Below are 50,917 nucleotides of genomic sequence, written 5' to 3'. Positions count from 1 at the left end.
CAACTTGATTTCAGACATGGAGACCTCGTTGATGGACGACCCTGGAGCTGGAGCGGCCACCATCGGTCTCATTTTTCCGTTGCCCAAGACAGGCTGTTGAGCAAGATCACGACGGCCGCCAAGTGGGGACCAAGGTCGGGGTCATCCTGCGCACAAACGAGTCTGATATGGATGTATCTCAGCAATTGCTGCCGCTCGGGCAAAGGTCATCCAGGAGAGACAGTACGTTGTCCCCTTGGCTCCAGTGCCTCCAAACCTGCTCCCCCTTCGTGACTGTTAGCACCTTGCAGGCACTTTTTTATTTGAAAAAGGGGCAAGAGCAGGAGCACTGCCCTTTCATTAAGGTGGAAAGAAAGCATAGTACATGACTTGTTCTATTTCTGAGACTAAAACTTACACATTCCAGGAGCTTTTCAGAAAGCATCTGACTTGGCAGAGAAAATGCCATACATGACGTATTCAGGAACATACAAATGGGTAGCACAATCATTTTATAACAAAATGAAAATGTAGAGGGAAGGGTAATCAAAATTACCGAGTTCCAGCAGGATGGTACGTCAGTGCTGCGCTCAAATCAATTGCAAATAGTTTGGCCAAGTTGAAATCCAAGATCTTAGAGTTCATGTCACCATCTGGCAATATGTTGCCAGGCTTCAAATCGCAGTGGATGATTTTCAGTCGTGAGTCCTCGTGAAGGTACATAAGATCTCGTGCTATCCCGTCTATGACACTGTGTCCCTGTACCTTTGCTCCCAGCTCAGCTCTCGCTGGCTTGCAGGACCTGAGTTCGGTGTGGTTAGTTTAGGGAGCAATGACAAGGAAGACCTGCTCAGTAGTGAAATGATATAGTTGGAAGTCGTTTGAAAGAATAGATCGAACCATAAAAGAATTTGTCCAAACTTTTGTTATACAGGAACTTGTACACTAGGAGACACTCTTGTTCTCCAGTGCAATAGCTACAAGTAGGCGCACCAAGTTCTTAAGGTGGAGCTTTGCAATCAGTGCAACCTCGTTCTTCATCTCATCTTCTCCTTGCCGTGATGCTTCTAACAGCTTCTTGACTGCAATTTCTACCCATCTTGCAGCTTCCCTAAACAATAATATATCTTCATACCCACACGCGCTTATGACTCGGCTCTATGATTTACCTAGTCTGTAACCTGGTCCGAACAGGCCTTTCCCAAGCTTGTTTTGTTCAACAAAGTTGTTGGTTGCCAATTTTAGGATGCTAAAAGCATACTGTAGACTATAAATTGGGGCGAATCCAGCCAACATGAAGAGGGGGCTCATCTCCCTTCCCTTCTTGTTCCTCCCCTTCTTCCTCCCCCTTTTTCATTTTTTCAGCTTAGGGGTATCCATTGATCATGATGGGTAGGGGGCTTGAGCCTCCCTACATCCGCCACTGCTGGTGGGTGGAAAACGTGAAGCACACAAAACTAGGATCACCAGTAATGATATTTACGTTTTTTGTATAATCCTGAAACAAGTTCTGGATTCTTTTGATCCATTAAAAAATTACGGTGTGATAATATACACATCGAGAACCAAATACCACTTCTAGTGCTGCACACCCTTGATTGCACATGGCTAATGATATTTTTCTGGATTGTTTTTGTCACAAAGTTAAAAAGAAATGAGCCTAACAGTATTGAATTTTTTTGGCAGGGCCGAGGTTTGATTATGAGAATCTGGGTTCACATTGTTTGGATCTGCTTCACAAAAGTTACATAGGCTTCAGCGAAGTGGAGCGCTACAAAGGTGAGTTGTGCCGTGAAATGAGACCGGCTTCATATCTACATGGAGCTGGTATCACGACTTTCAGATTAAGTGAAGGACACCCAATCCATAACATAAGTTTTCATAAGGGTAAACTGAAGCTATCAAAAATACACATCCATTAAAATAGATGTGTTCACAGTAAATATGCTTGCCTACGAACAACTCTGCAAAACTTCTGGGTATTGTTTCATGTTATATATCATTTTCCTTGACAATTTGGTTAATGGTGATGATGACATACTTCTGTTGGTTAGAAAGTAATTTTGACATCTGGTTATGGGAGATGAAAAATCTGTTGCCGAGCTGATACTATGAGGTCTGGTGGCGCTAGTGGATATCGACGAATCCAACTAACATATGAGAAGGGGGCTCATCTCCCTTCTCTTCTTCTTCCTCCCCTTCTACTTCATTCTTCATTACCAAACATGGAGAGGGCTAGGGGGTATCCATTCATCTTGGGAAGGTATGGGGGCATGAGCCCCCTCCCCCTCCCCCCTCCCCCGATCCGCTACTGCTGGTGGGTCATCAATGGTTTTAAAGTTTTTTATATAATTCTAAAACAAATTCTGAAGTTTTTTTATCGTTTAAAAATTACAGTCTGATGCTATGTGCATCGAGAACCAAATACTCGACACGCAACAAACATATAAGAGGGGCTTAGGGGTATCATTGATCTCGGGAGGTAGGGGGCTGAGCCCCCCTAGCCCCCATAGATCCACCACTGACTGTTAACCTCCCGCTAGGGCAGAGCGCCATGGCGTGAACGTTATGATTTAGTTAGGAAGCGGCCGCAAACATTTTTGATGATGAGATTATGTTCTTCGAAAGTGTATTAGATAGACTAGCTATGTTAACCTGATAGGGGCTGTGAGCAGTGTAATACCCAATGTCTTGTAAACAAGTCTGCCACTGTCAGGGTGGTCCTAAGATTGCAGGCGCTCGGGGCAAAACTTAAAAGGAAAACTTTAAATAGGCCCCTTTATTATTAATGTTAATAGTAACATCTATATATAAAGATATTATTAATAAACACTAGGGGCATCAAGAAAATTATTCGTATATAATAATTTATGTGTTTTACTTTAGAAGATATGAAATAGTCCCTCCTTTACTAACATGCATGTTCCTTAACTTGTTATCAAGATTATCACAGTTTCTTAGATGATTATAAAGTCTGAGGTAAAACTAGTTGTTCATCAAGTGCTTTGTGCTGAAAATTAAAGAAAAATACAACTATGAGTGTCACTGAGATGGGTCAAAATGCTTATATACCAAACTCTAAACAACAGTCAATAGATGGGGATCATCGTCCTCTAGTCTCGCTTGGCGCCTGGTCCTTTTTCTCTCTCCTTGCTGTGTTGTATGCTGATCAGTGATCACATTTCAGAGTTTCGACTAGTATATGAACCACAACCATGCTTATCGAAAAGTGAACAAACATGGAGTCAGAGATGCATGCGTTCATGGTTATCATAATTCCGACTTTTAGACTTACATGAACTCACGGGCAGACGTGCGGCATCCCGACGACCATCCTAGTGTGGTCGAGTCACCTGTTGGAGGTTGGATCTCCATCGGAGGTTGCAACGAGCGAGACGTACGCCAAACAAACGGATGAGGAGGCAGGTTAGATACGAGGTTGCTAAGTTAGGAACAGGAACTTCATGCGCGACGCTAACAGGTGAGACGATTCGCCCCTGACCTGATTACACGGTGGGATATACGCCTTCTATGCCTATCCTATCCCCTACAAATCGGGGGCTAGGGCAGTTGCCCCCCCTCCCCTAGGGGCGGGCCTGTGGATGGATCTAGGGAGGAGGGGGAGGGCTCAAGCCTCCCTACTTCCCCAAGAACAATGGATAGTCCCTAAGCTCCTCTAAAGAAAGAATGAATAAGAAGGGGAAGGAGAAGAGGAGGTAACCCCCTCTTCATATGTTGGTTGGAATTCGCCACTGGCCACTGTGGTGGCGCAGCTCGCAGCGGTGGTGCCAGAAGAGAGGCGATGAGGAGGGGGCCCGCTCGCAGCAGAGGTTGCCATATTGGCCACGCGGATGAGAGCGTGCAGTGCGCCGGAGAACAAATTGAGGGAGCAGCAGTAGAGACTATGGTCAGAGAAGAAGATGAGTGATGATACCCGTAGAGGTGTGCATGTGTTTATAGACAACACAATACTGTAGGAATAGTAGCTTTGAAAGTTTCATCTTAATAATAATCCTATTAGGGCAGTCCCAACCCGTAAACCTTGCGCCGGTTTCTATAGCTTCCAAATCAGCTAGAAACTCTAGTTAGACACCATACCATCCAACGCAGTGTTTCTGATGTGGGCCCAAAAAATTTTTGGCCACTCGTGTTCTCTCCAGCTCTCTCCGTTGGTGTATTATGATTGGCCTGGGGTCTGAGTGTACCAGGTGGCCCCCACACCATGGAAACGAGAGTCACTCCATCGCGCATTTGCTGGTGTCTTCTACCCTCGAACAACGCGTAGACACCGTTTCTCATATAAGAAATCGTTTCCCTCTCTTTTCTATTTAATTCCTCTGCCACCTCATCAAACTGCTCACGTGGTGCTCTATTAAATTCTATGAAAACCGCGCGTTGGGACTGCCCTTAGCTAGCATTCCATTTCATAATACGTTTATTGCCTTTTCTTTATAAAATGGCCAGTCAGTGTATATTAAATTGTGGGCAAATGCATGCAGTTGGCGAATGAGCTGCTGGAGGTGGGGAGCAGCGACGATCGGGAGCAGAGGCCGTGGAGGCTCGAGGTAGCGGCAGCATGGCACTGGACAGAGGAGACAGGCGCTCCGGAGGCCGACCTCCCACCCGTACTCTGTCGCCGGCCGTGCCTGCTCGTGTCCCCTCTTGTGGCGTGGCTCTACCCACGCTCTACTTCCTGCGACGGACATGGTGCCCGCTCGGTCAGCCAGGACGCGTTGCAGCACAGCGCGCGGCACTTGCCCCTCCAGTGCCGAGCCACCGCCGCAGCCGACAGTAAATCTGCTCTCCTACCATGTGCAAGGAGTGCCCGTCCTGGCTGGGCCATGCTTGACTTGATTTCTTCTTATTTCGGGGCTTTGATCACCAAAAATGATGAGCAACCTTGTGGATTATGTTGTCTGCTTGGAGATTGGGAACTCCCCCTTCCTCTCCTACAAACCATTGGCCTGTAGCCAGCATCCCAGCCCCCTTTCTACCTCAATCCGTTACCCTGTTTAGTTCCCAAAAATTTTCCCACGGTACCCGTCATATCGAATATTCGGACACATGTATGGAGCATTAAATGCAGTTGAAAAAAATAACTAACTACACAGTTTAACTGGAAATGACGAGATGAATCTTTTAAGACTAATTAGTCCATAATTAGATATTAATTACCAAATAACAACTAAAGTGCTACAGTACCCAAACCCAAAAAATTTCATAAACTAAACACAGCCTTCAAACTTTTAAATGGAAAGGCTGCGGTGCATCGTTTTCTATTTTGTTTTATTAACCCTTCCACAGCCCGTGCTTGATATGAACTGGTTTTGGTTTTGGTGTGATAATCTCCGTTACCCTGGTGACCGAAGCATCCTCCATGCTCAGCAGAACATGCCCTAATGATTGCATCTTTGTCTGAAACTGATATCATCACAGAGTTCTTTTTTATATACAGGACCTGGTGTACACGTTTATTTAATAACATTATTATGGCAGAACGTCAGGATTTAATTTTCAATCTAATCTCAATCTCAATTTATGTATGATTTATGTTTCTTTATAATAATCTCAATTTATGTATGGCTAAATTTATATAATAATGATTTATATCTATAGGTGCCTTTATAATTAGGCATCTGGAAATTAATGGTAGAATTATTAGCAATTCGATGATGAGTAGATTGCATGAACTGGCTGATGACTGGGTAACACTACCCAAAAGAACAAGGACCCAACCCATGCTACTCGATCTCGAAACCAAACACATGCTAACACTTTCACTTTGTTTGCAACTCGAATCAGCGATCGAATAGGTCCTATTCGATTGTTCAGACTAGGCCTTTTCAGGCTGAAGAGGATGTTCAGATTACACGTCAAACTTTAATCAGGTTAACTTCTCTTGCAACTGGATCAACGATATGCAAAACACAATCATCAGGGCACAAAATAGAAACACAGCCGTGCAGGTCGAGCAGCGAAGGAAATATTAAATCTTACAGATTCTTGAATCACATGCAACCAATATTTACATCATTCACTGCTGCACCCCTATCTAACTATATTCACCACCGCTAAGACTAATAACCTCTGCATGAAACATACCTTCAAAGCTGAACGGTTTCTCTACCTCTGCTCAGCTATTCACCAACCTCCACATGTACAAAAATAGCAGGGTGCTGCAGCTTCCTGCCAACTGACACCCACTATCCAAAAATGTGTTTCGCCATTCTGACATCCTACCTATATAACCTAATCGGTAGGTCATCAATCAACAGTGTCATTGCCCAGGATGACTAACTGCTTGATTTACCATACCACCTCCCTCGTCAGACTTTAGATAGAGAACATCTAGTAGATTGTCATTATTACCCAGTGTTCACTGTTATAGTGCCAGACAGGGAAACATTCTGATCCATCTTCGTATGCCTCTTCATGACGAGGGCGTAGAGAAGCTCATTCCAGGTATCCGGGACACCAGGCAGGCACCAGTGGCTGCAATCTTGTTTGTAGCGAGGGACAGGTCCTGAAGGGCTTAGGTATACTGAGAGATGGCCGTCTTTCCGCTGAGCTGTCATCTGCGTCACGTTCAGCATATCTAATCCAGAAAGCTTGGGCCTCAGATTGTTCCCTAGAACATCATTCACAGGTTTAAGCAGGTCAGCCCATTCTTCCAGCGATTCGGGTGGCGTCAAATCTGGAAGAGTTTCCAAGTGACAGCTCCCTCCGGTCTTCCAGTCACCACCTCTGCAGAATATATAGATGATTCCTGGTTAAAGAGAAAGTTCAACATATACCCTGGAAAACAGATCTTAGTAATGTATCTTGATTGAAGTTTTGAAACAACCAATAGGAAAATACAAATGCTGTTCAAGGGCCAAGGCTTCAAGCACTTTTTTCAGTCATATGATTTACTTTTGGAATTATACAGAACGTAAAAAATAATCCCTGGCACTGTCAAATAATTCTTGAGCAAGGAAACAGATGGGACACATGGATGAAGTGATCACTGGTAAGCGAATAATTGCACAGACCTGAAATGCACAGGAGCATATGTACGGTAGATGACATGGGTCTTGCTTGTGTTAACTTCTCTGTGAAGCCAGCCCGACAATGTCTGTATTGATCTTTGGTAAGCATCTGTAACAGTCATATCCATTTTCACCTCATCACCTTCTTGGAAGTAGGCACCCCTGATTTAACACATAATAGAAGTGCTGTCACATCACTGGTAGCAGCGTGAAATACGTTGAGTCTGAAATTCAAAGGTGAATTCTTGAACCTGATGGTAGCATTTCAAATAATCAAAACAATTTTGCAAAAAAAAACTAAGTATGAAGATAGCTATTTCTCTAAGAAATTACTGACATAAGATAAGAAGTAGCTGAAGGTAATATCAATTCCATCTTAGTAAAGATTCACAGCTTAAAAAAACTGCTTCCAAGTGAAGCAAAGTGTACTCTTAAGTCCACAGTCCAAGAAGTTATCCTTACCCCCTGATTGTCTTCTCATTGTTCCACCAGTGCCCAGTGTTGAAGATCAATACATCAGCATCCTTCCACTTACCCCGGTCAGACATCCAATCCATGGCATCCACTCGAATTGTGTACTTAACAACCTCAGGGGCTCCAGCTGGCGCACGGCCTTGAAGGACTATAAAAGGGGATCTGTAGTATTCCACGGTGCAATTGTAGTCTCTAAAGTTGAAAATCAAGAAACCCATGTGCTTTGTGATGGGACTGCCATTAACTTCATAGATAGCGCTCTTGTTATGAACAGCAGTAGAAAGCATGCAAAGCAGAGACTCCCATTGGTTCCTTCCAATTGAATCACCAACGAATACTACTCTTCTGTTCCGTAGCTTCTCCAGCATCCTTTTGGCATCAAATCTAAGAAATCCAAGAAAGAATATGACCAAGTCAGAAAAAAAGAATATTAGTTATGCTAGAAAGGAAATGTAGGTCTTCTAGATTGTTCCTCAGCCCTAAACCACAAGAACCAGACAGACATGGTTTACATGACACAAAATCATGAACCACATACTAGAAAGCAATTGATGATTATCAGTTAACTTAAGTAGAAAGAAATTGATGATTCCAGCTGTTCTTAAACTTCTTAAAAGGTTTTAAATTGCCCCCAAAGATTACCACCGCAATTCCTCTTTAATTTCCTCTATCATAATACGCAACCATTATGTATAAATCTTTCAGTTTCAAAACACCCTAAACATAAGACATATGATTCCACTAAATGTCACAAGCAGCTTTGTCTAAAAAAAATGTCACAATCAGCAATTCAAACCAAAGAGGTGCCCAGTTAATTGTGATTGATGAGTTAACAACACTACCATCGATGATGCCAGCACCGTACCGTCAATGGCACATGCAACGAACACCATCAGTCCCTATTTTAGCTTGTGAAATGAAATATTGTAATGTACAGGTGGCACTTGATGTTGGTTTCTGTCGGGTATCACAATTAGGGACACCCTAATCGGGGTACTAAGACCGCTTTTAAAAACACAAATACCTGTTAAGGCAACTAGGCCCACGGCCTCCTTCCAATCTGGAAGAAAGGAAAGGACTCAATAAAGCCCAGCACGCGGCCCATTCACATCCCCCTCGAACCCGCGGAACGATCTCCGCCTCGCTCGAGGGTCCCTCTCGGGCCCGCTGGACAATCTCCGCCTCGCTCGAGGGTAGCGGATCTACCCTCGAGCGGTGACTCATTCTCCGCCTCGCTCGAGGGCTCCCTTCGGGACCCTCGATCGCGCAACGCATCTCCGCCTCGCTCGAGGGTAGCGGATCTACCCTCGAGCGGTGACTCATTCTCCGCCTCGCTCGAGGGCTCCCTTTGGGACCCTCGATCGCGCAACGCACCTCCGCCTCGCTCGAGGGTAGCGGATTTACCCTCGAGCGGTGACTCATTCTCCGCCTCGCTCGAGGCCGTCTCTCAGCACAAGGGACAAATGGCCCCGCCGCCCAACCGCTCGCCGTACGAAGGCATTAAAGGCCAGCTACTCCGCCACGACTCAAAGGACATGCGGCGTCAGGCCACCACTCCCACAGTGGATGTGACCGGGGTCCCATCCGCTGACTTTGGTCACCGCTCCGCCGTCCCGGAGGCTGTAGCAGCACTGTGGGACATGCGACGCGGGACAAGACGGGTCCGACACTGCTCCCATTACTGTTCTGCCGACACCGACCATCCGGACTCACCTCCCACTGGGGAAGGGGTCAGGCGATGTCACGTGTCCTTCCAAGAGGGGCACTCAGCACGCACGGGCGGAGTCCCGGACCTCCCCCCTTGTGGAATCCGGGACCGCCGCGCGTCCCCCGGACCTCCTAGTGTGCACGCCCGCACTCCGACCGGGGGGCCCGGGGCCGCCACGCACCCCACTGTCACTGGTGCATGCGGGACTCTAGTCCGCAGGGCCCACCGAACGCCACCGCGCCGTATATGGAAGACCATACATTGGCAACGCGCGCCGCCTACAGGGACACTGCAGGACGACCGGCGCGATCCTCGCAGAACCAAGGACGAAATCCAGGACGACAGCGACGCGCGCCGCCTTCCCACAGTGTACTTCCTACAATATCCGACCACTGTACCCCGCGATCCCGAGGAAAACGACGACTTCCATGCCCCCACTCATGTGCACCGCCCCTCCTTGTGACTATAAAAGGAGGAGGCGGGCTTCCTTTAGACGGGGGGCTCGGCTCTGGTTTTCTGGCTTCTCTCTCCAAGAGGACGTTCAGGGACTACCGAGCACTCATCTCAACCGACTCCACTCCTAGCAGAGACTTGGGAGCTTCCCTCCCTCTCTCGCCTCGCTTGTATCCCCTACTACAAGCACTCCGGGTGCAAGATAATACAGTGCCCTCGCACACCCCCTTTACTGGACGTACGGCCCCGCGGCCGGAACCAGAATAAACTGTGCGTTACTGTGATTGCCTCTTGCATCATCATCTGGGACGAGGAAACACGCAGCATTTACTAGTTGGGATCCAGGCCCCCAGGTCGGGACACCGACAGTTTCATTTCAGAAGACAAGAGGCGTAAAAACAAACATTTATGTCAACATAAACACCAGAAGTGCATCAAGTCAAGAAGTAACAGGACGAGGCCATCTTCCCATCACAGTTTGGGAGCTGGCAACATCATGACGACTGAATAATTAAAGAATACCATTTGATTAATCAATCTATCTTCCTGAGGACTAACTATGTGCATAAACATTGTTTTCTGACCGAGTGGCAGGCAAAGGGCATCGAGTTCCAAATCGCACTACGCAGTCCCAAACTGAAGGGTCGTCGACAGCCTCGTATTGCAATAATGTAATGGCAATTGCACATCCACCGATCCAAATCTGACTAATGGCACGCACGTACGGAGTGCCCTCCTGAGTACTGAAGGACCCCTCGTTGGAAGCTGAAAGCTTGAACCAGCAATGTCAAATTTAGAGAGATTCAACAAACAATGCAGCATGAAAATTGGCAACCAAGCTTGGACAAGCTAGCTTACCACATCTACCCCAAGTCCTAGAGACCCTCTAGCGGATTCGCAGCTAAACCCCCAAATCCAGCAGGCAATGGAACTACGGAAGGGTGGCAACTGCCAATGAAAGAAAAAAAGGGAGACGCAACAAGCAGCAAATCGAAACCAAGGCACCTGGGGAGATCGCAGCGCGTCGGCTGCCAGCGCCACTTGGTGTAGGACGCGTCGGGGCGGCCGTTCTCGGAGCAGCGGAAGCCGACGTCGAGGAAGGGGCAGTCCCTGGAGTCGTAGAGCGGGTAGCCGCCGTCAGCCCGCACCCACTCCCCGTCGAACAGGTCGCACTCCTCCACATTGCCCGCCGCCGCCACCTTCCTTCTCGTCTGAGCCGCCGCCGCGGCCTCGGCCTCGGCCGCGATGGAGACCCCGCCGGCCCAGAGCCTCCGGGGCGCGGCGGCCGAGCAGCGGAGCGAGGCGGCGCAGAGCAGCAGCAGCAGCGCGGCGGCCACCACGGCCGCCGCGGCGACCCCCGGCAGGCCGGCCCTCTCGAGCGGGCCCTTGGCCGCCCGCCGCGCCAGGCGCTTGACCGGCGAGCCCAGCGCCATTGCCGCCGCCGGAGACGGGACCGGGTTACGGAATCCCGCGGCGGGAGAGGACGCACCTGGTGCTCCGGGTGCCGGTCTCGCCCCCTTCGGCCCGCCCCGCCGCGCCGCGCAGGCACCACCACCACCACCACCACCACCACCTGTGGGGTTGTATCGGTGGCTAGAGAGCGGCGGTGCGTGCCGCGTGCGCTGCGTGACGTGCGGGAGGTGGAAGTTGTTGGCGGAGGGAGGCGCGGGCCGGGGCGGAAACCAAATGAGATGGCGATTGGAGTGGGGAAAGCGAATCTGTTTCTGCCTATAAACTTCTCTCCTTCGTTATGGCTGTCTGGCTGGCTCTCAAGTCCAATCTGGACGGAAATCCTACTTGATTATCATTTGCTCAAGTACCTTACCAGCAGCAATCAATAGGCCATTAATACCGTGGTTCAGTTGAGCCCTGGAAACAGGGGGGCACCAAGCGGTTTGAGAGGCCATGAATTCGGCCGAGCCGGCCTTGCAAGCAGGGCCAAAGGTAGGAGAAAGATCAAGCAATGCTAGTCTTCATCATGGGGTAATCCTAAACGGTTGGCAATCCTTCTCCCCATGCAGGTTGAGGTTGTGGTTGTGGCTTCAAATTTTATTATAATCGTCTGCATCCAATTTTTTTTTTCTCGAGTACTAGTAGTTGCTCTGCTCGATTGTTTGCGGTTCGTGTCTTGTGGTGGCATCAAGCTTGGAATGATGGCGGCGATTAGTGTGCGGGTGGGAGGCAAAGAATGATGTGCTGCGCTGCGCTACTGCAGTTGAGGAGGAGGAGGATGGTACGGACGGGAGGGATGGTGGCTGATTCGCACACTTCGTACGCAAAGGCAATCAACCGGGGGTGGTCTTTTTTCCTCCTTGGTCCAACCCTTCAGAGTCCTCCATGGTCCATGCACGAGGGACCTCAAGCTCTCGACCTCATCCGGCCCTCCCTAACCAGGATCGTAAACGTAAAACCCGAGTTTGTCGGTAATCCGGCATTCTCTCTGCGGGACCACGTTGGCTGTACGTGCCGTGCGTGAAGTGGACAACCAACCCCCTCCTCCTCGCACCTGGTCCACACATGAGCACGGTGTCGGCGTTGTTTTTAGGGCTTGTTTGGTTGCTGCCTGCCAGGCAGCTCGCCGGCCAGGCAGCACCATCCGACCCCAGGCCGACGAAATCGGACGCCTGGGATTGCTGCCTGGGCCAGTCATCTTTGTCAAGGTCTGAACCAAACAAGCCCTATAGTTGCTGCAGAGCTGCAGGTTGCGGCCGCACAGCCCAATGGGCGCAGCGGGCCAAACGGTCTCACATCATGCTCGGCCCGAACAGGCCCAGTTAAAAATCAGCAACATTATATCTGATCCTGGGCCTGAGCTAGACCGGGGCGGCCCACTTGTTCCCAGCAAACCAACACGTCAGGTCAAGCTCGTCAGTTCGGCACGCGCCCACTCCCTCCTGTGTCTGGTGCGCGTCGGCGTCCGTGCCGCCCACTCACAGTCCCTGCGTGCCATCTCCGATCTCCCCCCAGACCCAGAGAGCAGAGAGATTCTCCTCCATCTCCCCCCGATTCGGCGCCCCCCCACGCGCCCTGCATTCCGCATCCGGCGCATGGCATGGCCTCCCCGGCCGCCTGCGCCGCCCTCGCCCGCCCGCCGGCCCTCCTCGACTACGCCGCCATCCACGCCTGCCTCCTCCGCGGCGACGCCCGCCTCTCCCTCCCGCTGCTCGCGCTCCTCCTGCTCCTCCACTTCCGCCTCCTCGCCGCCGCCGCCTCCGCCCACTTCACCCCCGCCGTGTCCCGCCTCGCCGCGCGCCTCCGCCTCTCCCCGTCCATGGCCGCCGTCACGCTCCTCGCGCTCGGCAACGGCGCGCCCGACGCCTTCGCCTCCGCCGCCGCGCTCGGGGGCCCCGGGGGCATGCCCAGGGCGGGGCTCGCGGCGATCCTCTCCGCCGGCGCCTTCGTCTCCGCTTTCGTCGTGGGCGCCGTCGCCCTCATCGCCGCGCCCTTCGCCGTCCCGCCGGCGTCCTTCGCGCGGGACGTCTTCTTCTACCTCATCGCCGCGTCCGGACTGTTCTACATCTACCTCAGCGCCGAGATTTTCCTGTGGCAGGCCGTGGGGCTGGTCCTCTTCTACGTCTTCTTCGTGGGGTTAGTGTTCTACATGGATTTGGGTGGTGGCGACGGAAAGGCCGTCACCAGTTCCGTCGCGGAGCTGCAGATGGCGAATGGCGTCGGCCATGTGGCGATGGACTTGCCAGTCACAGTGGAGGATCACAAGCAACAACACCCTGCTTTGTGTTCGGTGCTCAGGAAGGTATGTATGCATCCAACAACTTAGTTTGTGTGCTTACTTAGTCATTTTTAATGTCCAGTACATTAGTACTTGAAGGGGACAACAATTCTAGTGTGTACAGTCTGTTTGGTGGTCTCCTCAGATTGAGCAATCTCACCTGAAAATGCTGGAAGTTGTTGATTTGTTTATCTGCAACTTTCATCACTTAGTTGACTTTGCCCCCCTTTTTTTCTCGAGTACATTTGACGTTTGATTTGAACATTAGTGATTCGATTCAAATGTGAGAAACAGTCAACCATATTACTCCAAGCAGCAAATGTTTAGGAGGAATTTCAGCTGCATGTAACAATTTCTTCTTTATATTTTCAGTATGCATATCTCTCCTACGCTGGTCATATTAGTATTGTCCACTAGCAACTCAGCGAGGTTGCTGGTATCCCTGGAATACAAACTACTCTATATTCATGCTACCCTCGATGCAGCTTTGCTAGTTCCTAGGAGGTCCAATGCATAGTTCAGACACTTCTAAACCAAGCACCAAACCTACCTAATCAAGCTTATAGGAAAAATGAACTATGCCTATCAGCTATGGCTAGAGTTGGTGAATTATCCAATAGTCTAGTGGGCATTTTGTGATGTTTGGTATCTCATAGTTGTAGTTCTCATGAGCAAACGGTCATTTGTCCAACTTTCATGGCTAGATCAGGTGTTTGGTTTTGTTGTGGTTTGGAATAATTTTAACTATTATGGGGGATCCATAATAGTTAAAATTATGGAGGGCTAAATGCGTTCAGGAGACTAAATGGAAGAGCCAGAAGGCGAAGGAGGTAGAGGATACTGGCTTCAAGCTTTGGTACACAGGAACGACTGCAAATAGGAATGGAGTGGGAGTTTTGATTGATAGGAGCCTCAAGGATGATGTGGTGGATGTCAGAAGGCGAGGAGATAGGATCATCTTAGTCAAGCTCGTTGTTGGTGACTTAGTCCTGAACGTTATTAGTGCTTATGCCCCCCAAGTAGGACACGATGAGAGTGCTAAGAGACAGTTCTGGGATGACTTAGATGACATGGTTAGAGCTGTACCTATTAGGGAGAAGCTTTTTATAGGAGGAGATCTTAATGGTCATGTAGGAACCACAAACACGGGGTTCGAGACGGCACATGGGGGTTTTGGTTTTGGTAGCAGAAATCCGGAAGGGGAGGAAGTCTTAGACTTTGCTGTAGCTTTTGACCTAATGCTAGCCAACACTTTCTTTCAAAAGAGAGAGTCCCACTTAGTGACCTTCAGTAGTGGCCAACACACTAGTCAGATCGACTTTATCCTCACAAGAAGAGAGGATAAATGAGCATGCTTCGATTGTAAGGTGATACCCGGAGAGTGTGTAGTTTCCCAACATAAGCTGCTGGTGGCCGACTTTCGTTTTTAGATGCGTGCCCGTAGGTCTAAACAAGCCAAGATCGCAAGAACGAAGTGGTGGAAGCTAAAAGGGGAGATGACCGAGGTATTCAAGGGAAGAGTTATTGTGGAGGGCTCTTGGAATGAAGAGGGCGACGCAAACTACATGTGGGAGAAGATGGCGACTTGCATTCAGAAGGTAGCTTCGAAAGTTTTTGGGATGACCAGAGGGGGTGGGTGCAAAACTAAAGACATGTGGTGGTGGAACGAGGACGTTCAGAGGGCTATTAAGGAGAAGAAAGAGTGTTATAAGCGTTTGTTTCTTGATAGGAGTGCAGATAATATAGAGAAGTACAAGGTAGCAAAGAAGATCGCAAAGCGAGCTGTGAGTGAGGCGAAGGGTCGGGCTTATGAGGATATGTACCAACGACTGAATACAAAGGAAGGAAAGAAGGACATCTATAGGATGGCGAGGGTGCGTGAGAGAAAGACGAGGGACTTCAACCAGGTTAAGTGCATTAAGGACGATATGGATCAGCTCTTAGTGAAGGAGGATGAAATCAGACTTAGATGGCAAGAGTATTTTAACAGACTGTATAACGGGGATAATGAGAATACAATTTTTCAGCTGGACGACTCTTTTGATGACACCAACAGGCGCTTTATGAGGAGGATTCAAGAATCTGAGGTCAAAGAGGCGTTGAAAAGGATGAAAGGAGGTAAGGCGACAGGCTCTGATGGTATTCCAGTCGAGGTGTGGAGGTGCCTAGGTGATATAGCTATAGTTTGGCTAACAAAACTTTTCAACCGTATTTTTCGGTCGAACAAGATGCCTGAAGAGTGGAGAAGGAGTATATTGGTGCCGATCTACAAGAACAAAAGGGATATTCAAAGCTGCACCAACTACCAAGGAATTAAGTTGATGAGCCATACTATGAAGCTATGGGAGAGAGTTATTGAGCATCGTTTGAGAGGGATGACGTGGGTCACTATGAACCAGTTTGGTTTCATGCCTGGAAGGTCAACCATAGAAGCAATTTTCCTAATAAGACATGTCATGGAGCGGTATAGAGAGCAGAAGAAGGACCTACACATGGTTTTCATTGACTTGGAGAAGACTTATGACAAGATACCACGGAATGTGATGTGGTGGACTTTGGATAGGCATAAAGTCCCAACAAAGTATGTGGCCCTCATTAAGGACATGTACAATAATGTAATGACTAGGGTCCGAACAAGTGATGGTGACCCAAATGACTTTCCGATTAAGATAGGACTACATCAAGGATCAGCTTTGAGCCCGTATCTTTTTGCCCTAGTGATGGATGAGGTCACAAGAGACATACAAGGTGATATTCCTTGGTGTATGTTTTTTGCTGATGATGTCGTGTTAGTTGATGAAAGCCGTGCGGCAGTGAATAGGAAGCTGGAGTTGTGGCGGCAAACGCTAGAGTCCAAATGTTTTAGACTTAGCAGGACTAAAACTGAGTATATGAGGTGTGACTTCGGCGCCACTCATGAGGAGAGAGATGTTAGTTTGGAAGGCCAAGTAGTGCCCAAGAGGGATACCTTTCGATATTTGGGATCGATGCTACAGAGAGATGGAGATATTGATGAGGATGTTAGTCATAGAATCAAAGCGGGATGGATGAAGTGGCGCCAAGCATCTGGCGTCCTTTGTGACAAGAAGTTACCTCAGAAGTTAAAAGGCAAGTTTTATAGAACGGCGATTAAACCGGCAATGTTGTATGGTGCGGAATGTTGGCCTACAAAAAGTCGCCACGTCCAACAATTAAGTGTTGCAGAAATGTGCATGTTGCGTTGGATTTGTGAGCATACAAGGATGGATCGAGTTCGAAATGATGATATACGGGATAGGCTAGGGATAGCACCAATTGAAGAAAAGCTTATCCAACACCGGCGGAGATGGTTTGGACATGTCCAACGAAGACCGCTAGAGGCACCAGGGCATAGTGGTATCCTAAAGCACGACGGTAATATGAGGAGAGGCAGGGGCCGGCCGAAGTTGACATGGGAAGAAACAATTAGAAGAGACTTGAAAGACTGGAATATACCTAGAGACTTGTCCTTGGATAGGAGTGCTTGGAAAGCCGCGATTCACGTGCCAGAACCATGAATAATGGTCTTTGTTAGGTTTCAACTCTAGCCTACCCCAACTTGCTTGGGATTAAAAGGCTTTGTTGATGTTGATGGTTGATTATGGGGGATCCATGACTTCTTTTTTCCCTCTGTGTTAGTTCACGAGGATTTTCCGAACTTGGCGAAAGATTTGAATACATTCACAATGAGGCTATGAGTTAACATGATGACCGCATGTGCATATATCACACTACATTGCTTCACATATGCATAACTTGTGAAAAAAATTTCCTCTCGTTCTCTGCATTTTTTAAGATATTGATTAGTATTTCTACATCTGGCAGGTCACAGAAGTTTGGGAGTGGCCTATTGCATTTGTTCTGAAGCTCACCATACCATCAACCCTTCCCTCTGAGTGGAACAAAGTTTACATTTGTGTAAACATCTGTCTATGCCCTCTCTTACTCCTGTACTCTTTCAGTTCATTCATTCCTCTAGATACCCGAATAGTGTTTCTTCTCCCTCAAATCCGTTTCCCTATATGGTCTGTTGTTCTTTTTGCTAGCTTGTGCTTGGCTCTATCTCACTTTCTTCTAGAGAAAGAAGCCCCAGAAAGAGAAAACATTGCAAGCACCCTCATCTCTTTTATGATGAGTGTCTTCTGGATCTCAACCATGGCTGGAGAGCTTCTGAACTGCCTTGCAGCTATTGGAGTCATCATGGATTTTCCTCCATCTATCCTTGGTATGACGGTGCTGGCATGGGGGAATTCTGTCGGTGACCTTGTCGCCGATGTGGCCTTGGCCAAGGCTGGCCAGCCTACCATCGCCATTGCAGGATGCTTTGCTGGCCCAATGTTCAATATGCTGGTGGGGTTGGGAACTGCGCTTGTAGTACAGACGGCAAGAGTGTACCCCAAAGCTTATGTACTTGAATTCCATGTTGGGATCGTTGTTGCATTTGTATTTCTTCTTCTGAGCTTGATGGGCACCCTGTTGGTCGTCACCTGGGCTAGGTTTAGAGTACCCAGATTTTGGGGTTACTGCCTTATGGGGATATACATCTTGTTTACCATTGTGAGTATTGCTATTGCGAGCACTTCTGGATGATACATATTGTGACTTGTAAACTGATACAGTTGATCCTAGTTGCCTAATTGAGTAATCCAATTTTTACAACTTGGTTGAATGTTGGGAGTATACAGAGCGAGTAGAGGAACAGAGAATCAACAATACGCGGGCCGGTGGGCTTGAAGGCCCAATGGAATTGAAGGTGACGACATGGGCCAACGCTGCGACGGGAACTGGGTCTCTCGTCTGATTCAGTCTGCCAGATCGAGCGTCGTGGGTCAGTTTCTGCACTTGTGGATTTCGGTCCCGGTCCAGGCCAATGGCCTGTGCTGTGCATCATTTCACATATGGGCTGAGGCCTGCACGGCTGCACTGCATGACTCTCAAGTCAAAACTCTAAAGTGTGGGCGTCGCCGTGCTACTATTCATCAGTATAATTTCTTTTTGCGATGGTTTGTGTATTCTTCAGAGTTTACTTTCTGCCTGTGTAAATCACTAAATGGCAGGCAAAGAGCACAATCTTTTCGTTTTACGCCCATAAGCATCCAAATGATGCTAAGCTCCTTTTCGCCACGAGCATCTGCATCAAAGCTATCATAGAGAAATCTTCTAGGTTTCATAACCGTCGTCACCTCGGAAGAACCACATGGACTTCGGCTAGAGAAAGGTCTGGTTTCGGCACCTTGGCGGCAAACTATGGGCACATAGCATTCACTGTCATCGAAGATGCCCATGTACTCCTTCCGATCACAAGCAAGTGGCTGTTTTTTTTTTATTTGAAGCCAATCATTATAGACTTCGATTGTAAATTACTCGTTATCTTTTGCTTTGATATTTAAAAAATGAGGCGACTGGATTTGTTTCGGAAAGTAGTTTCGTAGAAGGATACTTTTTCCTACTATATATATGCTACATATATATATATTTTTACAAAAATCACTGATCAGAATTATGTTCCGAAATGTCACATATATGTGACTGCAGAGTAACATGCTTTGTCAGCCATGTAGTGCAATACATGTCGTCAAGTCACATTCCAGCTCCAAGTTTTATTTTGTGTGATTAAAAAGGGAGTGAACGGACCTCACCGTTTTTCATTAAAAGGAAGCAACACGGCCTCACCCGGCCGCGGAAAAACCCCGAGAGAACCAAGTCTTGCGACGAGCACAGTGAGAGGATTTTTTTACCCACAGGTGAAAATTCGTCTCACCTAGGATTTGAACTCGCGACCTCGTGGGGACGATGCTACCGAGCCGGGCTAACCACTTGGGCCGCCCGACCGTTCGCTTTATTTTATGTGATGAATAAAAACTTTGAAATGAGGGAACCTGCGTTCCCCCTTGGCGTAGCAATCACCTTCGAGGTGACTGTTTGCATCATAAATCCACTTGCCAAGTTGCACCGCTCCCCTGTGGCCCTGTTTATTTGCATCATTTTTAGGCCAGACAAGCAGAAGCAGATAAATCCACGCTAAAGGGGGAAAAACAGAAAACGACATTGTTCGTCACCAGAAATAGTGTTTGTGACACAGCCAACAGAAAACGACATTGTTCGTCACCAGAAAAAAACAGAAAACGACATTGTTCGTCACCAGATAAATCTTAGCATTTGTTGCGTTTTTCCTTTTTCTTTTTTTTAAAAAAGAATTTGTTAGGGGGGCTGCAATTACAGATGACAATTCTTCATCAGTTTGATTCCTTTTCAGTGCACCTAGACCACCTAATTAAGCTTCACGAACACGATCAGGGGAAGAAAATTCAGAACGGCAGTGAATCACATGCATGGGCTAGATTCTCTCTGCAGTACACGAGTCATGCAAAGAAATTTGCAAATCTGTGGGTCGTTGTCTTATCCAATATCCAATGCTGTGGGCCGTTGGTTTCTGATTAAGAAAAACCTTCTCATCACTTTCTTCACTTGTTCAGTACGTACTGGTCCGGCCAACCAACTTGTACATAGATTAATGAGACTTGGGAGATCAAATTCTGCAAGAAAAATATAATGATTCTAAATACATTTGAAGAATTGAAGCAGAACTAAGTTTGTTCCTGGACTATGTAAAGCTACTTGAAGGTGAGAATAATGGCCACAAAGAATTAAACATCATGTGATTTGTGCAGCAAAACCTAATTAGCTTAGATGGACGATATTTTATACCGGGTGTATTTCATATATACCAAGATGACGTGCCTAGCGAAATGGCATGTAGCATAGTGGTCACAAAAGACTCAATAACACCTTAGATTCTAGATTCGACTCGCCATAGGAGCGAATATTCTGGGATTTAACAATATTATGCTTTCAATGATAGGCGATGTTTCTGTCGACAGCGAGACACATGTGTTGATTTCGTCAATCTCGAGGATTTGCCGACTCAATTTTTGAAGATACTCATAGGGGCAGGATTTGCGGACATGTGTTCATAGGGGTGAGTGTGCGCGTGTTATGAGTGTCTGAGTTGTATTGTGTAATTAAAAAAGATGATGCGCCTAATATCATAAAATAAGTTATAATATTACATTTGGTTTATAATATTTCTTTAAACATATGATGCCAATTTTTTTGGTTGAATTGACGTTTGTTTTAGTTTAGAACATCTCACTTTCAGCAACTAGATGGAGTAATAAGCTCCAACCCATTCACCAAAACAACATCGTTAGGTAATTAGCACTAGCATTGTGCTACTGTTTTGGTTGGCTTATTTTGAAACAGCTGTGAGATAACCGGGTGGTGCTCAAAGTAAAAGTACAAAAAAAATTATAGTTTCCTTTTTATCTGCCACGTCATTGTGTCAATTTCTTGCCTCAAATGATGAGACACTTGTCTACGACTTCCTTGGTCCTTGGCCACCGCAAGAATATTCTTCAAGATTTCTTTTCTTCTCACCAATTAGCAAGGAGACTGATGCACCATGCCACTCCATGTATCCAAAATTTGTTTTGTTTACAAGCGACTAGTCAGCATGTATCACGGCATAGGTAAGTTCATCTATTCATTCTTAATGCAAAGTCACTCACTAACCAATCGGACTGAGTGTTTTTGGTCAAATAATGGAGTGTTTTTATTGTTTTTTTTAAATATGAGTTTTTTTTTATTGTGCTTACGAGCTATGAACATGATAGCCCGATAGCGATAGCCGATAGATGGTCTGAACGAATGGATACATACAAAGCCACTGAAACCATTTGTTCATCTTTTGCGCAAGCGTATTTTTAACAAGAGTAAAAACTTCTCCTCCAACACCAATGTAGTATTGTTGATTTAGTATTTCGAGCGGCAGTGCCCGTCTTTGCAGGGTACCGGTGCTAATCGTGTCTTACCATCTAACTAACCCATCACCATTCACCAGAGAGATTCCAGACATGAGCGAGGACGTGCGTGCGAGCCAGTGCACGTATTTGACACGGGACGTCAGAGAGTTTCCTCGCTCCCAAGCTCATTTCTTTCTTGTCATTGGGGAAAAAAACCGGTAGGAGTAGTATATATGGACACAATTGGGCAGAATGCGAGATGGATGAGATTGAGCCAAGGAAGAAGACGCATGCATGCCAATACTACATCTGGTGGCGGTTCCACGGCGGGCGGCGGCGGTACTGTGCCGCTGTGGCGGCGTTCCGGCGAGGCGTGGAGGTGATGGCTGGGCCTGGGAGCTTCGTTGGGACGAGAGCAAACGGATTTGGGGGTTGGTGGGGGTCGGCGCTGGCTCGAGCGGCGGCTCGGCGTGGAGGGGTGACCATGGCCATGGCGGGCGTGGCGAGCGCTCGCTCTGGCAGCAGGGGAAAAGGGCTGGGCTCGGCTCTCGCGTGAGCAGTGGAGAAGCTTCGTGCGACGCGTCGTGGCGTGTTGCCGGCTTGTCGAGGAGGACGTGCGAGCGGCGCCGTGGCCAATTTGTCCACGATGACCACGCACGGGAGAGGGAGCAAGCTACACGTGGGCTTGATATTTTTGACTCCATTTGAATTTTCAAATTGTGTTTAGCACTCCTAATTGAGGGGTGTTACAATCCTACCCCCTTAAAGAAATCTCGTCTCGAGATTTAAATGGAGAAGAAGTAAAGGAGAATAATCGATAAACTCAGGGATAAAATCAGCCGATGTGGATGCTAGTTTCTAGATTAAACAATATAGCTGATTTTAATGGTATAAATATTGCCAGCTGATTTGCTAATTCCTTACTCAACTTAGTGCTAAAGGATGTAAGTTTCATAGCAATCATACTATCATTACCTAACTAGAGATTAATCGTGCCACGGTGTGAGCTAATCAATTGTTTTTCCACACTAAAAAGCTCCAGGGCTTCAGCTTTTGCTGTGAATGACTGTAGATAATATATGTGGACACAATCACCATCAATCGTAATCAAAACACCATTACCGAGCATACGACGAGAATTCACATGTAGCATAGATAGGTCATGCATGGATAAGCATTATGAGAATGAGGGATAGCAAGGAGGTGATCTAAAAACGGAGGCATGACATGAGAAAAACAGAGACTAACCATCACAGACTGCAGGAAATAAGACTCTTGCTTAAGTTTCACACACAGCTTGCATCCACGGACAAGATTACCGGATTAACCATCAACATGAAATTCAGTCCGGCTGGGCAGCAACAGGAGATTAAGACCGATAACCATTCAGGAACCTTAGAGAACTATAAACGAACAAGCAGGATACATGGAACGAAACCGATATACTATCCAGAGACTTGGCTGACAGAGCAACGACATGAGTTACAAGGAAAGGATGTTGAGGCCATGATAGAAAAAGAGATTTAACTTTGCACTAGATCATCTTTAAGATAAGCGACAGAGAGGTTCAACAGTGAATGTCAGATATGATTTTGTCCAGCAGGTACATGAGCATACCACAGACATAAGCAATTATTGAGAAAACTTAGTTGGGATTAGCGAGTCAACAAAAGGTCTACATTATGCATAAATTCTGATTTTTGCAGCACAAACAACTATAACTAGCACTGCATATAAGAGTTTATAGCTCCAAACTTTGATCAGGGTCATTTATAGGACTGAAAAGGATACACACACATTTTGAAACCAGGATTTTCTATTAGGGAGGAAGGAGCTTCCACTTGCAAGTAGCTAGGGACGCATCAGTATGACAATGATGCTTTTAAGCAAACACCTGAACTTGATTCTTGCACGGCTCTTCAACTAGATTGGATAACTGGGTAATGTAAGGTTTTCCGATCTAGAAGAAAAGATCAAACAAAACAAAGAATAATGATGAGACAAGGTGATCAAGTTCTCATAGAGCTAAGATCACAACATGAGGAAAACAAATGTCGGCGAGATTCATCACAAGACTTATGGATAGTAAGAGAGGATAGTACGAGAGATTGATTTACGGGTGGTGTTTGGAACATCCCTGCTCAGAGTTTATTAGCTGAATGATTTGTATGATGCTAGTTGTAAAATATGTTCATTTATACCAATGCAATGCCAGTGTAGTGCCATGATGGAATGTTCCTTGCACAAAACAAAATGGTGCATATGACATGATGCATTTGCCATGATGTCGACTCAATGATGCACACATCATGATGCATAATAACGATACTCTTGAGTGATGCTCGCCATGAGATGCATGAGTATGATGCACGCACATATATGAGTTAAGGATGCACATGATGCCATGCCAGTTAGTGGACAATACCCAGAAACTCAAACTTAAACAACCCGTACGCACTGTTATTCGTCTAGGGCCTACCCCCTTAAAAGATCAAACCAGAGAAAAATGATTCCAAAGATTTCACAAAAAGAATTGGCGATGTAGTTTCGTCCACATGCACTCAAGCACCAGCGCGCACCTAGTAGCACAATCGCATGGTGGCCACACACGCGAGGCCCTAGGTTCCGTCGCGGCACTAGAGATCATGGGAGAAATCTCCACCGCCTAAGAATCAATAATAGCACTCCGAATAACACGAATGGATAGAAAGAGATTATAGAAGTCGGAAGACACCAGAGAACGCACTCAAAAGCACGAACACACATAGTCAGCCAAACTACCACCAATGTCTCCCATGATCATGCAGTAACCTAGCACGACCCAACAATGCAAGACGATGTAATGCAACAAACGTGCGACCTCATTCCTGCAGGATGACTATAATATCTGTAATCAAGTCATTAATTTATTTATATTATTCGAGCAAGAACGTAAGTGGATCCATTTTAGGTATAGGAATCAAGGCGATCGATATAAACGAATATCAACACTATAAGAACAACAGAAAGTGTGTAGTCATCAAGAATAGCCAGGATGAATTATCTTTGAGCATTTGAATGAATGGCCCAGAAATGAGGATGCACGATCTCAAATTGATATTGACCAATTGTGGAAAAATAGAAATAGCTGAATAAATGGGAATGGGCATTAAGCCACAGATAGGATAATTTTAGCTCATGCGATGGTATGTTAAGAAAAATTGGCTAGGAGATTCTTCTTAGGATAATATCCTTATTTGGGCTTTCAAAGATAATGAGAATGTTAAGAAAGACCTGACCATTACTACTGAGTCGTAGCTATAAGCATAGAAGGCACTGGATCAAGGGGCCAAGTTTAGTCTGGAGGTCCATATGAACATTCCCCTAAGGTCGTTAAAATTTCTATAATATGTAAATCTATAATTTCTCACATCTTTCTCATAATCTAGTTGTTCAGGAAAAATTATTTGGATAGCTAGAAGTTGGACCGATAGTAGTGTAGCGCAAAATTTCAAAACAGCGATGTATGCTCTTAGTGAGCGAGTATTGGATGCACCAGAAAAACCACCAAAAACTCCACACATGATGATATGATGATGCATGCTCGTCTAATTTCGTCCTCTCCAAAATTTGCCAACATAATTATATGGCAATATACGTGGATACTCGGTGGCATACATACGTACTCTCCCAATTATATATCTAGTCGTTTTGTACTCGTTCTAACTCACGCAATCGTTTGTTAGTGTACCTGCAGAAAATCACATGATATACATATATATATATATATATCCACGACTGGACCCTTCGTGCCAGCACACACGAACGGCCCCCATGTGTCCTACGCCACATGGGTAACGCATATGCAGTTGCCCACATATTCACACATACATCACCATCTACTATAGAGATGGCGCCCATGCGTTTAACGCTGCATGGACAGCGCTGCATACGTTACTGAGGCAATGTATTCACTTCCCGTACAAATCGCCTTACGGGACACCCAAGGGTAAACGTGTCCCAAGGTACACGGTCATGGCCAATCGCATGACAGATTTACATCTCGTAACATTGCCTTACGAGATGGCCGTGATTGCAATCACACGGCGGGAAGTCCGCACTCCATATCAGGCGGCAGATAGCGACAGGCTCATTTGAATGGAGCCTTATCACATCCTCGTATGCTCATCATGCGGGATCCGCGCACGTATGAAACACGTGGGCTATTCTAAGGGACTACCAAGAATGTTTACCTTGCTTACCTTAGCGTAGGTGCGTCGATACAATATTAAATAAATATTATGTAAGAAAGTAAGTTTTGACATAAATGTAATGTGCTGGAAATCAGTTGATATTATATAGAGCCACCTGATTTAACTTACACTATATAGGGCTTACGTACTAATCTTCCTTAAACCCTTAAGCGCAAAGAGGCGTATCTTTCTAAAACTCATTTTTAATTTTGAAAACACTAAAAATAATCATGCTAGTACCCTCCCTGGTGCATTTCAGCTCTGATACCAGCTGTGACAGAACCGCCAAGTTAAACGGCTTAATTAAGCGTAATGGCCATCATTTGAACGCATCAGGCGCATTAGCTTAATTAAGTGTAACCTGACAGCCTGTTTCCAACCCACAGGCCGATCGAAACACACCAGAAGTCTCGCGCGACGGCAAGCACAGACGGTACCAGCATAATATAATTTCACAACAATAGATAATAACATAAATATTTACAAAATAGCTTTAAATTTAGAATTTACATAAAATAAATGACAGCAGCAGAAGAGAATATGACCTGAGAGGAAGAAATTTGATTGAGAACCAATAAAACAATACGATAATTATGAACACGCGAGGACGTCACATCGAGCCCACTGATGCGAATCCTGGTTAGCTTCTATACCTGAAATAGGGTAAACAACAAACCCTGAGTATACTAATACTCAGCAAGACTTACCCGACCAGTGGGTATAACTTAGCCCACATATCTAGACATGCACGGCCTTTGGTCAGTGGTTTGTTTTGCAGAACAGCAACTAGAGGTGTATCCTTACTTTCCATGTTTTAGCCGCATATTTTAAATAGATAAACTCTTACTAATGTTTGCCTGTCTAAACACTCAAGTTGGGACATACAAATTAAGATTCAGAATAGTATCCATTTAATGTTTCTAATATCCTATCTCATTTGCTACGGTGTGACAAAGAGACCAAGGCCCTCATAACCGCGAGACACGGCGAATCGATCCGATTTAACCTTGCAAGGTGGACCTAACCAACACGGCCCGTATTTGCCCCGTCGGACAATACAAACCAACCATTCCCCTCCCCGCCTCGAACTACAGGACCGCCCCACCAGCGTATAGTCAGCCGAGCTCAACGAGAGACCACCAAAAGTAAATACATGCATCCCAATTCTCCGCGACTACTCGACTCGCCCTAAGGGGTGGGAAGGAGTCCTGTACTTTCGAAGTAAGGCAGTACTCGGCTTACCGGTTTCGACTACCTCCTACTTCCGGCATGCGGTTAGTACAATTCAATCCCCGATCAGCACTGCCACAACGACCGGTCCTTAATCGACACGGACGGGACTAAGACACACAGAAACCCTGTCCTGCTGCCATACCTATCCATCATCCCCGCCCGGTCTCACATCTCCATATCCAATACAATCCATTTCACAAATACTGAAGTATAAAGATAATAATGTACCTCGCGAGTAACCGGCAATTACTCGGCTTCTAAAGTTTCCTATGTCTCGCGAGTGACACGAAGTCACCCGACTTCTACCGGACTCTTTTAGCCTGGCACCACTATCGACCTAGACATACTAGTAAAAATTCGGGGAAACCTAAGGATCATGCAGCGAGGGTTCCAATCAATTCCTAATACGTAATGCACAAGTAATAGATAAAACATATATATAGTGAAGCATAATTTAAAATAATAGGACATGCACCGGGGCTTGCCTGGGATGAACACTGAGTCAGTGTTAGTTAGATGATACTCGCTTGGCGAGCACCTGCCTTCGGTCATGCACATCGGGATCCATCCATCCATCTTCTAGATGGGTCCACCATTCACCATCTTCTGGCTCGGCTTCAATGTCACATCCCTCACGAGGTTCATCTATCGTACCTAAATGAAATGCAACAATGCATATGTATGAATGCACAGTTCTGAGTTGCTCAACCATATAGATGCTATTATTTTTCCTTCACGATAAAGTTGTAGTCTAACAAGTAACAAACAATCATATCACATGGGCAATCATTTATAGAGTAGTTAACTACATTTCTAACTACCCATGGCATCATGATCAACGGCACACAAGAAGTTCACTAACTGCACAAACAAGCAGTAGTTGATTCCTATAACATGCAGGTCATGGCTTGCTAATAAATAAACAACTCAAAGAACAAAAAGAAATACATTTAGCAAAAATTACCCTAAACATAACATGAACAGATTAAGCTACCCTGTAAAACTCATGCCAAGACATGTAGCCAATTAATCACAATAATTCAATCATTCAGACAACACCTAGAACAAGCTTAAATTATACAGGTCAAACTAGAGCAAAACAGAAGCTCAAAATTTAACATGAGGTTGACACAGAAATGAACTAGCGACTGTGAATTTTTCATGATTTTATCTACACTGAATTAATTCTGAGAAAATAAACAAAACAGATAGTAGATTAGCAAGATTCATTTTTAGCTCCTGTTCTTGTCATGAACTGAGGCTCAAACTTCCTGGACAAGCTAATCTAATCAAAAAGAACATGCAGAAATATTTTCATGATTTATTACTAACAGAAACTATTTACCATAAATAAAGTCTACTAAACAAGGATTAAATCAAATAAATAGCTACACCAGAGAACTGATCATGAAATTTTTATAGCAACACTATTGTCACATGAAAAAACTACCATAAAAATTTCAGAGCATAAAAAGGCTCCAAGAATTAATTAAGAAAAAGAATAAACAACTAGCCTTTATGCACCTAGTAACATAAATCTAATTCTACAGCAAAAACTTGCAACTAACACCTACCATATTATGGTTCTACTGCATAGATCTCTTCAAGAGGATTCCAAAACAACAAGATTTTCTATTTTACGAATTTTCTACGAATTGATATTGAATTTCAAAGTTTATAGCTAGAAATTACAAAGAAGCCCTTAAAGCACTATTCATCTGAGTCATGGACTTCGCAGAAAACACCCTGGGATTCTTTCTATTGCTGTCTGGAGTCCCTGGTCGCGAAAAACAGGGGAGGGGTGAAAGGGAAACGGTGATTCCGGCCATGGGGGGGCTAGCCGGCGGCGAGGGAGGGGTGGAGGAGCGAGAGGAGATCGGCGCGGACCTGTAGGTGGCCTTGGAGCGCGAGGAGGTGGTCCATGGTGGCGGTTCCACGGCGGGCGGCGGCGGTACTGTGCCGCTGTGGCGGCGTTCCGGCGAGGCGTGGAGGTGATGGCTGGGCCTGGGAGCTTCGTTGGGACGAGAGCAAACGGATTTGGGGGTTGGTGGGGGTCGGCGCTGGCTCGAGCGGCGGCTCGGCGTGGAGGGGTGACCATGGCCATGGCGGGCGTGGCGAGCGCTCGCTCTGGCAGCAGGGGAAAAGGGCTGGGCTCGGCTCTCGCGTGAGCAGTGGAGAAGCTTTGTGCGACGCGTCGTGGCGTGTTGCCGGCTTGTCGAGGAGGACGTGCGAGCGGCGCCGTGGCCAATTTGTCCACGATGACCACGCACGGGAGAGGGAGCAAGCTACACGTGGGCTTGATATTTTTTACTCCATTTGAATTTTCAAATTGTGTTTAGCACTCCTAATTGAGGGGTGTTACAACTAGTTCCTAGAACAAACAGCGCCGGTTGCTCTGTTCTGTTTGCCAGTTACTCAAGTCTGAACCGCAAGCGCTTCCCTCACACACACGGAGAGAGCGAGTGAGAATTTGTTAGTTAGTTGATTAGGCAGCTAAACTCGATTGTTAGCGGCGGATTTGTCGAACTGATATGAATCTGCAGTTCGCTCGTGTCAATAATTGGACAGATTTTTCTCCTTATCCGATGATGCTGCTTTTCTGAAAGGAAGCAAGCCATCATAAATACAGTTGCCTGATCCATTCGTGCAGCTGTAGGAGTAGGACCAACCTACCAACCATACCTCCTGGTTTATCGTTTTCTGGATTGATTGATAATCATGAGCCACAAAAATTAGCCAGGCAACCGCAGGAGACTTGGATTTGCGGCTGGCTATTAATTAAGCCAGTGGGATCTTCAGGCCACAAAAAGGCTAGATTTTTTTTAAAAAAAATAAAACCGTGTTTCTTAATTTCCTGGTTCAGAAATAAAAGAACCAAATACTCCAGTCTACTAGAAAATCAACAGAGGCTGTAGAGCAGTTGCACAGTATGAACCAGGTGTCTTGCCGTGGTGCCACTGCAATACGGCAAAGAGATATCTATCTCTGAACATGGGGCTTCGCTGCCTATGGTTGACTGTCACCTGTGTCAAAAACGGTTGGTGACGATCAGATAAGAAGGAAGAAACGGGAAGAACGTTTGTTTAGATCACTTTGCATTTTGCATTTTTGTGTTTTTAAAAAGGAATCTTCAATATTTGAAGTATTAAATGTAGATTAATCACAAAACTAATTACAGATCTCGTCTATAAGCTACGAGACGAATCTAATGAGCCTAATCAATACATCATTAGAGCATATTTACTGTAGCATTACTGTAGCAATTTAGTATTTAATCGCGTCGTAGTTAGGCTCGTTAGATTCGTCTTGCGATTTACCGTCCATTTGTGTAATGCAATTTTTTTTACTATATTTAATACACCATGCAAACGATTTACAAAAATTTTGCATTTTGTGTTTTGGGATCTAAAGAAGGCCTTATTTATGAAATGAAAGGAGGCCTTGTTTTTCCAGAAAGGAAATGATCTTCCCCCACATAGGTTGCAATTTGCACGTCCACATCACGCCACCTTCCAGAGACAAGGTGCTTGTCAGCTGACCTGCCAACAAACGATGGTGCCTCATATTCTCCGGCTACTGGAAGACCAATGACCTAATTATGGTTTAAGGAAAGCGACAAGCCAATGTAATCTACTGGCTAAACATTTTTTTTTTAAAAAAAAGGAATAGGACTCTTGAGCCGTGACAGTATTGAGCAAGTTTATTTTAGTTGTCTAGAGCTAAATGAGTAAATGTTCACATGGTTCAGATCATAGTAGTAGAGAGACCACTTGGTAGTGGTGGTGGTAGTGGTATTCAGTTGGTAATCCGGGTTTGCTGCCCACAGATCTGAAGAAAGTAAAGCTTCCTGCACTAGATGGCCCAGAGCCCCAGCAGATGGTCTTCCACGGCTATCATTTGTGGGGCCTGATTGCCTTGCGCTCTTATCCTTTCAGTACTAGGCACATTCACTGAAGAAGTAGCATTCAAGGAATCCCACACATTCACTCCATTCAGTTTGGCCTTTTCTTTCTTTCAGGGCTTACTTCACATCTTAGTTATGTTTCCTTTAAGTTTTATTCCATGTTTCTCGTTTTATACACAACAAGCTTAAGTATTCTAGTCCTCCATGTTAGGTGCATCTTTGCATCAAGTCAAACTCCACCTAATTAATCAGAACTCTGAAGGAACATGTCCTCGAGTCATTCGAGAATTACTGAAACCGCAGGGAACCAAACAAAAGCATACACCTCCGCTGTTAAGCATGCCATTTCCACATGTTTTTTTTTGTGTAGAACGAATAATTTCATAGTTTGGAAACAATACTGGGAATAGTACTGCCAAGACGCTGAATGCACCGTCTAGCAGTTGCTGAAAACATTTTTTTTCCTGCTGATCAGGTCGTTCGCGGTAAAGGACGAGATATTCTGCCTGTTCGAGGGTGTGCTGGACAACCTGGGGCGGCTGAGCCAGCAGTACGGGCTGTCCAAGGGCACCAACGAGGTGGTCCTCGTCATCGAGGCTTACAAGACACTGCGGGACCGGGCGCCATACCCGGCCAGCTTCATGCTCTCGCAGCTCACCGGCAGCTATGCCTTCGTGCTCTTCGACAAGTCCACCAACTCCCTGCTCGTCGCATCTGTATGTTACTTACTCCTAGCTGCAGCTCATCTTTCATGGTGATTTTGGTTTAGGACAATACAATATCTTATTTTCTTGTACTGGGGAATTTGTTTGTTCTCTCAATCTCTCAGGATCCCGAGGGCAAGGTGCGGCTCTTCTGGGGGATCACTGCGGATGGCTGCGTCGCCTTCTCTGACGACATTGACATGCTCAAAGGATCCTGTGGCAAGTCACTTGCACCTTTCCCACAAGGTAATGCGAGCCCATCAAGCAATGTCAGATCTTGTCTTGACTTGTACCTAGTATGCTGCCAACCACCGCGTCACTCAACTTATCTGAATCTCTGAAAATGTTCCCACCAACGCTAAATACACCTTGCTTATTAAACTCTTCGTACGACATTCAAAGAGCCTTCTTAATTACTTGAGCTCTTTTACAACGCACAATATCATCACTTAGTGATATTGAGCTCTTTTACAGCGCACAATATCATAACATTGAGCTCTTTTACAGCACACAAATATCACTTAATTAGTCATTTATTTCACTAATCTCATTACTGGCTGCAGGTTGCTTCTACTCCAATGCTCTTGGAGGCTTGAAGTGCTATGAGAACCCTAAGAACAAGGTGACCGCTGTTCCTGCAAATGAAGAAGAAATCTGTGGTGCAACTTTCAAGGTAAAAATTGGTTTGTTATTTCTTGAAGAAGAATTCAGTTTTATCTTTTATCTAGTCCATCAGAGCTGCATCACAGTACAGTACAGTAAGAAATCGCTGCACTCACTCACAGCAAGGAATATTATATGATGTTGGGGTCAGACTCTGCAGAACACTATTATGGAGACATTTAAGATTTTGTTTGTTCTGGAGGCAATGCATTTAATATTCAGAGGTTTCACTTTTCAAAAAAAAAAAATACAGAGGTTTCAGGGGTTAAAATGCCAGTGAGCAGAAAAGCATAATTGAAGGACAGGGGGAACTGCTTGATAGTGTTACTAGATTGTTTTCTTTTGACTTTTCTTTATCTGAAACTCCCGCAACATTTTTCTTTGGATACTCTGTTAACCCACACAAACCTGTCTGCAGGTGGAAGGCTCTACAGTCCTCACCGCACTGCATTAGGAGGAGATGTTCGTGTGGATGCGTGGATGGCTGCGGTTCAATGCAAAACTCTGTACATGGCGGTGTACCATAATGGAAAGGCATGCAACTGGTCTATCTGTATCATCCCCCGTACAAAGAGGAGTACTGCCATCGTGGCAAGAACTTCACCAGTGTCGTTTGTTGTTTGTTTGTTTGTTGTTGTGTGGGTGTTGGGTGTGTCTGAACCTGCTGTATCCCTTGTTGTTCAACTTACATGGAGCTTGAGAGTTGAAACCGGGTTCTAGTCGACCAGTTGCATGGATGAACGAAGTTGTGTATCTGCAGCATGTAATTGAGCTTTACTTCTTCCGCATCGTCATTGTCATCGTTGGCTACGCATTAATCCATCTGCAGAAAAAAGACTACTAGTACTATGGATCAAGCATGTCACCCAACAGCCAGGTATCTTTAGGGTTTGGCACTTTGGCTACCGAAATAGAGAGGAGAAGAAACAGTTGGCCAACCTTCCATTGCCAAACCTTTTTTTTTTTTGAAAGGTCCTTTGCCAAAACATTCGGAAGTTGGCCGCCCAGCCCAAGGCCCGCAATATTGTTCGAGGGGACAGTGGGCCCTGTGGCAGCGAAGCACGCGGCTGAAACGAGGCCCGCTGTATATTTTAATTCTGCATCCAGCCCAACCACACAGCAGCAGCACTTGATGACAGCCAGACTCCTACAAGCCCAGCCCAACATATCTTAACTAACACGCATGCGAACGGTCCGGGCCGGCTTGTACAAGTTGGCCCACGGTGGGCTGGGCTGGGCTGGGCTAGGTTGTGTGGCCTAGCATATCATAGCAGGTTGAGATTTGAGAACCTGACAGCGATGCAACTGGGGCATGCTGTAAAGTTTAAAGCATCGGCGACAACGTCTGAATCCATTTGAGGATTCATTGACAAATACGTAGTAGTACGAGTACTTTGCGCGCGCCCTTGGCGCGCTATTGTTGTGTGTTTATAATGATTAATACTGCAGGTTGGCTTTCTCAGTGCAAAAGTAGTTTGGTAAATAAGTAGTGTGTTCGGTGAGAGGGAACAAATTTTGAAAACACAAAAACCGAACACAGAGCTGTAAACATACTCCTGTGTGTTGTATAGTTGTTCTCTCCTTTTTGTTTCCCTTTTTGAAAGATCAACTTGTGCGCCTGCATAGGGATGCGGCATGGTGCCGCTGACAATGGACAGACACCCAGCGCAGCGCACAGAAGAGAGGTGTGCCCGCCCGCCCGTGCACAGCGGCGCATGCAGGCTGCCAGATAGGGGAGGGCATGGGCGCGCAGGGCGGCACAAGCATGGGGCCGGCCGCGCCACCCGAGGCAGATGCCATGTGACCCTTGTCCTCCCTGCTTCCCTCTCCTCCAATTCCCAGCAGCCAGCCAAGAATTCCTTGCTTGCTTTCCCACGAGCACAAGCACCAACAGACATCAAGGCCGCCTGCCTCGCGGTAAAGTCCCTCCTCTCATCTCCTTCCACGCCGAGGCCGCCTCAGCCCGCGGCTCCACATCGTCCTTATGTAAAAAGGCCCAGCTAGCTGCTTCTTTTCTTAAGGGGAAAAAAAACGATCTGCATCCACAGACAACAAAGGCCGGCCGGTAAAGAAGAGGAAAGGATGCAGGAAGCTTCCCAGCCAGCCATCCTCTGCCCGAGAGTATTCCTGTTTCTCTACTCTAGCAGCAGTAGAAACAAAAAGATTGATACTAAGGACCTTCATAATCCATCTCATCCTTTTTGCTCACCTTTATGAGATACTCCTAAATATAATATCCTCCCACAGCCACAGGCACACCCATTTTCTCCCCGTTATCCTGCGCGCATAAAAACAGCTTAGCTAGTACTGACCTTTCGTTGATCCCAAAAAAAGTACTCATGGCCTTTTCTTAATACCATACTAGCATCGGGGTAATCATCAATTCAGAAACATGCTTAGAATGTCTCGTGACAATGAACAGGGCAGTTGCGGCTACCTCACTCCATAGTGCGTAGCTCCCCTCCCAACACAAGTACGCAAACACTAGCACATGCATGTGGCCGCTTGCTTCCCGAGAGCCTAGATAAACGGCACATTCTAAACCTAGAGTTTGCGTTCCATCACAAGGTTAAATTTATGAAGATACTTTAGCCTAGAGTAATTTTTTTAAAAGAAAAAAAACTGGGGAGCCTCAAATTGACTTGTACCAGCACTAGGGAATATCACTGTGTATGTCAGCATCTTGACCATGCATGTTCCTTTTTCTGAGCACGAGCACAGAGTACTCCTTGTCCAGGGAGATTCTTCCGGTCTATCCATCAGCCGGCATGGATGCGACGTATCCAGTCGCTATATAGCCCATCTGAATCACTGGATTTTGGATATTCTTGTTGGGATCTCCACCAGTTGGCCCAACGGTCAACTGGGACTGTGACTCGCGCTCTGATCGGGAGCGCACAGCCCAAGATAAGATTGGTGGGCCCCCATCGCATAGCCCTATAAAGACAGGATGGGGACTGGCAGTTCAAGGCACGAGGTTCGCCGCCGACCAATTTTTCCCACCGAAACCCTAGTCACGAACCGATCAGCGAGGGGCTGAAGCGATGGGAAGCGCTACCGGCACCAGCTACTGCACTGCGCGTCGCTGCCCTAGCGCAGAACTTCACTGACGAACCTACGGTGGCTCTAAATTAAGAAAGTAACCTCTCGATCTACACCCTAGTCGATCCAATAGTTCTAACAATTCTCTCTCTGTCTCTCTCTCTCAACAAACACACCGTTGGGTAAGCAAACGTTTTATCATGCTCATGCATGTCAAGCGGCGGTTCGAGCAGAAATTTGCTGCTTGCAGTGAGGCAGCAGGAATCGCCCTAGCTCTAGTTGCTCAATGGTTTGGGTTTCGGTGAGAGCTAGCACTCGGCAAGTTTTTTTTTTTTTTTGGCGAGAAGATTCCCTAGCAAGGCCCAAACACCCACATAGCAAGTGCAAGTAGGCAAGGCGGCATGGTGATGTGAGCAGGCACGCACTCGGCACCCTGCCTGCACGGCTGCCGCTCTTGATTGATGTAGAGTAGGGTATCCGTTTGGCAGCACTCTGCGATGTCATGCGCGGCGCCGGGATCGAGGTCCGTCCCGTCCGGAGGTCAAAGAAAGGAGGGTCAAAGGAGTGGGACCCAGCCATGAGGCACGGCATGCGACCCTTGTTCTGCGGTCTCGCATAAGCGTTCCTTTTCATCTTTCTCCTTGAGCCGCGGCGGCCGGACTTCAGGAACAGGGTTCCACCGGATGTCTTGGAAGAAGGGGGAGGGTGGTAGACAAGACGTCCGGCGACGTTGCGAGAGGGGCGCGGCAAGGTGGCGAGGGCGCTCGACGTCGCTGGGTGGGGTGGGTGGCGGAGATGGATCGGATCGGAGGTGGCGACGTCGCCGGGACGGTGGCCGGAGAGTGGGGTGGGGCGTTCCAATCACAGCTGCGATGGGTGCTGTGGGTAGCTAGCTCATGGGCATGCATGGTGACCACGCAAACATCCAAGGTTGCCGGATGGATCCTGGCGGAGCTTCAACAACTAATAGGGGGGCCAGCTGTGTTAATTTTCTCTTAAAATCGATGAACAGTATCAGAGTTACTATTCATATAGTGGAGATTTGCAATAGCTAGAAGGAACCATGGCCCCCTTTACATTACACTCAGGGTTAACGTTACCGACTGGTCTGGCTAAACCGGCGCGGTCCAGTACCGGTATACCGGCCCAAACCGGATGAATTCAAATTTGAATTCAAAAGCCGCAGTGCAACCGGTTCGGACAGGTTTACCGGCCGGTTAGACCGGTTTACCGGCCGGTTTGGCCGGTATACCGCTAGTTTAATGATATTTTCCGACGGTTAAAAGTGGTTCCCCGATGTGAAATAAAAAGAAATTTTGGCATGAGCTATACACATATTAATATAAGAGCATCTCCAGCCCAAGCCCCTACTTGAGTCCCTACTCTAAATTTTAGGAGTTTGGGCAAAAAACCAACTCCAGTGGTGAAGCGTCCCCTCATAAGAGAGAACTGAAATGTGATACAAAACACCAGTCCCAGGAGGCTGATGCCACATTTATTACATCAGATGGTTCAAAACCGTACAAACCTTGGAGGACACTCGATACAGATGATAATGAAAAGTAACCAAGCTACGACATAACACCAGACTGCAACCCACATGGGGTCTAACTCGGGCTCAGAGTACTACGTCAGCGAAAACATCTCGGACAGGGCCGGTTCCACAGGCAAGGTTGGGTGTAGAACGATAACCCTACTCAGCGTCGTCTGGTACGAAGTCTGGATCTTCCTCTGTAAAAAGTAAGAATGGGGTGAGTACAAACGTACTCAGCAAGTCCAACCACACCCACGGAGGGGGTTATATCAGAATAATATGCATAGGTATATCAAGAATAAGGTTACGATTTAATTTGCGGAAAGCTAAATTTTATGCAGGGGTTTATTTAGCAGAAAACATTTCAGAAACCAGTTTTTGTTTTGAGTAACACAGAGTTTAAGTTTTAAACTGCTACCGGACTCCCCGTCCGTCGTAGCACACGGCACAACTGCCGGACACAATTCCAAAACAACTCACACCATCCCATCCCAAGAAACACTAGTTATGTGACCACACCGTAACTCGTCCAATACCGTGGGCACGGCTATTCGAATAGCTTTTAACTCTGCAGAGGTGTGCAACTTTACCCACAAGTAGGATACCACATCTCGAACACCGTCGTGTCGGTGTAGATCCCAACATAGCCATTACCCACCTTAGCTAAGCCTGACTAGCCATCACGGGATTCACCAAGGGGTCATCGACCTAACTCGGAGGTATAACCGGGGTATAAGTCACACTGAGCATATCCCTGCTCCTTGGTCACCCGTTGCTCTCAGCCCTCCTGATGGCTATCACACCAACTAGTGGGATTTATGCTACGCCGTTGCCCATTCAACGGTCGAGTAATTTGCACGATAGTGGAGTTAGGTGAGATGACACACCAACTCGGTCCTTAGTTGTGACAAGATGGATATCTCCCTTCTTTGCCCTGCCACATTGGCACGAGCACACCAAATGGCAAATCCGTAGAAATGCCATCCATCCCGTCTAAACTTTCTTTACAAAAACACCACATTTATCCCATCCCACACGCACATATTTTCTTTATAAAATAAATCGTATTATGAGTAAAGTCCTAAGCGTTCTAATATCGATTAACGTCCAAGCAAAATCAGACATTAATCTAGGTGGTCAAGGAATGGTCATCACAAATCAAGGGGTGGCTATCCAACCGTGTTTTCATGCAAGCAAAACATATGCAATTTTATAAAGCAGGCCATTGGGTTGTGTTTATAAAAAAAACTAGGACAAAAACATGCATCAAAGGATGGGATTGAACTTGCCGTCTTCGTAGCCTTCGGGGAGGTCCTGTCCTTCGGGCTCGGGGTCGCGGAATGGGTCCTCGTTCACCTGCTCACAGTACTACTCGTTGACGGGCACTTCTTCGTTCACTCCGTGGTCTACAGCGCACACAAACAGGCACACAATCAAAACACAGAAAAACAAAGATCTATCGTTGAGCTCGAATTGGGAACACATAAGATATGGGGTATGGAGTAAAGTTTTCGAGTGGATTCCTAAAGGCATGGCCGAAACTGAGTTAAGAGATACTTGGTAAAGTTTCGGGTTGATCAGAGGTCGTTCGGTACATGAAATAATAGGTTGTGTAAGAGTCGGGTCGAATAAGGGTCTAGGGACCTGTTTGTAAATATTTCGGGGGAACCAGGGGCCTGTTTATGATTTCTAGAAATATTTGGGCTTATTAGGAAGGTGTAGGGGCCTATTTATTATTAAGTTTAAATAGTGGAGGATTTGTTTGCAAAATAGGAAAACAGGGAGGGTGTTTTTGGGAAAATGTTATAAAGGGATGGGCTCTTTAGTAATTAGAGGGAAGGTGGGGGGGGCTATTGGCAAAACTGCCATCCCCTTCCTCTCCCCATGCGGAATAGAGGAGAGGGGAGGGCGGCGCTCGGCACCGGCGATTCGGCGGCCTGGGGGTCCTGCGGCGGCTCGGGGTAGGGGGAAAAGGGGCAGCGGGGTGTGGGGGATCGATTCCCCGGCTCACCTCGGCTTGGGGCGCGGCGAGGAAGCGGGGCGACGTGGGCCGGCGGCGGCAGCGCTATTGGAGCGTGGCAGCGGCGCTGGCACTGAGAAGGGGAGGCGGCGGTGGCTGTGGCGGCTTGGGATGTGGAGGAGCGGCGCCGGCGGGTCGCTTTATAGATGTGGAGAGGCGGTGGCGAGGCCGGGAGTAGGTGACGGCCGGTGAGCCACGCGGAGCGCCATTAATGGTGTGTTCGTATCGTGATGCGGCGTGCGGGGAGGGCGTGGGCGCCGAGGCCGTCGCCGGGCACGTGGGAGCGACGCTGTTTGGCACAGCGACGGTGCGAGCGGCGAGGCAGGGCACGACGAGCGGTGCTGCGGAGTTATGATGCTCCGGCCGCTTGCTGGCGTCGGGACGCGGTGGCGCGGCCGGCGAGGTGGCACAGCGGCGATTTGACCCCTCAGGCAGGCGGCGAGCGGGGCCAGCGGTGCTGGGTGAGCATAGTACGGCCGGCGGCGAAGCAGGGCGTCAACGGCAGGCGGCGCGGGCACGCGCACGTGGCACGGCATGGCGCTCAGCGGCGTGCGGCGCGGCGTGCCGTGGCAGGCTCGTGTGCGCGCACGCGCGTGCGCGCGTGGCGACGTCGCGTCTTGGCGTCGTGCGCGTGTGCCGCGGCGCGGGCAGCGGCGGTGCTCGGTGTGCGGCGCGGCGCGCGGGAAGGGGCGGTGCTCGGTGCGCGGGGGAGGCACGTGGGCGCCGGGCGAGTGGGTCCGGGCGGCGTGGTGTGGCCGACGCGGGCACGCGCGAGCACGGCCGGGCAGCCGTGGCGTTGTGTGGACGCGCGGCTCGGCGTAGCGCAGGGCACTGCCGGGAGCGGTGGTGTGCGAGCGGGGCAGGCGGGGTTGGGACGGGGCGCGGCTCAGGGCGGCTTGGCGCGGCGCGGTGCACGGCCGGGAGCGGTGGTGCGCGAGCGGGGCAGGAGGCGCACGCGGGAGCAGAGGGCCGGCCGAGCCTTGCGCGCTCGGGGTGGAAGAAGAGAGAGGGAAAAGAGGAGGAAAAAGGAAAAGGAGAAAAGAAAATGGAAAAAGAAAAGAGAAAAGAAGAAAAGGAGGGAGAGAAAAAAAGGAAGAGAGAGGGGGCGGGATTCGCGGCGCCAACCGCGGCCGGTCGCGCACGCGCGCCGGTCGCGCGTGACGCGCGGGTTGAGGGCCAATAAAGCAGATGTGACAGCGGGAGATTCAGATCTCGAGCTCGGTTCTCCGGGATATCAGGAGATCGGGCGGAATATTGAAAATTCTCGAAAATTTAGGGTTAGGGCTTTAAGGAGGGGTCGAGCTCAACGACGAGAAACAGTTTTAGCGCACGATTTAATTTAGTGAGTTTTCGGGATGTTACAAGTGGCCTCCTAAATGGGCTCTCATTCTTCATGCCCTCTCAAATTACAGTCTCAAGCCCCCAAGAATAGGATCCTCCTATCCCCCCTCTCATCTGTGGGTCCCACCCCACTTTCCCCTTCCCCACCGCCCCGCACGCGTCGCCGGCCCCGCGCTCCGGCGCCCCCGCTCCCCACCCCAAGCTCCGGCGGGAGGACCTCGGCGGCGAGCGCGGCCGCGGCAGCGGAGGACGAGGCTGGGAAGGACCGCTGCAACGGCTCGTAAGCCCCGTCGGCGCCGGCGCCGGCTGCGGCCAGCACGAAGAGGACTTGCTGCGGCGGAGGTCCGGCAGCGCGCCGGCGGCGGCGGCGTTGAACGGCCTGGAGAAGAGCGAGCGGATGGCGGAGGTGGACTTGTGGCGCAGCGCCGCGGCCGTGGCGGCTCCGGCCTGGAGAGCAAGGGCGGGCACGCACTGCGGCGTGCGGCCCATGGCGTGCGCGATAGCCCTCCGTGGCATGCATAAGCGGCCCGTGGTCGGCGGAGGCGGCTCGGTGGCGGACGACGGCAGAGACAGCTCGGTATCGGACGACGGCGGAGACGGCTCGGTGGCGGCGGCCATGGCGAGCGCAGCGGCCCAGGGAGAGCGAGGCGGGACTCGGCGACGCGGCTGCGCTGCTACTATCTGAGGCTGCGCCGGAGTCGGCCCTGCCAGGCGGCTTGGTGAGGATGGGCCGCAGCTTGAGCTCCGGCATGGGCTTGAAGCGGTCCTCCTCCTCGTCTCGCCGGCCACGGCGCGGCTGCGGGCCTCGGCCTCGTCTCTCCGGTTCTCCCCACTGCCGCGACCCCTCTTTGCATGACACCGCGCGCCGCCCCGCCGGCCGCCATGTCCACGCGCCGCCCGCCTCCTGACGCTGCGGCCACCCCGCCGCCGCCACGGCCACGTTTTGCCCACCCGCTGGGCTCCCAGCTGCCGCGTCTCAGCGTCTCCCACAGATGCATGCTAGGTTTGAGAGCTCCTGCTGGAGTTGATGACAAATTTTGGCACCTAAATTTTGCAAATCGGCTCTCAAAAATAATAATAGGAGCTCATTTTGGGGTCTCCGGCTGGATATGCCCTAAATGGCCACACCAAAACAACAATTTATAATCATGCATACAAATAAATAGTAATAAACGTGCATACAAATACCGAGTCATACATTTATACACATCAAATAAGAGTTCAACGTAGGAATGGGAAGACGCCCATTTCGGACGCGGTTTGGTATTCGGCGGTGGACATCAAAGCGACACCTCGCACTCTAAGCAGCTCAGCCTTGTAGTGTTGCCAAGTTTGGCCCATCCACGCCGATGTTGTCTGCCATTTCTGAATTAACATAGTGTAAAAATGGGGTCTTCCCATTCGTACACCCATCTCGTCGGTGGCTGCATACCGATGTCAGGAATGAGGTAGTGAAAAGAGTGCCTGGAATCGCTGTATGAGGAAGAAGAGTACTGTGGAGTGTCATAGTCTGTCGGTCCACCTGCTCTCCTCTGCGAGTGCGGTGCTCCATGGTCGGTGTCGTGAGTAGCATGTGTGAACTGAGTCTCCCCTGCAATCAACCATATATCATAATTAGTAGTCAATACTCATAGTCAGAAATATATGTGTATTTGTATGTGCAATGTATACCTGTGAAACGAATACCACGAGCACCACCACAACCACCAGTAGCACCACCAGCACCACCACCACTACCACCGGCACCACCACCAGCATCAGCATCAGCACCGTCACTATCATCACTATCATCGGCCGAGGTGCTATCCTTAGACTCCTGAAACGGAGGACTACGCTCACCTTCGCCATCATCAGTCTCGGTGTCGCTGCTTATTGGTTTTGCTGTTCCTTTGCTTTTTCGAAGCTTCGTGTCACCCTTCGTAGGCCCCTTCTGCAACTTTCTCTTCCCTAGGTGAGTGTCACACACATTTTAGCATGCCAATCGCAGATGGAATCAACCCCCGTAGCCTCACGTAGATCTAACATGTTTATTTGATCTCTGACAAGATGTGACGGGAGAGGGATGTCACCGTCGTCATCATCCTCATCCAGAACTGGAGCTCGGTTAGATCTACTATATTCCATCCATTCTCGTACAGGATTATTCTCATCATAGAAAGAAAAATGGGCCAGCTGGTCAATGAAATCACCTTCTTCAAGCATCGGTGGGCCGGAGACCTCCTCAAGTCGGAGACAAAGGTTGTAGTTGACATAGACAAGTTTGTTAAGTTTCTTGTGCGACAACCGATTGCGAACCTTTGTATGCAGCAAGGCAAAAGTACTCCAGTTCCGCTCACATCCACTGGACGAACAACATTGTGAAACAAGCCTCATGACAAGGTACTGCAGCTTTGGAGTGCTTGATCCGAACATCATCCACCAGGACGCTGCATGTGCAACCGAATATATAAGCAATATATTCGAATAGATAAAACAATAATGTCGTACGGAGTAACTCTTACATGGGGATGTCTTTGGGTCCATCGCCATCCGCATTGCCATTTCACTGCCATACTCGCCAACCTTCTGTCGAAACAAGTCAAACTTCTGCAATGCCTGCACTGCGCTCCTGCAATGCCTGCACGGTGTGTGCTAGACAAGGTGTCCAAGCTATGTGTTCATACACCTCACTTAGTAGTTCCTTGCATGCTTTCTTGTAGTTCGATCCGTTGTCGGTGACTACATGCACGACATTCTCCGGTCCAATATCTTCCACCACCTTTCGAATCTCCTGCAAACAAAGACAGATTATTTAGTAACATGTCAAAACATACTCAATGTGAATGGAACATGTTTAGGGGCTACCTTGAGCAAATATGCAGCATCTTGAGTTCTTCCACTCGCATCATTAGACTTATGGAACCACATGACCCCATTGCAATATATCAACAAATTGATGACACTCATCCTCGTCGGGCCAGTCCATGAATCACACATCAACGTGACGCCAAATAAGGGCCAGTCTTTCTGAAACTTTACGTACCTCATCTTCAAGTCTTGCTCGTTCTGATCAAGGTACTTGCCATCAATATCCCGTCCGGTGGGTGATACGATACCTTCACATGCAACCATAAGAAAATCATGATATACAAGAATGTAATCTCATAGGTGTCATTCCAATGAAAGGAAACTTACCCCACATCTGTCTCCCTGACCGCGCTGACAAAGTATGGACTGTTAGCCTGTCTTCCAGGTACTCCTGCAATATGGAAAAACTTTGACCAAGCTTTACCAATAGCTTCCTTTGCATTCTTACCCTTCTGCATCCACGAGCCTGTATCAATCCTTGGTTGCGTCATTTCTCTTCTCCCACTAGCTGCCAAGTTATAGTCCTCCATCACAAGACTCTCCCTCTGCGAACTGGCCCTTTGAAACATCCTCTGCATAACATTCCCCCTCGTCGAACCACTACCCCCTCCACGCTCATATGCACCTCCTCTCTATTCAACCCCCGTCGGAACTCGGCTTCCGCTCTCGATAGATCCATGGCACGCTGCACCTGAGCCTCCTCATCTGCTTCATCACCGGGATAGTTTCCCTCCGCTGCAGACTTCTCCCGTCTCAACCTTTCTCGAGCCCGGTCAGCAGTTGCCTTCTTTGCCCTATCAATGTCACGCTGAAAGAAGTTCCGCACATCAGGTGGCACATTCCTGCAATAGACCACCTTTGCCCCGCGCCCAGCCAAATGTTGTTTCAATCTAGTCGCACCACCTCCTCCTTTCTGCGTATAGTTGCATCGCCATCCGGGATAAAGATTTTCACCGTGTTCCCATACAACATCTTTGCCTGCCATTGTCTATCCACATACATGGACAACAAAAACATATTAATCACATAAATAAAATCCTAAATCCTACATCTAAATCTTACCTAAATCATAATTCCTACACCTAAATCTTACCTAAAACCTAAAACATATCATCCATACACATAACTCTAACCTAAATCCTAAAACAAATCATCTAATATTCTAAATCATACACCTAACCAATCATTCTATTAAAAAATTTCACTTCTTACCTTCTCTCCCGATCGTACCGGCTTACCGGCGCTACCGACCGGCTAGCCGCTCACACCGGCCGGCTAACCGCCTCTGCGCGCCGGTCCGTGACCAGATCCGAGGCCGGGCCGGCTTACCGGACTAACCGGCCGGCTAGCTGGGCGCGGCGGGCGGATTTCTGGCTGCTGGCGCCGGTCGCCTCCTGGGGGCGGCAGACAGGGAGCGGGTGGGGGGCGGTAGGGTTCTGGGGGTCGCGCGACCCCCCCCCCCCCCCCCCGCTCTGTCCAGGACGTTATCAACCTCGCCAGAGCGCCGTGGGACTAAATGGGCCGTCAGTTTTTTTCTTTTTCTTTTTTAATTTAAATTCAAAATTCCACAAACTATACTAAATGAACAAATTTTTGAGAAAATTTGACACCATTAGATTCATCGCACCTTGAAGTATTTTTAGGATTTTTTTTGGAAATTTTTCATTTTTTAATTTAAATTTGAATTTTGAATTTGGGCGGCCCAAACCGAAACCGGACCAGAGCCGTTTGAACCGAACCAGTTCCCACCGGTTTCGTAAATCCTCGTTACACTAGCTCCGCCAGTGAATCCCTGAGTGGAGCGAGGAGGAACGAACAGTTAGGCACGGAGAGCGTGGAACGAGCTGGGGGGGTAGTACGTGGTACTGTCGCCGCAGTCGCGAGGTGTTCTGTGGAGGGCCGAGGGCGAGGGTCACATGGGCTTTGTTTGGCACGCTTCCTAGCGCTAGGAATAGTAAATTTTGACCGCTAATTACGGTCTCAAACAAAGTCAGTTTACAAAACCAACTTCAGAACCCCTGCGCTAGTGACCCTGAAGAATCTAATGAGGTCTTTGACCGCGCGATTAGAGGATAGTTACTGTAGCATCACTATAGCTAATTATCGATTAATTACCGTCATTAGATTCGTCGCGAAAAGTTACACCCATTACTAAAAAGGTTTTACAAATAGACTTCATTTAGTGCTTCATGCATGCGAGATTTTTTTTTCGGGATGTGTGCGTGCTAGAATCTTAGCATTGCCAAACAAGGCCATGGCCCCGCCTGCCCCGCCCGTATGTCACTCTCTGTCCAATAGTAGTAGTACTATAGGCCATGTTTGGTTTAGATGTGAAAATGTTTTGATGAGAGAGAAACGATGTTTTGACCACTAATTAGGGGTATTAAATAAAGTCTAATTACAAAATTACCTCCACAACTATGGTACTGTAGCAGTTGCTCTATCTAATGAGGTCTTTGACCGCACGATTGGAGGATAATTGAATGAGGTTACTGTAGCATCACTGTAACCAATCATGATGAAACTTGTCTCATTAGATTCGTCTCGAAAATTTACACTCATTCCTAAAAAAATTTTGCAAATAGACTTCATTTAGTACTGCATGCGGGCATTCGTCTTTTTGTGAAATTGTGATGGGATGTTTAACCAAACATGGCCATAAAATAGTCTCCGCGGTCAGGCTGCTGCTTGTCTCGACGAACGAGAGAGAGCCGGCCCGGCGGCCATCATTCCGATGCATTCGCCTTGTACGGCTCTCACCGAGGTTTTTCAAAAATAAAAACAAAGAAACGGCTCTCCCTGCGCTCACATTTTCTGCAATTCCTCGGATCGAAATTTCCCCGCTCCTCCTGGCCGCATCTTGATCGCACTGACCGGCAAGCATCGTTGGCGTACGTCGCCATAAGGTACCCAAGAAAATGGCTGATGGCTTCCCACGGTTATAACGATTGTGGGTGGCGGTACCGACCCAACTAGTGATGATGATGCTGCGTGTTTATCGTCCCAGATGGTTGATGCAAGAGGCAACACAGTCACGCACGGGTTTATCCTAATTCCGGCCACGGGGCCGTACGTCCAGCAAATGGGTGTGCGGGAGCACTGTACTGTCTTGCACCTGGAGTGCCTGTAGTAGGGTACAAAAGAGGCGAGTGAGGGAAGAAAGCTCCCAGGTCTCTGCTATAGGAGGAGTTGATTAAGGCGAGTGCCAATATCGAGGCTCAGAAGAGCGTATGTGCTCTGTGAGTGGTGCTGAGTGTTGTGTTCTACCAGATGGATCTCCCCCCTCTGAGATTGAGCCCGCCTCCTCCCTTTATAGACACAAGGAGGGTCGGTGTACATGCACAGGAGATCGTGGAAGTCGTCTTCTTCTCCCCGAATCGCGGGGGTGCAGTGGTCGAGCACTGTAGAAGGTATACTGCGGGGTATGGCGTCTGACGTGGCAGTCGTCCCGGGCGTCGTCCTTGGCCTTGCGGAGATCGCGCCGTCGTCCTTGTAGCTCCAGCGGGCGGCATGGTCGTTGCTGTAGAGGGTACCGTCCTCCAGGCGTGGCGTGGCGACATTCCGAGGGTCCTGCAGTCCAAGACCGATGCCGCTTCCGAGGGTCGTGCCCATGCCGTTCGAGGGTTCCGCGGAGGGGAAAGCACGAAGGAGGTAAGGAGAGTTGGCAGCACAGTGGCTGGAGTAGTGCCGAGCACATCTTGCACTGCGTCGCAGGCTCCCACAGTGTCGCTACAGCGTCCGGAATGGCGGAGCAGTGACCAGAGTTGGCGGACGGGACTCCGATCACAGCCACTGCGGGGAATGGCGGACTGACGTCGTCTGACCCGGGCGCTGTGGAGGAGTGGTTGTCATTTACTGCCTCCGTACGGCGGGCGGGTGAGCGGAAAGACCGTTTGTCCTTCCTGTCGACGGGTGGCCTCAAGCGAGGCGGGGTTGATCTGCTCTCTCGAGGGTAGGCTCGCTACCCTCGAGCGAGGCGGAGGCGCGGGGCGCGGTCGAGGGTCTCGGCGGGGAGCCCTCGAGCGAGGCGGAGATCGCCCCGCGGGTTCGAGGGGGATTGGATGGGCCGCACTGTACGTGGGCCGTGTATTGGGCTTCTTTGAGTCTTTTCCTTCTTCCAGATTGGAAGGAGATTGTAGGCCTTTGTGGGCCCGGTTGTCTGACTTGTGTTTGCGTTTTTAGGGCGATTTTAGTTCTCTGGTTAGGGTGCCCCTAATCATGGTACCCAACAACGATCACGGCGGGCATTTTCGTAGGGGTCTAGCATTTGTACTTGTAATTTTCTGTCTTTTTTTATCAGAACATACATGTATTAAAGTTAAGGATACCGTACAAAGACCCGTACAAATACAGATACATTCAGAAAGGATATAGAGGACAGTTGTTTTGCAGACAAGTCCCTCAGAAATAAAAAATTACAAACAAGCCCCTAGGAGCTTCTGCATCGCGAATCCTCCAGAGCGCGATTTCACCGGCCGCCCGCTGGACTCCATCGCCAGCTCCCCGTCTTTCCCATAACCGCCGGAGCTCCATCGCCATGAGGCTTTGAGAAGAGTCGAAGTAGACACTCACCCGAACGGACGAGATAAAGGCATCGCCGATAGCCCATCGACCGGGGCCGCGCCCCAAGCTCCGACGACCTTGGACCAAAGCTCGCCGCCGACCATCATCGGGGGAAACTCGAGCTGGATCCACTCGCCAACCATCCGTCGGACCCACAGCTGCCGCTGCATCTTTGCAAAAGATGTCCCAGCTCCGCTGCAGACGTCACGGAAGAACGTCAGCAGAGCAAGGAAGAAGCCGGAGGGGCCACCGCCACCGAGGACGACGCGCCACCGCCGACCAATTCCTGTACAAATCTCCCACACAAGGAGACCTACCTCCACAGGCTCGATGTCGGCGCCGGAGGCGAGCACCAACGGGGCGAGGACGAACCGATGAGGACCTTATTCCACGAAGGCGCCCCCGCCGCCGTCGCCTCGACCGCGCCGCCGGGACACAAACCCTAGACCTACTAGTACGATCCCCGACCGGCAGGAGAGCAGCGGTCTCCACCGCCTCGCGAAGCCAAGAGGGCCATAGGAGGCGAGGAAGACCGCTGGCCCCGTCGGCGGAGACCCGAACGCTCGCTGTCGTCTTTCTCAAAAGATGGAGAGGCTTCGAGAGAGGATGCGGTGGCTTGCTGTCCTAGTGGATTGTTGCCAATTCTCTGCCTCGCCTCGCGCTGCACCGTGCGTGTCCTGGTGAACGGTGGGTGGATCGGATAGCCGTCGCCTCGCCTGCCTCTCAGCCGTGTGTGGGTCTCGGCATGCTTCAGCTCATGGACGGCTAGCTGGCGGCCAGCGGGGTTCGCCGTCGCCCGTCGTCGGTGATCGATCGCCTGTCGCGTGCCGACGTACGTCTCCATCCACCGACTCACGCGCTTGCTTGCTTGGATCGGCTGGATATTTATTCGAGCCTAGCTTAGCTAGCCTGTCACTTATCACTTATATAACGGAAACAGAGGTCATAGATAAATGACGTCATTATTCGCTACGACTACGACATGCCACATGTAGGCCGTGTAGTTGTTTTGACAAAAAAAATTTGAAACAGAATCTTACTATTTAGAAGTAATAATTAAATTTTATTTATAATTTTTTTTGTACGAATGGATAAATCGCGAGACAAATCTAATGAGTCTGATTAATTTATAATTAACGGATGGTTACTGTAGCAATATTGTTGCAAATCATAAATTAAGTAAGTTCATTAGATTTATCTCGCAATTTACAACTCATCCGTGCAAAAAGTTTTGTAAAAATATTTTATTTAATATTCTATGTATGTGTCCAAACATTCGATGTGATATTTTTGGGTATAAAATTTTGAAATCTAAACACAACCGTAGTAGTGTACTTATATGATTCACTTTTCAAAAAAAAAAAAGAAGAGAGTGTTTCCTTGCACTGATGCGCATCAGGACAGCGCTAATCTGCACGTAATCCGCCTTTTGGCTTGCACGCGTTGCACAACTCGGCAAACGTCGTATACTAGTAGTAATTAACAGAAAGCCATGATATTTATTAACTGGTTTCGTATCGGAGTTACCAGGATACATATATCAATCAGCAACAGCAAAGTGCTCAATACAACTAGGAATGACCGTATTTGGTTACACGTGAAAAAAATTTCGCGGAAAAAGAATTTTGCATGCATGGAGTATTAAATGAAGTCTATTTGCAAAACCTTTTTACGTATGACTGCAACTTTGCAAGTCGAATCCAATGAGCCTAATTAATCCATGATTTGCTACAGTAATACTACAATAACCTTATTTTAAACATGCGGTCAAAGACTTCATTAAATTCGTCTCGCGAATTTATCTAGGGATTCTACATGTGGTTTTGTAATTAGACTTTATTTAATCTTACTATTACTAATTGGAGGTTCCTTTAAATTCTCCACGTGAAACCACCTAGAATCCTAGGTGGACACTCTATAAAAATAGAGAAGTCCTATAAATTCTCACAAAAATAAGAAACATCTAGCCATCCATCTGACTACTCTAATCATAATAGTCATAAGATCTGTTATTTTTCTAATAAATTATCCACATATGTTATTATAAAAATAGATTAAAGTCACCCCATAAACATGTATATAAATTACCCAGCTCTGCCATTATAAAAAAATCTAAAGTAACCCCCTAATCTTCATGTAAATTACCCACCTATGCCATTAAATATGCAAAACAGCCCCTAAATTTCTATATAAATTATTCAATTATGTCATTATTAAAAGTTAATTAACCCTAAAATCTGAATTCAATCTATATAATTATAATAAAATATAAAGTATATAAATATAAAATTTTAAATTACTATTTCTATTATTATTATATTATTTATACAAAATACTACCTATTATAAGTGTCAATGTGTATTCATGTACGATGAAAGAGATAAAAACACTAATCCATAAATAAATAGTTTAATTAAATATATATACATATCAAACATGTAGGTGTGGTGCAAAATAAAATCTATTGCAACTATATTATGATAAATATGAATATTTAATAGATGGGAGTGCGTGAGATAGATAATTATAGTTATTAGGTATATAATTTACTTTTAAAACAACTTTAATTAGTCCGTGCGGGAGTACGAGTTAATTGGCTAGTACTACTAATTAGTGATAAAGCTGTAAAAAAATTTTGCGCGTTCTAAACCTAACATGGCGAATATCAGCAAACAAGCAAAGCTTGTTCTCTGCATGCGGCATCTGCGCGCTGACCTGATCTTTTGCTGCTGGCCGGGCGCGGCGGTGCGGCTTCTCGTGCGCGTCCAGCCCACCGGCACCGGTGGATCGGCAATGATCACGAGATCGCGGCGCCACTCATGTTGCCCACCCGCCGCGCTGTGGCGCAGTGGGGTTCACACCCCACTCCACTTGGCTGTGAATGTGATCGTCCCCTCGATCCCCTGACGTACGGCCGGCCACCCTCGCCGTGCCCATCCATAACGGAGCAGAGCAAGGAGGCTAATTATACGCCGTCGCTGTCCATGGAATGGAAGGCCCCGATCGCCCTCCTGCAGTGGCACTTCACTTAAACGAGACCGCATGCAGACGAAAAGGTCTTTCGTTTTTTGCGGTAATCTGCACGGAATCCACCCAGGTTTTGCTTGCACACTTTGTAAAACACACAACCAAGTATATAAATATATATCATTAGTTTAAACTTTCAATCAAAGGTCATAGTCGTTGTCGTCGTCATGCACAGTACAGGGCAGGAGGCGCCCCTTCAAAGTAACTGAAGCGAGTTCATGTTTGCTTTGGAAGCTTCCGCCACTATCGTGAGGTCTGGTTTGTTTCGCGCTACAATTATAACGCGTTAGGAATAGTAATAATTTTGACCACTAATTACGGTGTCAAACAAAGTCAGTTTATAAAATCAACTTCAGAACCCCTGTGCCAGTGACCCTGAAGAATCTAATAAGGCATTTGATCGCGCGATTAGATGATTGTTACTGTAGCATCACTGTATCTAATCATCGATTAATTACCGTCATTAGATTCGTCGCGGAAAGTTACAACCATCCCTAAAAAAATTTTGCAAATAGACTTCATTTAGTACATCATGCATGCGAGATTCTCTCCTCGGAAAACGTGCGCGCTAGTTTTGTTGCAAAACCAAACAAAAGAAAACATTCCGCCTAGACT

General features: G+C 47.8%; 3 protein-coding genes and 1 long non-coding RNA gene across 4 annotated transcripts; 2 read left to right on the top strand and 2 right to left on the bottom strand.

Moving 5' to 3' along the window:
• Positions 1-5,926: 5,926 nt before the first annotated feature.
• Positions 5,927-11,886, bottom strand: LOC120663557 (protein trichome birefringence-like 10). The gene is made up of 4 exons (XM_039942416.1): positions 10,648-11,886; positions 7,470-7,865; positions 7,011-7,169; positions 5,927-6,723 (listed from the first exon to the last, which is right to left on the bottom strand). The coding sequence occupies exons 1-4, from the start codon at positions 11,073-11,075 to the stop codon at positions 6,345-6,347; spliced, it is 1,362 nt and encodes a 453-aa protein (XP_039798350.1). The 5' UTR covers positions 11,076-11,886; the 3' UTR covers positions 5,927-6,344.
• Positions 11,887-12,572: 686 nt separating this feature from the next.
• On the top strand, positions 12,573-18,049 carry LOC120663556 (cation/calcium exchanger 5-like). The gene is made up of 2 exons (XM_039942415.1): positions 12,573-13,396; positions 17,216-18,049. The coding sequence occupies exons 1-2, from the start codon at positions 12,695-12,697 to the stop codon at positions 17,978-17,980; spliced, it is 1,467 nt and encodes a 488-aa protein (XP_039798349.1). The 5' UTR covers positions 12,573-12,694; the 3' UTR covers positions 17,981-18,049.
• A 7,836-nt stretch (positions 18,050-25,885) lies between these two features.
• On the bottom strand, positions 25,886-28,853 carry LOC120663555. Its single transcript, XR_005670536.1, has 2 exons — positions 28,545-28,853; positions 25,886-27,311 (listed from the first exon to the last, which is right to left on the bottom strand). It is a non-coding gene; the product is annotated as an uncharacterized LOC120663555 (long non-coding RNA).
• Positions 28,854-30,396: 1,543 nt separating this feature from the next.
• LOC120666814 lies at positions 30,397-32,716 on the top strand. Its single transcript, XM_039946760.1, has 5 exons — positions 30,397-30,459; positions 31,005-31,277; positions 31,391-31,511; positions 31,829-31,938; positions 32,347-32,716. The coding sequence occupies exons 1-5, from the start codon at positions 30,397-30,399 to the stop codon at positions 32,380-32,382; spliced, it is 603 nt and encodes a 200-aa protein (XP_039802694.1). The 3' UTR covers positions 32,383-32,716.
• The last annotated feature ends 18,201 nt before the right edge of the window (positions 32,717-50,917 follow it).

This window comes from Panicum virgatum, chromosome 3N (assembly GCF_016808335.1).
Source record: "Panicum virgatum strain AP13 chromosome 3N, P.virgatum_v5, whole genome shotgun sequence".
Lineage (NCBI taxonomy): Eukaryota > Viridiplantae > Streptophyta > Magnoliopsida > Poales > Poaceae > Panicum > Panicum virgatum.
Note: the sequence above shows the minus strand (reverse complement) of the source record. Positions and strands in the feature narration are given on the sequence as shown.

Excerpts from the sequence above, each read along its gene's own strand:
- LOC120663557 (XM_039942416.1), bottom strand. The coding sequence starts at position 11,075 with ATGGCGCTGGGCTCGCCGGTCAAGCGCCTGGCGCGGCGGGCGGCCAAG. Across the intron at positions 7,866-10,647 it reads ACGCGCTGCGATCTCCCCAG|ATTTGATGCCAAAAGGATGC; the intron begins GTGCCTTGGTTT and ends TGGATTTCTTAG. Across the intron at positions 7,170-7,469 it reads AATGAGAAGACAATCAGGGG|GGGTGCCTACTTCCAAGAAG; the intron begins GTAAGGATAACT and ends GTGTTAAATCAG.
- LOC120663556 (XM_039942415.1), top strand. The coding sequence starts at position 12,695 with ATGGCCTCCCCGGCCGCCTGCGCCGCCCTCGCCCGCCCGCCGGCCCTC. Across the intron at positions 13,397-17,215 it reads TGTGTTCGGTGCTCAGGAAG|GTCACAGAAGTTTGGGAGTG; the intron begins GTATGTATGCAT and ends TACATCTGGCAG.
- LOC120666814 (XM_039946760.1), top strand. The coding sequence starts at position 30,397 with ATGGTTCAGATCATAGTAGTAGAGAGACCACTTGGTAGTGGTGGTGGT. Across the intron at positions 31,512-31,828 it reads ACTTGCACCTTTCCCACAAG|GTTGCTTCTACTCCAATGCT; the intron begins GTAATGCGAGCC and ends TACTGGCTGCAG. Across the intron at positions 31,939-32,346 it reads TCTGTGGTGCAACTTTCAAG|GTGGAAGGCTCTACAGTCCT; the intron begins GTAAAAATTGGT and ends ACCTGTCTGCAG.